This window comes from Schistocerca cancellata, chromosome 5 (assembly GCF_023864275.1).
Source record: "Schistocerca cancellata isolate TAMUIC-IGC-003103 chromosome 5, iqSchCanc2.1, whole genome shotgun sequence".
In the NCBI taxonomy this organism is placed as follows: domain Eukaryota; kingdom Metazoa; phylum Arthropoda; class Insecta; order Orthoptera; family Acrididae; genus Schistocerca; species Schistocerca cancellata.
Genome location: NC_064630.1, coordinates 437,701,583 through 437,773,671, shown reverse-complemented (window position 1 = coordinate 437,773,671; position 72,089 = coordinate 437,701,583).

Here is a 72,089-nt window from a genome sequence, read left to right as displayed (position 1 = left end):
TTTAGGCGGCGAGGAACGCAGTGGGCAAACACCTTTCAGTAACCAGATTGGTGGATGGGTGTGTCAGCGCTACTGACAGAGACGTCCAGCTGTGCAACGACGTGTCTGATTGCGAATCGCCGATTACATCGAATGAGAGTGGCTGCCCGTTCCAACACTGCAAGAATCACAGCTGTGTGCAGCCAGTTGGCACGCAGAACATCGCACGGGTTTACGCGACATTGTTGCGATGATGCCAGACGCCTCGCCCAACGACTCTCCCTCCTTTTGGTCACTGCCAGGTCTCCGTAGACGTTCTCCAAGCGCCTACGAATATCTACCAAGCTCTGGTTTTCCGCTGAAGGAAATTCAATGACAGCTATTTGCTGGAACGTTTCTCCATTGCAGACCTCATTTTGAAAGCTACGTAAAGCGCGGCCACCTATCGGAAGTTCTTGAAACTATAGAGGGTGAAGAGCAGGTATTCAACGATGTCTCACAACAATTTCCGCATTTATTCAACTGAAATTACCCGAGGAAAAATGTGTTGCATTACTAATTGAACGGGCTGGCCGCTGTGGCCGAGTGGTTCTAGGCACTTTAGTCTGAAACCGCGCACCTGTTACGGTCGCAGGTTCAAATCCTGCCTCAGGCATGGATGTGTGTGATGTCCTTAGGTTAGTTAGGTTTAAGTAGTTCTAAGTTCTAGGGGACTGATGACCTCAGATATTAAGTCTAATAGTGCTCAGAGCCATTTTTTTACTGATTGAACGTCCCTCGTATAGAGACAGTCATTTTTCCCGTGCTCAGTATAAGACTGAAAATAGGATAACTACCACGAAGTAGCCTTCCGCCAAGTAGTCTTCCGCCAAGCAACAAAAATATTGCGAGCAGCGCGATGGTCCACCATTGGAACGCAATGCAGCAGCGATTATGTGTGGTGTGAACTCGACAAGTCTTTGGTACGTGGTGCCAGAAACCCACAAACGGGTCACGCATTGCTCGTAAACAACAGGCTGGTTGTTCGAGTGAGCGGAGCTGGCGCCAGATGCGTCCTATCAGGTTCAGATCTGGTGAATTTCAAGGCTTAGACGTCAACAGTAAGTTCGCTATAATGCTTCTGAAACCACTGTAGTACGAGTATAACATTGGACAGTTATCGTGCTGGAAGACGTCATCACCGTTGGAGATGATACCAAGCGCGAAGGGATGCAGGTGGTCCGCAACAATGTTCACGTAGTCCACAGATGTCATGGTACCTACAATTGCTGTCATAGCGCCACAGAAACGTAGGTGAATGTCCTCCATAGCATAATAACCGCCCCCAACGGCCATTGTCCGTGAAGCGATGTAAACGTTGAGCAGCCGATCACGTGGATGACGGCGTGTCCGTACACGACCGTGGAACTGGTGTGGCAAGTTCAAATGGCTTTGAGCACTATGCGAAAACTTCTGAGGTCATCAGTTGCCTAGAACTTAGAACTAATTAAATCTAACTAACCTAAGGACATCACACACATCCATGCTCGAGGCAGGATTCGAACCTGCGACCGTAGCAGTCACGCGGTTCCAGACTGAAGCGGCAAGTAACGTGATTTATCAAACCAGGCGACACGTTTCCACTGCTCTGTGGTCCAACATCGATGCTCCCGTACCCATTTCAATCGTAATTGAAGATGGCAACTGGGAGTCCCATTTCCAAGAATGTGCGCTGAACTACGTGTTCCGTGCTTGTGTCTGCACTATCATTGTACTTGTGCAGTCAGATCTGCCACAGATCGCCTGCTATCCTACTTTACAGAGTATGCAAGCCTCTGACGTCCGAGTTCTATGACGAGGTGTCGACATATACTACATTGTGCTCTCACCGTTCTTCAACCACTTTCCATAAATGTTCACAACAGTAGCAAGAGAACAGCCGACAGCTTCGCCGTTTACGAGCTGCTCGTTCCCAAGCACTATCACATAACAAGCTGTCCCTTGGCAATGGCTTTCCCAGTTTACGGACCGTATCGTCTCCTCTTCGCTTATACGCTCTCCTTACTGCGCACGCCCCGTAGCACCAATATATGGCATCAAATCTCGTGAATACTGGGTATAATATTTTGGTTCATCGGCATGTAAGTAGATGATGATGTGGAGTTTGTTGATCTAACCACACCACGATTGAGGAGATGACACACAAAGGCGAACACGTTCACAATTACAAAAGACAAAGAGATACAGCATGTAACGGTACATACAGGATGCGGCTGATCCCGGCGGAGGTTCGAGTCCTCCCTCGGGCATGGCTGTGTGTGTTTGTCGTTAGGATAATTTACGTTAAGTAGTGTGTAACCTTAGGGACTGATGACCTTAGCAGTTAAGTCGCATAAGATTTCACACACATCTCCATCTCTCACATACAGTATAAGCAGAATCTAAATACATCACGCATTGTAAGCGAAATTGAACGTGCGTCGTGATACAAGTTGGTGAAAATACATTGTTCAGAGGAAACACAAACCTGTCCACAAATACACTTCGTGCAAAGGAGAACTAGTCCATTACGACCAATAGGAGACGCTGATTCCACCCACGTGATTTCCATTTCGGTGACGGCTAGACGTTCCTGTGCAGGGCAACTGTCAGCATCACTTTGTGCTTCTGCGCTCCCTTGCAATAAAAATCCATAGACAAATAAAACCACACACATCAAAAAAAGTTTTGCATCACCACAGTTCCCAGAACTCCTGAAGATAGTCGTTGACTGTGGATATTGCATCACAGACGCAGTGTGGATATTGTATCACAGACACAGTCCTTCAGACACAGTGTGGATATTGTATCACAGACACATTCCTTTTGAATGTTCAGATATGTCACTAATCCCGCCCAAGGATGCAAGCAACCATCCATGAGCAGAGTATATGAGACGGAGGGCACCCGACAGCCGATCAGTTCCAGTCATTCCACCAGGAAGGAGGTACACGGGGCCTGTTGTCTGTAGTTCAACCATGCCTAGACGGTCAATACCGCGGTTCGATAGCGTCCGCATTGTTATTTTGTGCCAGGAAGGGCTCTCAACAAGAGAAGTGTCCAGGCGTCTCGGAGTGAACCAGAACTATGTTGTTTGGACATGACGGAGATACAGAGAGACCGGAACTGTCAATGACATGTCTCGTTTTGGCCACCCAAGGGCTACTACTGCAGTGAATGACTGCTACCTACGGATTATGGCTTGGAGGAACCATGACAACAACGCCACCATGTTGAATAATGCTTTTCGTGCAGCCGCAGGACGTCGTTTTACGACTCAAACTGTGCGCAGTAGGCTACATGAAGTGCAACTTTACACCCGACGTCCGTTGCGAGGTCCATCTTTGCAACCACGACACCGTGCAGAGCGGTACAGATGGGCCCAACAACGTGCCGAATGGACCGCTCAGGACTGGTATCACGTTCTCTTCACCGATGAGTGTTTGGCGGCAGCCTTGTCAGGCTGAACGCCTTAGACACACTGTCCAGCGAGTGCAGCAAGGTGGAGGTTCCCTGCTGTTTTGGGGTGGCTTTATGTGGGGCCGACGTACGCCGCTCATAGTCATGGAAGGCACCGTAACGTCTGTACGATACATGAACGCCATCCTCCGGCCGGTAGTGCAACGATATCGGCAGCATATTGGCGAGGCATTCGTCTTCATGGTCGACAGTTCGTGCCCCATCGTGCACATCATGTGAATGACTTCCTTCAGGATAACGACATCGCTCGACTAGAGTGGTCAGCATGTTCTACAGACAAGAACCCATCGAAGATGCCTGGGATAGATTGAAAAGGGCCGTTTATAGACGAAGTGACCCACCAACCACTCTGAGGGATCTGTGCCGAATCGCCGTTGAGGAGGGGGACAATCTGGACCAACAGTGCCTTGATGAACTTGTGGATAGCATACCACAACGAATACAGGCTTCCATCAATGCAAGAGGACGTGCTACTTGGTTGGGAATTAGAGGTACCGGTGTGTACAGTAATCTGGACCACACTACTTCAGAATGTCTCGCTGTATGGTGGCACAACATGGAATGTGTGGTTTTCATGAGCAATAAAAAGGGTAGAAATGAAGTTTATGTTGATCTCTACTCCAATTTTCTGTACAGGTTCCGGAACTCTCGGAACCGAGGTGATGCAAAACTTTTTTGATTTTTGTATATGGTTCCCGACTTTTTTTTAAGTCCCAAACATCTTTGATGTATAGATGCAGACTGAAGCGACGAATGAAAATTTGTACCATATCCGGTATTCGAACTAGGGTCCTGTGCTCACTGGGCAGGCGCGCTGAACACCACACCGCCCTGACACAGTGGCTTTGCACGGACTACCCTAGCACGCCTCCCACCTCAATCCAAATTCCCATCCACGCCTCTGCTCACTTGGTGTTCCCCTAAACTCTAACAGCACTACAGAGTCTCTCCAACTGTATTGGAACTGTACCTCAGCATCGAACGAAACGGGGGATCGTGCTCGAAACCCAGGCACAGGTGCTTTAATCAGATGAAACTATATGGTGCCAAAAACCTTTTCAAGTGTCAAACATCCTTGATGTATGCAGGGTGATCATTAATAAAACCGACAAAATGGCGAGACTTATTTCTGACTCCAAAAGGAGCAAAAAAAGACCTGTGAACTTGTGTCCGGAAATGCGTCGTTGCCACGGTAGATGGCGCTGAAGCGTTTCGTCATTCTTATTCGTATGACTAATAGTCTAGTTCGTATGATACATTTTCAAGCGTTATATATATTTTACAGTAGGTATTTAATGATAGAGATGAATTAAATGTTGAATTGCCAATAATTACAGACATACTTTTCTGAAACGTGATAATACAGAAGAATTCGTTACTTTTGATCTGTATAGTTCTTAGTATTTATGGAAAACCACAAAACAGATTTTTTTGTCGATGTAAAAGTGAACGTTACATCTCTTGCAGACAGTTACTGCAGTTGCCTCACAGTTTGACAAATTACATTTGCCTCCCTTCGCAGGCACAGCTGGGCAGTGTCGAACATTGTTCTCGCGGACGGCTTTGCTCTGAAAGTTACAGAACAAGTCTACAGATGCGTGTCTTTTGAAAACCAGCGGAGACGGTTCTAATTAACTCTGCAGTATAAACACAGAGATAAAAACTAAAACCGTGTCATCTTCAGAACTGCTTGATGCAGCATCCCTGTTTATTGGAACATTGTTACTGTCATCATCAGTTTGACTAGAGGACCAACTCAAGCCAACTATCATCATACTTACCATCTATTTCGCCTGTCACCCGACTGAATGCACTCTTTTTTCCACAAAATTTTGCGAGATTAATTATGTATGAATACAATAGTTTTCTTGCGAATTCCTGAGTTAAAATAAAGTACATTCACAGTTTTTTCCCATGTACATCTCGACATTATCTATTTCGTACAGTGTTTTTAAATGTTCGAAGCTTCCCTTTTCCAAGCCTTGCGAAAATAAACATTCACAGGTGAAAAGAAATGTACCCAGGCCATACAGAACACCCTGGATACAGTTTCCCGAGTGATTCAATAAATTGTCGCAGCACGGGGTTATTTCCAGTGTTCATCGCTATACAGGGTGGTCTTGCTAAATGCTAAATGAGGACAAACTGCAATAAACGACCCCTTTGGGTATAAGGGTCGAGGAAGGTCATATGGACATATTGCCTGAAATGTGTTACAAGGGATGTACACCCACCCAAAAGTGGAGATAAGAGATCTTTGACAGTGAGTTTTTCAACAATTGAAAGCACGCATGAGAAACACAAATGGGAATGCTCCGTCTGTCCTAATGTTTTAGCTTCTCACTCAAGACGGCAGTGGCCCGGAGCCACACTACCCCTCGTACCACTGAAGGCACGTCTTCCAGCATGGGATGCGGGGTCACCCGAAGGTGGGTGTTGTAAAGATTGACGATACCGTCCCTCGTAGGTCTGTAATGGATGGGTGGCAGAACCAGCGCAAAACCGCCGCTGCGGATGTAAGTCTGTAGGTAATAAGGCCTGCACGCGATGTAAATGATATGGGTCGTGGTAGCCATCGCAGAGAATGTTCGACATGTTCGTCTGGCTTACTCCAAGCTGGCGAGTCAGCTTGCTGGTGGTAGTACGCGAGTGACTGTCAGAGATCTCCATCCTGAAGTGGGTGTACCTCCCTTCAAACCCTTTTCCAGCTCTATACTCATATTACCTTTCTCGCTTCTTATCCTGTTATGAACCTTTTCCTGCAGTTTGTCCCCGTTTAGGAAAATCGTACTGTATAGATACAACAACGCCAAACTGTACTTTGAGCAAGAAGTAAAGGAAACAAAGCAGAAACTTGGAGAGAGAATTAAGGTTCAGGGTGCAGAAATAAAAATTTTAAGGATTGTTGATGGCATTGTTACTCTGAAAAAGCAGCAAAGGACTTTGAACAGCAGTTGAATGGAATAGATAATGTCTTCAAAAGAGTTCATAGGACGAGCATCAACAAAAGTAAAATGATGTAGCCGAATTAAGTCATGTGATACAGAAGAAAATGGATTAGAAATGAGACACTAAAAGCAATAGACAAGTCTCGCTATTTGGGCTCCAGGTTAACTGATGATAGCAGAAGTAGAAAAGCATTTCTGAAAAAGAGGAATAAATTTAAGTTTTAGAAAGGCTTTCCTGAGGGCATTTATCTATAGTGCAGCGTTATATGGTAATGTTATATGGTAGTGGCATTGATCTGACAAGAAGAGAATGGAAGTTTTCGCGAAGATAACGAGGTGTTGGACTTGTAATTCGCGATGAGATTGTGAATGATCGAACTATGTCAAATGACTAGGCGCTCGAGTGTAACAGTAACTCTAAATACGACTTCTTTCGCTATTAGTTTGCTTTCTGAATAAACATTACTCTAACCAGATTGCAACTGTGTGGCCTACATCATTTATGGGTCGTTAATTTACTACCCGATATTATTTTTTCAGTTATTATATGTTATATCAAATTTGTATTTCACAAACTTACCATCAGCCAGACAATTTAACCAAAGGGTCACAAGTGTCTAATTTAGGGCGTGAAATACGACACGTGCGGTTCAACCCCTAGACGAGTTTGAGCCAAGACATGTAGACGAAGAGGAACCGCATGTGAGCCCGAACATCACTGGGATGTTAGGCCGCAATGTTCTGGGATACATGTGTGCACACTTTGGCGAGACGTTAAAAATATACTTTGGGATGCAATGTAGACAGCATAGATGAAACTTAATACACAGCATTGGTGACAGGATCGTAACCGAGTTAGTTAAAATATAAGTTGTAGGCAGTATCGAAACCAACACCCATCCATGATCCCAATTACTCATCTACGACGCTTCCGTTGCTTAATGGAAACCCTACGGGAAGCGTCAGTTATTCTTTGTTATTTACCGTAGTCATTCTTCCGCACTTATCGTCTGTTACAAGTTCTTGGTCATGTTAAAAACATTTATCTTTAATTTATTGATGAGATAGTCGAATGTCTCTCTGTTCATCCACGTATTTTCGAAGTACTTGTCTGATCTTGGTAGTTAATGGTGTAAATTATGAAATTCTCCACGAAGATAGCTCCCTTCATAAATTTCATTCACAGTGCTCCGTTATCGCCTTATTTTCCAAAGTAAAGCTAATTTTGTTCCCTTACTTTCGAGCTACAATATTGTACGGTTTAGGGGCGCCGTTCTATAGAAACAGCTGGTTGGCTCTAGTAGCCATCTTGGAGACGGTTGCTCGCACGCTGGACATCCGAGCTTGTTGCTGGAGTATCGCGCATTCAGGCGTCGCTGTCTGTCGGTCACTTCTGACGCTTACGAAGGATGCGCTCTAAGACGGGGTAATAGGTTGGTCGAAAGGGAACTATATATGTGGGCGGTGTGAGGTAATGCATTCATGACTTGGAGCGCTGAGACACTCCCTTTAGAAGCGAGAATAATACATAATTTTATTACATACTAATTCTTAATCTTATAAACAATCAAAATTGGCCAGAAGGCTATGGTGCTTTAATCCTAATTGATTATTCAATTTCAACTGTGGATTTTCTTTTTCATTTCTAAAAATTTCTACTCCCTCTAATATGTTTAAAATACGGCTTCCTCTTTTTTATGAAGTACTGTTAACAGTTGTGGAGGGTTTGTGATACTGTGTCCTGCTTCATGTATGTGCGTATTAATGCAGAGTGCGGATTATTTAAGTTAAGGTGTTCCTGAAATTTTTTCAAATGACCTGCCGGTTTGCTCTACATATTTCTTAGGACAATCATGGCATATAATGCAGTATATATCTGCTTCATAATATTTATGTACCACAGCTTTTTCGTTGGACTACCTAGAGATGAGGAGGTAAACACGCTGAAATGATGGTTTTGGGTCTCATATATCTGCCTAGTTTTTCACATACTGCACACAAATACCGTTTCTATTAGAAAAAAGCATTCTATTGTCTGATCTGCAGGTCTAGGAGTTATAAAATGTGTCTCTGATCCACTATGGGAAAGAACAGTTTTCCTTTTTAATATACTTCTATGGAAATGGAAACGAGCGTTTGGCGTCATTGGCCGGGAGGCCCCTTGCGGGTCAGGTCCGGCCACCCTGGTGCAGCTCTTATTACATTCGACGCCACATTAGGCGACCTGCGAGCCGGATGGGGATGAAATGATGATGAAGACAACACAACACCCAGTCCCTGAGCGGAGAAAATCTCCGACCCAGGTGGGAATCGAACCCGGGCCCGTAGGACAGCAATCCGTCACGCTGACCACTTAGCTATCGGGGCCGACAAAGTACTTCTATTAATTGCGTTAACAAATTCTAGATTGTAACAATTTTGATACGCTATGTATGAAATTACCACATATTCAGCCTTTTGAGCTTCGCTAGTAAGGACCACTTCAAACATAGGGTTTACCATGGCAGCAAATGCCGCGGATTATGTTTCATTGGGTGACGTGACTGCTTCCGTATAGTAAGATGCATTATGTATGCTTTTAGGTAAATATCGAAGCCAATATTTCCATTTTTATGGCCAATTTGAGGTGCATAGAAGTTAAGGTGTCAGCGCACTTCTAACATTCTGCGTGGTGTCTGCTGTTCTATACCGTGTCTCCCTACCACTTTCGCGCAACGACGCTCTGAGCGTGTTTTTTAGGGAATTGACTAGTTTGAACCTGGGACCTGCTGCTGGTAAGGAGACGCCAGACCACACAAGACATATAGAGTTCAGAAGTGTTCAGTGAGACTAGCGATGATATAACCAAATACTTAATGATTTCAGCGTCAGCTCCACTGCACTCCCTGTAAAAGAAACTTAATACTAACTAAATTTAGTGGAAGGGGTTCAAGTCTTTCCTAGTTTTAGTTAGCTGGTAAAATATCGTCGAAAAAGCAGTTAAGTTTACCATTGGAAATTTTATTCTACTCACAAAACATTGTTTATAAATTGCACTATTGATAAAAGAAAATGTTTTAATACAGGATGATAAAAACCAACTGTGTTCAACAAAAATGTGAACGAATATTCCCTGAATGAGTTTCCAAGTTCTACAATGGATCGAAGGATGACCTATGCCATATAACATCTATAATCTAGGTTTAAATTAAGTTTCACAAAAGAGAAAACTATCAAAATGGTCTGCAGTGACCCTCAATTATATTTAATTACTTATCTAACTTGTCGTAAATTACAGTGGCTGATGTGACTTCTCAATAATTATATAACAGAAAAATCATCGCGTTTTAGATTTTAACTTATGTAGCAAATGTGAATACCATGAGCTTCAATTGACGATCGATACTAGTATTACGCAAAAAGGGAATGTAACAGATGAGACTTCTGCAGTTCTGACTGAAGCCTTATGCGCTCAAAAATGCGGCATCGCGTGCATTCATTACCTTGTCAGTGTTCGTCAGGGGGCGGCGGCCGGCGCAGCTCCATCCAGCTCTTCGTCTCGGAAGCAACTCTCTCCTAACTTCTCCTTACTACAATTTACCGAAGTTGGTTTAAAAGAAGACTATCTGGCTGTGTTTTCATCTGACCAATCAGGGTCTCAATGTTAACCTTAAGCTCTGCCTACAAAACTTCTGTCAATCCAATGAGAAACGTTATACTTTTCGTGGTGGGGCAATGTTTTTAAAATTTGCAACGTAACAGAGACGCGAAAAAGTGTCACGCTAAAACCTGCAGATGGTGTGGCCCTTTTAGTGTTATCGCAAGATCTATACTGTTCTTCTGGTGGGCTCTATCTTTTAACATGGGCTAGGGGTGGTCCTGGCGGTTACTTTTCGTGGTGGGGCAATGTTTTTAACGTTTGTAACGTAACAGAGACGCGAAAAAGTCTCACGCTAAAACTTGCGGCTGGTGTGGCCCTTTTTGTCTTATGGTAAGACCTATACTGTTCTTCTGGAGGGCTCTAGCTTCTCACATGGGCTGGTGGGGGGTCGTCCTGGTGGTTAGCTGACGACGTGGGTGTCCGTCCCTTATCGTAGGGCCTTCTAGCTTAACCTGGTTCTGCTCTCGGCTTCTGTTCTCGTTTCTCCCCTCGGAACTGCGTCTGTCTCACGGTGGGAAGGTATGACATGCATTTAGGCATTCTTGTGTTAGTCTGTGGTATTCCATTTGCTCACTCGTTACTCGTATTACTTCGGTTAATTTAATGTCACGATTTATTTGGAGCTATGTGACATACTACTGGATTTGCTTATCATGTCAGGGTTTTCATGGAAGGTGTTGGATTTGCCTGACACCTTACACACTGTCTAGTAAACAGTATTTTTGGGTTAAACTGCTGAAAGCCAGATATTAACAGATCACGTCTTTGTCACCCTTCGTTCGCCAATGTAATGTAGATAACGTTCACTAAATAGGAGTGATTGGAACGCCTATTATCATTTGACATTGTGAATATATTTTAGATATTACGTTTATAAATTTTAATATACGCTATATACATTACACTATATATTACTGGTGTCGTGGGGTTTCCTACCGTGGGGTTTCCTACGCGCAGTGGCGCACTAAACCTGTCAGAGGCACGGGCCGGCAAAACAAATTGAGGCTCCTCTTGCTGCCCCCTCCCACCCTCCTCACCACACAGGTTCAAAATGGTTCAAATGGCTCTGAGCACTATGGGACTTAACTACTGAGGTCATCAGTCCCCTAGAACTTAGAACTACTTAAACCTAACTAACCTAAGGACATCACACACATCCATGCCCGAGGCAGGATTCGAACCTGCGACCGTAGCGGTCGCCACTCTGGCCGGCCACCACACAGGAGTTCACTGAGAGTTTCAAATGCAAACGGAAGGAAGTCCCACATTGCTTATCATCTTCATTTTGTGTCGTGATAATTTGGAAGGTATAACGTTATTTTACGTAACACTGAAAGTGACTGCTTTCGTAATCTCGTTGCTATTATTTAATAGCCACGTTGCCCCTTTGTCCGCAGCTCGTGGTCGTGCGGTAGCGTTCTCACTTCCCGCGCCCGGGTTCCCGGGTTCGATTCCCGGCGGGGTCAGGGATTTTCTCTGCCTCGAGATGACTGGGTGTTGTGTGATGTCCTTAGGTTAGTTAGGTTTAAGTAGTTCTAAGTTCTAGGGGACTGATGACCATAGATGTTAAGTCCCATAGTGCTCAGAGCCATTTTCGTTGCCCCTTATCCGACAGAAATCATTACATGATTTCTGTTGTTCGAATCTACACTCCTGGAAATTGAAATAAGAACACCGTGAATTCATTGTCCCAGGAAGGGGAAACTTTATTGACACATTCCTGGGGTCAGATATATCACATGATCACACTGACAGAACCACAGGCACATAGACACAGGCAACAGTGCATGCACAATGTCGGCACTAGTACAGTGTATATCCACCTTTCGCAGCAATGCAGGCTGCTATTCTCCCATGGAGACGATCGTAGAGATGCTGGATGTAGTCCTGTGGAACGGCTTGCCATGCCATTTCCACCTGGCGCCTCAGTTGGACCAGCGTTCGTGCTGGACGTGCAGACCGCGTGAGACGACGCTTCATCCAGTCCCAAACATGCTCAATGGGGGACAGATCCGGAGATCTTGCTGGCCAGGGTAGTTGACTTACACCTTCTAGAGCACGTTGGGTGGCACGGGATACATGCGGACGTGCATTGTCCTGTTGGAACAGCAAGTTCCCTTGCCGGTCTAGGAATGGTAGAACGATGGGTTCGATGACGGTTTGGATGTACCGTGCACTATTCAGTGTCCCCTCGACGATCACCAGTGGTGTACGGCCAGTGTAGGAGATCGCTCCCCACACCATGATGCCGGGTGTTGGCCCTGTGTGCCTCGGTCGTATGCAGTCCTGATTGTGGCGCTCACTTGCACGGCGCCAAACACGCATACGACCATCATTGGCACCAAGGCAGAAGCGACTCTCATCGCTGAAGACGACACGTCTCCATTCGTCCCTCCATTCACGCCTGTCGCGACACCACTGGAGGCGGGCTGCACGATGTTGGGGCGTGAGCGGAAGACGGCCTAACGGTGTACGGGACCGTAGCCCAGCTTCATGGAGACGGTTGCGAATGGTCCTCGCCGATACTCCAGGAGCAACAGTATCCCTAATTTGCTGGGAAGTGGCGGTGCGGTCCCCTACGGCACTGCGTAGGATCCTACGGTCTTGGCGCGCATCCGTGCGTCGCTGCGGTCCGGTCCCAGGTCGACGGGTACGTGCACCTTCCGCCGACCACTGGCGACAACATCGATGTACTGTGGAGACCTCACGCCCCACGTGTTGAGCAATTCGGCGGTACGTCCACCCGGCCTCCCGCGTGCCCACTATACGCCCTCGCTCAAAGTTCGTCAACTGCACATACGGTTCACGTCCACGCTGTCGCGGCATGCTACCAGTGTTAAAGACTGCGATGGAGCTCCGTATGCCACGGCAAACTGGCTGACACTGACGGCGGCGGTGCACAAATGCTGCGCAGCTAGCGCCATTCGACGGCCAACACCGCGGTTCCTGGTGTGTCCGCTGTGCCGTGCGTGTGATCATTGCTTGTACAGCCCTCTCGCAGTGTCCGGAGCAAGTATGGTGGGTCTGACACACCGGTGTCAATGTGTTCTTTTTCCATTTCCAGGAGTGTATTGTTTATGTTTCGCAACTAAGTCGGCATACAGCGAGCAGGGTGTATAAAAATGAACCCCTCTTTCCCAAACTAAAAGAAGGTCACTGTCTACATAAAACTTCGTTCAGTGCCTGGTGGAGGGTACTTTACTTACGGATTTCAACAAAAGCTACAGTGTTGCTCCGATCTTGATGATATTTTGTACATTTGATCTTCAAAACAAGGGGAACTTCACCGTTTACGTGAAATTTCATACAGTGTATAGCGGAGGGTACCTTACAACAGAATTACACACCGTTTGACTGATCAGCTTGGGAGTTGGCTCATGTATGTATGTTTTCGTGGTGAAGGCATTTTTACAAGGCAACGTATGCTGGATGGTGGAGGGTTGGCCTACCTTTAAATGAATTCAACATCGTTTCGTCAATCAGCATGAAAGTTGGCAGATATACATATGTCTTCATAGACGGGGAAAGAGGAGATGGCATGACGGAGGCGGAGGAGGAGATATACGGAGAGAGGAGAACGTGATGGGGGTGGGGAGGGGGAGGAGTTGTATCCAGAGAAGTGAGTGAAGCAGATTAAAAGAGAGAGGGAGGAGCAGGTAAACAGAGAAAGGGGGAAGGTGGTGAATGACTAATGGAACACTGTAATAAATACATAAATTAAGGGTGTTATTGTGAATTTGATGTACTACTAGAAAAAGCGGAGGAGATGGTGGACAGAGACGGGAAGATGGATGGAGAAGGAGAGGAGGATGGAGAGGAGGAGGAAGTGTTGTGAGCCGGCCGGGATGGCCGAGCGGTTCTAGGCGCTACAGTCTGGAACCGCGAGACCGCTACCGTCGTAGGTTCGACTCCTGCCTCGGGCATGGATGTGTGTGATGTCCTTAGGTTAGTTAGGTTTAATTAGTTCTAAGTTCTAGGGGACTGATGGCCTCAGAAGTTAAGTCCCATAGTGCTCAGAGCCATTTGAACCATTTTTGAAGCGTTGTGAGAGAGGGGGCCAGATGGAGGAGGTGGAAAGAGAGACGGATGGGCGGAAGGAGGAGGTGGATAGAGAGACGCGATAGGACTAAATGTACAAGAGAGATGAGGGGATGAACTGACATAAACATGGAGGAGATGGAAAGAGAGACAGATGGGCGGAAGGAGGAGGTGCATAGAGAGGCGAGATAGGACTAAATGAACAAGAGAGATGAGGGGATGAACTGACATAAAACTGGGATGAATAAATATCCAGGCAACGTCGGGTTTACTGTTAGTAATTAGATAAAGATTTACGCGACAATGGGAGTGTTCATCTGAAAGAAATTACAGAATATTTTCCTAAGGTTAGACGCGGCATATAAAGTCTCGATAACCAGAGTGTTGTTCATGATGTCTATAGATGATACAATTCGTTGCCTAATATAGATGACTCCAACAAAGTTCATCTAGTTGGAATTTCATCTTTATAAAATGAACTACATAATAATTAGCTGAAAAATGCTCCTGTTGTAGCACAATAAAGGCAAATATGATCATGCATAAAAGACTCTGACAGAAAAGTGGGCAACCAGCTGTCTGAGTCCTCATTCCGCCTTCCTCACCAAAAATTCCGGAAGCTTCACAGGACGAGTGATCATGTTATTTAAGAAATTTACCAAGTAAAATTATAGTTTTGTTGAGTAAAAAATTCAATAAATAGCAGATTTTGTATTACAACTTTAGAAATACCGTTAAAAGCGTACTTTTGTGAATGAGATCCGCCAAATACAAATAATTGGTTTCGTATGACATATATGACGAAACTCCAGAATCGGCAAGTTAACTTTGCGAAATTATTGATATTGGTAAAATGTGTGCTGTATTTACACATACCGTTTTGAAACAACAATATTTTTAAGGCCCACAGCAAATTCCAGAATTTTTCACACAGAACATCATGTTAAATCTTTTATCATCCAACTTTTCGAATCTCTAGACCCCGTCCGTGGTGGCGCTCGTGTTTCCAACTAGAAATAAATATCTTAACTGTGAACTTTCCGAATGACATGAAAATAAGAACATCCCTTCACAATTTATCCAGGTTTAGGACTGGCTAAGCACGTAGTACGTAGGCATGTTTAAATGTTTTCTTTTCATTTTTTCATTTTATTTATTTTTATTTATTTTTGGTTGTTTTTGTTGTTTATTTTTGTTATTATTGTTGTTGTTCAACATTACAGTAGCAAATTGATAACCTTTTTTCTTATCAATGGTAATTTCTTATTCAATTTTTTGTAAAAAGGCTAGAGATTTTAAATATCTTTAATAGGTATATTAGGATTTTCCATCCACTGATCAAACATACCGCCTGCAAATTCTGTGAACTTCTCTCCACTGGGCATTTGTTCCATTATTAGAATCCACGCTTCATCGACAGTGTTAAGTGGAAGATGTGTCACTGCAGCACGCTTGCGACGAAATAATCTGACTTCCTCCCTATCACTGTAGTATTTCGTTAATCCCAGTTTCTGTATCTACTTCCACAGACACTGGTTAAAGTGAAAATTACAACCGCAAAGTTGTGTTTCAGGGAACACTGAATTCATTGCTTTAATTGTAGCCATTTCAAAATCTAGCACTGCAGTTTTTGGTGACCACCCAGGCATCTTAGATTTCAATAGAGAAAAAAGTCTTTCATATGAATTTTGACTTTTGTCTGGCAGCAAAGTAAATAAAACAGTAAATATCTTAGTTGCCTCTTCTGTACTTCCGATGTCGACGTGGATTGTGTATAATTGCTTGAAATGTTTCGAACAGCTGTCAATTGTCCCATCCATAAGTACAGTTCCGTTGTCACAAAGGAGTTTCTCTGCTTCTTCACAAGCAAATACTATAAGTCTCTAGCCTGGATCAGAGCCATCATCAATCTTCAAAAAACTATTACCTTCCGTTAATTTCAAAAGGTCTTCGCTAAGGTGAATTTCCGAACTAGAGCCAGGGTTCTGGGTTGTCCCAATAGCTCCTCTTCTCGCCTTACACAGTTGAGTCTTGGAGCTGTCATAATTCGGAATATATAACACGAATTTTAATCCTGTATCTTTCAAATCTTGAAATTCCTGCTTAAAAATTTGAGCTACAGGCACTGTCTTTTCTTGACGAACTTTTTTTCTGCAATTATGTAGTCTTTTCTTTATCTCCACAACTGTTTTGTCAGGTGAACAAGAATGTTGCTTTTGTGTAGCGATTTCACCATTTTTAAACGCCCTTTGCGCTTACTCCGTTCATAATTGACGCACATCCAGTTCATATGTTCTTCATTTTTCCTGTAAATACGGTAGCGATGACCATCCTTGATAAGACACGGCCTCCCTTTCGTTGTTGTTATCACTTGCATCGTGTACACTGCATAGGACAGAAGTCGTATAAGAAAACGCACAGAACGGAAGCTATCGACGACGACACTGTCTGAGCAACAGTGACACCACCTGCGCTGAGGGTGAGCGACTGGGGTAGACAAGCAGTGGGGAAGGCTCGGTTCGCAAACACCTCGTTAGGGAACCAGTTGCTCGGGACAGCTTCGCTACCTGCTGCACCCTTGTTGGAAACTCCGCGATAGGAAACCCCACGTAGCCATATTATCATGTGGGCTGCACCTGATGATCCGGCTTTAGGTTGTGAAACCAGTTGTGTTTCAATAAAACAATAATTTTACCAGTAGTTAGGGGAATTCTTCTTGATGTAATGAGAAGGTACTGAATCGAGTCACGGAAAAAGAAATTTATGGCACAATTTGAACAGATAAGGGACAGACTGATAGACACATCCTGAGGCATCAAGAAATTGTCAGCTTAGCAACGGAGGGAAGTGTGGGGAGCTAAGTTTGTAGAGGGATACCAATGGATGATTAGAGCAAGCAGGTTCAAATGGATGTGGGTTGTTGTACAGTAGTTATTCGGAGATGAAGAAGCTTGCACGGGGTAGAGCAGCATGGAGAGCTGCACCAAACCAGTCTTCGGACTGAAGACCACAACAATAAGAACACTGGAAGCGTCACAAATTAGTTAAAGCAGAATTCCCAGATGGTAATTTTGAGGATCGGCGGACAGTCTGCGAATGTGGCCGCAGCGCAGATGAGCGGCCTGCCGGCCGTGCAGGACCGTTGCGCGCGATGGTTGGGGCCGGCAGGAGCCGCCCGCCGTGTTAACCGCTAGGCGGCGCATTCCGGCGGGTAGGCGGAGGAACAACAGAGGAGCCGCGCCAGCAGGTGTTTGGGCCGCCGGATGGGCCGTTGACCCGCGCCTCCGCCGGCCGCTGCTCTGCCGCGTGCGTGCGTGCTCGCCTGCGTACGGGATGCGTGACTGCGCGCTGCCGCCGCCACGCAGTCTCCTCCCAGCAGCACGCCACATCTGCTGCAGCTGGTGGAGCCAAACGTAGCACTATGTCAGGTACTGATTACGGCATCCTTACTAATCGACACCTACGCAACGTGCTGCGGTAGCGATGCCAGCTGTGGTTACACGCCGATACGGCTATACTTGTTTTCAGGACGGTCGTTGAAGACGTATATCGCTCACGACAATCTGATTTAGAATTAAGGACACATTTTATTCTCGTGGAGAATATACATCCTGGAGACCTAGAGTGTCCTTTGCAGGAACCAAGATGGGTTTCGCAAACAACGATGGCCGGCATCTGTGGCCGAGTGGTTCTAGGAGCCTGTCCGGAACAGCGCTGCTGCTACGATCGCAGGTTCGAACCCTGCCTCGGGCATGGATGTGTGTGATGTCCTTAGGTTAGTTAGGTTTAAGTAGTTCTAAGTCTAGGGGACTGGTGACCTCTGATGTTAAGTCCCATAGTCCTTAGAGCCATTTGAACCATTTGAAACAACTCCGGCTCGTTCTATTCGTCCACGAGGCCCAGAAACCAGAATACACTGGCGCGCAGAGTCCTGCCGTATCCTTCCGTAAGGCATTCGATACAGTTTCGCAGTTTCGTCCAATGAACGGAATACGATCGTGCGGAATATCAGACCAGCTGTTGATTGGATGGAATGGTTTCTAGCAAACAGGACGTCGGACACAAACCCTCATTCTACCAGAATTTGAATATTACTAGTCAGTCTTGAAACCGTATCGGATAGAACTGAAAGAGAAGTTCCAAAGAAGAGCAGTGTGTTTCGTCACACATTCATTTAGTAAGCGCGAAAGCGTCACGGAAATGCTCACCCAAATCCAGATGCTACAAGAGAGGCGCTCTGCAACGAGACGAGGCGTGTTGTTAAAATTCCGGGAAATTAGTTTCCGAAAATATTGAACCAACATATTTCTCCCTTCTTCATACACCTCGGAAAATGACCATGATGATAAAATTAGAGACAATCGATCCCACATGGAGCCTTACCAATAATCGCCCTTCCTCCGCACCATTCGCAAATGGAACAGGAAACGCGGAAAATGAGAGTGGTACACAAAATATCCTTCGGTACAAAGTAGATTTGCGGAGTAGGGGTGTAGATGTTGGTGTAGACAGCACAACCTGGAGGGCGCTAGTTTGAAAGGCAGTGATCAATTAATATACGAGGGCGTGTTGAAAAATAATGCCTCCGAATTTTTTATGTATGAGCTGTTAAGACGGCCTTACCGCAGTGGATACACCGGTTCCCATGAGATCACCGAAGTGCTGTCGGGCGTAGTCGGCACTTGGATGGGTGACCATCCAGGCCGCTATGCACTATTGCCATTTTTCGGGGTGCACTCACACTCGTGATGCCAATTGAGGAGCTACTCGACCGAATAGTAGCGGCTTCGGTCAAGAATTCCATCTTACGACAGGGAGAGCGGTGTGCTGCCCCACGCCCCTCCTATCCGCATCCTCCACCGAGGATGACACGGCGGTCGGATGGTCCCGGTAGGCCACTCGTGGCCTGAAGATGGAGTGAACTGTTAAGGCTTCTTAAATAAAACAAACGTTATTAACATTCTAAATCTTTAATCTTCATGTTTGCAAATTTGTTTCTTAACATAGTCTCCCTGGTGACGAACACGTTTCTCCCAACGGGAGACCACTTCGTTAATAACGTCACTGTAGAATGTTTGACTTTTTCGACGGAACAATGGTTTAACGTCCATTCGACAACAAGGCCATCAGAAACGGAACACAAGCTCGGAAACTTCCGAGACTTGGAAAGGAAATCGTCCGTGCTCTTTCAAAAGAAACATCCCGGCATTTTCCTGGAGTGTTTTAGCGAAATCACGGACAACCTGAATCTGGATGGCCGGAAACGGATTCAAACCGTCGTCCTCCCGAATGCTAGTCCAGACTGATAACCACAGCGTCACCTCGCTCGGTTTTGTTGACGGAACCACGATCTCACTTCCGCTTGCAACGCTTCACCACTATCAAAGTGAAGTCCTCGAAGGTGTTCATTAAGTTCTGGAAAGAGATGAAATTCGAGGGCGTAGGATTGTTGCAGATGTAACGGCACTCGTGTGTGGTCTGGCATTGTCGTGCTGAAGGAGAGGGTGCTTCATGTTTGGATCAACTCTCCGGATTTCGAATCCTATTACAGCATGCTGTTTCTCACGCACCGACATAGTTACGTTACAGACCGCCATGTTACACCCGACAATTTGGAGCCCTGTAGCGTCAGAGGACTGCAGATATGTAGTGGTGAAGAATAAAGATACAGAATGTTAGTAACGTTTGTAAGCAGTAAGAGTTTTCAGATTAAAAATTCCAAGGCATTATTTTGCAGCACGCCCTCGTATTCCTTTATTTAGAACGTAGTTTAATCTACTGTCGTCATCACATCTGAAATTAAAATCAAAGGAAGGTAAAAATAAGAGGTACTTGTAATAAACTGCCCGTCCGCTCCCGGTAGCTGAGTGATAAGCGCGACAGAATGTCAATCCCAAGGGCCCGGGTTCGATTGCCGGCTAGGTCGGAGATTTTCTCCGCTCAGGAACTGGGTGTTGTGGTGTCCTCATCATCATCATTTCATAGCAAGTCGCCGAAGTGACGTCAGATCAAAAGACTGGCGCCCGGTGAACGGTCTACCCGACGGGAGGCCCTAGTCAGACGACTCTTTTTTTTTAATGAACTGCCTGGAGAAAAAACTGAAGCTCTAGCAGACATGGCCCCAATTTCAATACAACTTCGTACATTAACACACAATTGACAGATGTATGAACAATTAAAGTTGCAATTGTCTGTGACGGGTACAGGTCGCGCAAGATACAGTGACCGACGCGTAGTGACTAGTTTTCGTCCAAAGAGCAGAGCGAGTTCATTCATTTGTTCAGAAGGGGAGCCCGACAGGCGTTTGCCACCTTTTGGCCGGTCGGCGATGACAGAATCGACGAGCGCGTCCTGCAATCTTTCTCAAACGATAGTACAGAAACTAGTCGGTAAAAAAATTCAATTTTGCTTTACTTCTAGCTTTATATGTCAGGTTCATTATGCGGTGCCCATCACTTCGTTAATGGTCATAAGCTCTAACTCCGTCCGAACAGGCCATGAAGACCCAATGGTACCGACCGGCCGCCGTGTCATCCTCAGGCCACAGGCATCAGTAGATGCGGATATGGAGGGGCATGTGGTCAGCACACCGCTCTGCCGGCCGTATGTCAGTTTACGAGAACGGAGCCGCTACTTCTCAATCAAGTAGCTCCTTAGTTTGCCTCACAAGTGCTGAGTGCACCCCGCTTGCCAACAGCGCTCGGCAGACCGGATGATCACCCAACCAAGTGATAGCCCAGCTCAACAGCGCTTAACTTCGGTGATCTGACGGGAACCAGTGTTACCACTGCGGCAAGGCTGTTGGCGTTAATGGTCATGGTTATTGTGATATGTACGTGGACGTCATACACTGCGCGAAATTCGGAAAATTTTGCAAAGTAAAATAGGTTCGCAATGATTTTGCGTCTGGTGCATAATATTCTGTATTTAGCTAAAATATTGAATTTTTCTTTACACTTGGTTGGAGGTCTCTATCAATCACCAATTTCGAGAAAATTGATATAACGTAACGCTCTCATTATCGCACTGCGCCAATGATAAAGTCAGAGCGAAATATCCACTATATTCCTCGTATTTCATATACGGTCTAAGACAGGGCCGGCCAGAAATTCTGCTCGCGTGCGGTGCTCGTACACATGTGCAACTTCCGGGTCACAGCGTGCACGCCGCAGCCGTCAACGTTCATGTAGTGCATGTTTCTACGCACAGATGTCGCTTTATCCACTTGCTGGGATACTCTGTACCGGCGCATTCTAGTGCTCTTTCCACAGCTTGCAAGCCAACCAAGGGAAGATATTTCGCGTATTAAACATTTAAAATACTGTCACAGTTTACTCATTGAGACATCTACTTTTATGTTAACAGTTTAACCCAGTAAGACATTTAATACAGTTAACAACCGTGGGTTTTTATTAAGGCAGCTTGACTGACGGCACGTAAATACGCGTAATGTTTTTGAGCTAGTATTTAAGAAAGAGAGCACTTAGCGACTTCCAACGAACCTTAGTCATGATTTCAAATAACATTAAACTAATGCAAGGTTTCTTATAACTAATTCTCGGTGCCCTCAGTTACATCCACATAATTTCTGTCTCACTCACCTCTGAACAGAATGATAACCGCAGATCTCTCGATGATCACCTGTTATTTCAATACCATTATTGCTATCTGTTTCATCAGTTACATCTGAAATCTGCATAATAACCGACAGTTAGATGAATGTTATGTTTTATCGACTTCAGCTGAGCGTAGCCCTTCACACATTTAAAAAAAGCCCTAAATATAAGTGTACATTGAAACAATCGGTTTAATGACCAATTTTCCTCTTGCTTGTACCACATAAACAGGGAAATGGAGCCGCCGCCGTTCATTTAGGACACATGTCTAATAACAGATGTCGCTGTCGCTCCCTGTCGCGCACGTGCGCACATGTGCAGCACTTCCGCACGTCTGCACACTGTGCAGCGTTTGGCCGGCCCTGGTCTAAGACATCGAAATGAGAATTTGGCAAATGATAACACACAAAGAGAAGAGTATTTTGCCGGATCGTTATTACGCAAAACATAATTATTTACCATGTTATTCCACTAACTACAGACTTTTCTGATGAAAGAATGTAATTTTTAACCGACATCGATGGCTGGTGAAACGAGAAATGCTATGGGTTTGGAACAACATAAGTGAAGCCATTAAGCGTTTATTTTGAACCGAGGATATGCTTTTCCGTAAGACGCTGACTTTACTTTTCCTCAGTTCCTCAGTTAATAAACTTAATTAGACCACAGTTTCAGAATTCTCTCGCAAAGGCATCTGCACATGTTAGTAAGGTGAGATCACGTAAACTCCGCTGAGTTTTGGCAACAGAAGCAAATTTTAACATGGCAACAAGAGAAATGTGTAGGGTTTACTCAAAGTTCCCCACTTGCGACTCTTAACTGAAAGTTATAAATGATTAACAAACCACACAAAAATAAATTTCTGCGTTTTTGGAGGAACTTTTTTTTAGATAGTATACAAAGAAGAGATAACAGATCTTTTTGAATAGTCACCACGCAAGTGTGGGCGTGGAGGGCCCATTTAATATTTACCAAAACTGTAAACGTAGGCTTCAGCTTAGAACGGCACTTCCTCTCCAGCGGTCGGCATTTGCCCTGCATCGCTCTGAGCGACCGCTCACCACTGCCGCTCTCCCCACGCTCACTGCGCATCTAGCGGCCACGGCAGTTTGGGCGCACTGCAGGGCGGTCACGAGAGTGCTCTTTATGTTTAGTGTAGTAATCTGGCTCAATAGAGTAGTATGCGAGGTGTGAAGAGCGTTAGATGTTGCGGGATTACTGTGAAGGACACAGAAGTGCGGCGTACTGGTGTGAGGCAACCGGCTGGTCGAATCGTGCAATATTCAGATTAGTGGGGCATTCGGATGTGCCAGTGGCCGATGACGGACTGCGTAGGAACGTGAGGACACGCGTACTTGTTGCCAAGGTTGCCTACTACAAGGGGCGATCGCCATGTCGAGCAAAAAATAGTTCAACTGGCTCTGAGCACTATGGGACTTCACTTCTGAGATCATCAGTCCCTTAGAACTTAGAACTACTTAAACCTAACTAACCTAAGGACATCACACAAACCCATGCCCGAGGCAGGATTCGAACCTGCGACCGTAGCAGTCACGCGGTTCCGGACTGAGCGCCTAGAACCGCGAGACCACCGCGGCCGGCTATGTCGAGCATATCGTAACTCCTTCACATGTGCTCCTACCATCCAAGAGCAATGGACTCCCTGTGGTGTCACCGCCAGACACCACACTTGCTAGGTGGTAGCCTTTAAATCGGCCGCGGTCCGTTAGTATACGTCGGACCCGCGTGTCGCCACTATCAGTGATTGCAGACCGAGCGCCGCCACACGGCAGGTCTAGTCTAGAGAGACTCCCTAGCACTCGCCCCAGTTGTACAGCAGACTTTGCTAGCGATGGTTCACTGTCTACATACGCTCTCACTTGCAGAGACGACAGTTTAGCATAGCCTTCAGCTACGTTATTTGCTACGACCTAGCAAGGCACCATATTCAGTTACTATAATTACTATCTTCAAGAATGTATTCTGAACAGATAATATTGTGAATCATGTACTGTCAAGAGCGACGTTCATCATTAATGGATTAATGTTAAGTATCAAACTAATTACGTCCGCTTTCCGAATTCTCATTCCTTGTCATGTTCCAGACCTCATGTCAGTATAGTTCTCTCCTCACGCCAGCCTGCGTGAGCTAAAACGGGTGCATTTCGGCCTCTACTCGTAAAACGGTGTTGGCTCTTGTGCTAACACAAAACTCCCTGTAACATTCTGCATTTCCCGCACTACTTGGTAGAGACTAGCAACAACCGAGATGGAGCATTGCTGTTCCAAGATTGCCGTTGCCACCACAACACAAACGTCTGCGTTTGGAGTGCTGCTGTAACCGGGCAGCATCAACTAATGTTGAATGGCGTCGCGATGTTTTCAGCGATGCATCGAAGTTTTGCAGAACCCAGGAGAACCATGATTGGCGATAACGGCTGCGAACTGGGTACAGATGCCATTCTTCCAATGTTTTGGAGATACACAGCGGTGCTACTTCCTGAGGTCAGAATGTCGGCAACCATCATATATGAGTTCAAGTCACGGCTGGTAAAGACTGAGGGAACTCTTAATGTCACAATGGACACATTCCATCCTCAGGTGTTATCTCTCATGTGACAGTAACGTAGTGCCATTTTTCAACAAGACAATGCTCGTCTACAGATGACGTTGAAGTTGCCACGAGGCCAGCAAGATCCCTAGATCTGTCCCTGATGGAACATGGGTGTACCAGCTCGGATGTCAATTCCGTCTTAGCGCCAGTGTCCAGGATATCAAGGTCCAGTTACAGGAGCCTCAGGAGAGGATACAGAGGCCTTATGACAACCTTCCCAAACTAATCAGTGTTTGCATCCAGGCAGAGGGGGTTCAGTGACATACTGATAAGTGGACTCACTGTCAAGTTCATGGTAAATTTGATTCGGTTTTGAAATCTCTGTAATAACATACCCTCTTAGCCCGCGGAATTTTATTTTGTTTGATCACTCACTTCACTCTTTTTGTCAGGTAGTGTGCATTGTCAGGCTTCAAGACTCCGAAAATTCAAAAGTTAAAATTTTTTAAAAAGTTCACTCACCACAAGTAAGAACGTGTAAATAATGCTGAAGTGTCAATAAAACCTGTGCCCAAGCCTGGCGTCAACTCGGCTCAAAAATTTACGGAGAAGTGTTAGCCAAGACGTGACGCTACCGTGGTGGATGCTGCTTTCATTTTTTCCTCAGGTCATTGTCATAAAGGGACAGACAGTCTTACATACATACTAAGTTAAATTATAAAACACCACACTGTCACACATTCATAGAATTAAGTTTTCAGATGGCAGTAATTAATAATTTCATATGGAGTTCACCTACAAGCGGTATTCAATAATAATAAGTACAGGGCTACCATAAATGTTTCATTTGTTTTCAGAGTCCTCTGTTTTCCAAAGAATTACATGTACATATATGACTGATGCATGAATAGAACCGTAAACTGAGTTCGCATTGTTACCGTTACGAGTGCAGTGGCTTCACAAAATGGCGGTAAAGGAAGGAAAAAGTTTTGACGTGCTGGAATATGCAAGTGCTTATCAGTTACAGTACAATGTGGATCTTAAGGAAAGAATGGTCATATAAACATAGCATTGATATGGACAATTTAGTGTCGCTGATTGTCTCTGTAAACGGAAAAGTATCGGTTGATCAAGTGTGCCAGATGTGACCATGGAGAGGGTGAGGAAAACTTTCGTGCGCAGTCCAAAAAAAAGTAACGGTCCGCGAAAGCCACGAACTTGAAATACCGCAGCGATGTGTGTGGAAGAGTTAGCGACGGCGGTTACGTTTCAATCAGATTAATTAAATAATTAGAATCAAAAGATTCAGTTTTGCATCACAGTGCAGGAAGCCCTTGAGGATTAATCGCCACGATGTGAGAGTGTGGGGCAACGAAATCCTCATGAAGTTGTGGCGCATGAATCAGATTCTTCAAACGTTAATGCCCTCTGAGCAACGTCACAGTCGAAGCTACAGCAGCCGTTTTTCTTCTGTGAGAAGAATGTGACGGGTACCTCTTACCTTAGTATGTTGCGGGTGTGGAGGTTTCCATAACTGACTGCTGATTCCGAGAATTTCATCTTCGAACAATACAGGACATCCTCTCATTCGAGCATCGATGTACATCGCTACCTAAACGACCCATCGCTAGGCTGGACATACTGGCGAAGATGATGCAGCTTCGTTCCCTTGGGCCTTTAGGTCGCCTGACCAAACGTCTTGTAACTTTTTCCTTTGGGGATACATTAAAGACCCCGTTTATGTACCCCGTGTTGTGGATTGGCAAGACAGCCAATCCACTATGAGGAAGCCGAAAGGCACGCGTATAAGCTCACGCAAGCTGGCGTGAGGTCTGGAACAGGACAAGGAATTGAGACTAGCAAAAAACGGACGTAGCTTCTGGAATACTTAACTTTAATCCATAATTGGTGAACATCGCTCTTGACGGTACATGTTTTACAGCATCAATAGTAACTGGTAATGGCGCCTTGCTAGGTCGTAGCAAATGACGTAGCTAAAGGCTATGCTAACTATCGTCTCGGCAAATGAGAGCGTAATTTGTCAGTGAACCATCGCTAGCATAGTCGGCTGTACAACTGGGGCGAGTGCTAGGAAGACTCTCTAGACCTGTAGTGTGGCGGCGCTCGGTCTGCAATCATTGATAGTGGCGACACGCGGGTCTGACCTATACTAACGGACCGCGGCCGATTTAAAGGCTATCACCTAGCAAGTGTGGTGTCTGGCGGTGACACTACACCCCGTATGCCATGAACCCTGGAGAACGCATCAATGCTGCTCTGATGACCACTGACAGGATGTTGCTACGTCAACGACAATGGAAGAATTTTAGGAAAGCTTGGTTGAGGATGTAGAAAGACCGCATATAGAACACTAGTGCAACCGATTCTTGAGTACTGCTTGTTTGTTTGGGATCCACTTTAGGTCGAATTGAAAGAAGACATCGAAGATGGTCGCAGGTGGGCTACTAGGCTTGTTACCTGTAGATGCTAGCAACACTGGGATGTTATAGAGATGATTCTGGAACTCAAACGAGAATCCATGGAGGAAAGGCGACGTTCTGTTCGAGGACCACTGCTGAGAAAATTTAGAGAACCGGCATTTGAAGCTGATTTCAGAAATATTCTGCTGCAGCCAATCGGACCACGAAGACAAGAGAAAATAGGACTCTTACGGAGGCATATAGATAGTCGTTTTTCCCTCGCTCTATTTGCGAGTGGAACAGGACAGGACATGGCTAATAGTGCTACAGGGTACCCTCTGCTTCGCGTACTGTGGTTTGTGGAATATGTACTAGATGTAGATGCAGAATTTATGGAACGACCTTGACTACCGTTTCCACGTGTGTCATCTGGCCAGAGGGGCACTCATACAACATCTGTAGAGTGCAAAATGCAAACTTGGTGAGTTTAGTATTTTAATCATGCATTAATCATATTTGTACATGTTATACTTCGGAAAAAAAGAGCTTTGAAAACGAATGAATCGTTTACAGTAGCCCTATATTGATATATTTAGTTTTGGTTACCGATCTCCGCCACAGAAAATACGACACACAAACAGCTAAGAAACGATAACGCAGCAAACCACAGACTTTACACGAATGCAGACAGATGGCGTCCGCAACACACTTCCCTCGCGTTGACTGGGGTTGTGGCGACATCCGCCACGTCGCGGAAACAGCGAACTATCGACGACGGTATAAAGGCTGTTAAAGTGAGAAAGATAGGGACCGGACAAAAGAATGGAATCGGCTTGGTATTACGGTGAAACGGGTGCCATTTTTACAGTCAAATTATAGGCTGTTCCATAATGTTTCAAATCATAAGAATACCATCCAGTCAATTAGAGTTCGTAGTATCCCTGTAGACGATAACCTATGTCGTTACCCGTGACTCCAGTTTTCAGAATTTCTGCAGATGCGGACATTCATAGGAGTTTATTATCCGATCTATACAAATATCTGCGTCTGCGTCTACGTCTATAGTCCGCGATCCACCTAGCGGTGTGTGGCTGAGGGCGTTTTGTGAACCATTGTCACTTCCCCCCTTTCCTGCTCCAACCAAGAATGGTTCGCGGGATGAACGATTGCCGGTAAGCCTCTGCGTAGTCTGGAATCTCTCTGAATTAATTTTCGTGGTCTTTTCGAGAAATATCCGTAGGAGGAAGCAATATATCTCTTTAGTCTTCTAGGAACGCATACTCTCGGAACTTTAACAGTAAACCATACCGTGACATAGAACGTTACTCTGCAGTGTCTGCCATTGGAATTGCTTAATCATCTCCATGACGCTTTCGTGCTTATTAAATGAACCTGTAAAGAAACGCGCTGCTCTTCTTTGGGTCTTCTCTACTTCATCTGTCGATGCTGTCCGGTACAGATTCCATACTGACGAGCAAAATTCAAATATTGGTCGAACGAGGGCTTTGTAAGCGAGCTCGTTTGTTGACGGACCACATTTCCTGAGAAGTCTTCAAAGAAATCTCAGTCTAGTATCTCCTTTCGTGCGATTAGCTTTATATGGCCGTTCCACTTCAAATCCCTCAGTACGCTACTCACAGATATTGTATGGAAGTAACTGCTTCTTGCGATTATCCTGCAATCGTGTATTCATACAGTACTGTAACTGCGACTGAAAGTTGTGAGTGTGGAGTGCGAACATTTCCAATGATATTTGTTATTATTCTAAAAAAGCTGATAGGTTGCAAAAAGTAGTCACTAGATCTTACTGGAACTCTTGATAACTCGTTTCGGACAGTGATTTGGACATTCTAAGAGATCTTTAAATTTATGCTCATAGTCTTAATAACCCCAATAGTGTAATCACTGAACAAGTAACAAGTATCAGACAATAGTTTTCAGAATTTTTGATGAACTATTAGTTTAATTTCACTTTTATATTTCTCACTAGCATAAATGTAATTTCTTCCGTTTTATTTGTGACGTATTTCCTTCTTTACTGTTATTTCATACCCCTGCCCCATATGGGCAGGGGAGGGCTGTCAGTGGCACAGTCCGACGCTCTTTATCCGAGAGACATAACAGTTATTAGAAAAGATGAAACGAAACACATAATAAGGCGATAAAAAGGGGAACATAATAAGGGAGGAGACAATAGGGGTTGAAAATATGCCAGCCGGCCGAAGTGGCCGCGCGGTTCTGGCGCTGCAGTCTGGAAACGCGAGACCGCTACGGTCGCAGGTTCGAATCCTGCCTCGGGCATGGATGTGTGTGATGTCCTTAGGTTAGTTAGGTTTAACTAGTTCTAAGTTCTAGGGGACTAATGACCTCAGCAGTTGAGTCCCATAGTGCTCAGAGCCATTTGAACCATTTATTTTTTGAAAATATGCCGACACGGAGACGTTCATTGTGTGACTCAGTTAAAAAAGGTCCACATAAAAATAAAAACGCTTTTGACGATGGGTGAAGCACATAAAATACATCGGTGTCACAAGCACAAGATAAAGGTAGGTGACGTATCAAAAGCCCATACCAGAACGACACAACTAAAAAAAAACAGTGCACTAAACGGAGCACACACGACAAAGATTATTTGCGACGTACAAATCGCGTCAAATAAAACTAGTTACTTCGTAACTACGACTTTATGCGTAGGTTTCACCTTTTTACTTTTTTCTGTTTGGCCATTTGTGCTAAATACGTTTTACATTGCCTGTATGTTAGCATGAAATACGCACAACTTTGTGTTTGTGTAACTATCTGTTCTTACCGAAAAAAAATCTTCTTAATAAGTAACTGTTTACTATGCTATACTATGGGCTACAGCGCCACCACTCAGACGCCATCTATGGTAAGCGAGGTTACTTATGCAATGTCGAGGGACGCTACATTCATTCGCCTTCTAGCTGTCTATATGTCATATCAGTATTTCTTTCCTAATGTGCATAATAGTAACTTCGCGTCTTAGAACTCGGTAGACTTCTTTGTCACAGCACTACTCATACCACATTGTGATACGTGTTTTACCGGCCGGAGTGGCCGAGCGGTTCTAGGCGCTACAGTCTGGAACCGCGCGACCACTACGGTCGCAGGTTCGAATCTGCTACCACCAAGTAGAGGCGCTGCTCATTCGCTGCTGGAATAATGGTTATTCTTCGTCTTTTACTGTCCCTGTTAACACGTATCGATAAAACTAATATTGCTCCAGACTGTCGAGTGGGCACGTAAATATTCGCTCTAAAAATAATTTTGTTTCTAACGCGTAACCAACCGGCGCTTTCCGTTGAGAGACATAATGAGCCGTATTTATTTGGCCTAACTCCAGCTACACACTGCAAGAACGAAATTGCAAATATCTTCTAAAACAACAGAGAAAATGCGCCTGACGACCCATGGGAGACACACCCGATATATAGTCCGCGAGCAGCACGGACACACAGACTTTCTTGGACTGCGATGTTCCCAAAGTTGCGTTTCGAGGGAACAATACTGTCTTTCATCCAGTTATTCCCGTTTACATATTCTGAGCAACTTCGTTACATTTTGGTATGGGCAATATGTGTTCAATAATCCTATCAGCGCTCTTCTGCATTCGTTCTATGTCTGTTGCCATTTCTGCTTGGTGAGAACTCCAAACACTGGTCCATCGCTACAGTAATATAGTTGTATCTTTGCATCTTCTTCTATCAGTATGTCTTGAAAGCTGTCTGTTGGATTCCTTTCATGTTAATTTCTTAAAACTGTTGTCATTTACGGCATACATTCCACTTCTAAATTTACTGTGGTGTTTCTGACTATATGGGAGGAGACTGAGCAGTGGAACGCGTTAGTTTCACACATAAACAAGAACGATCTGTCGCACTACTACACTTTAAAACACAGTTTATATGTAATTCATGTCACACAGTCTCATATGGAACCTACATCCGCTTTCTTTTATATACTGTATATGATAAGATACTGTCATCCCCCTTAACTTCTGTGTGAAAGGATGAATGAGCAAATGTGTTTCTAGTTGCATGCTCGATGGTAGCAAACAAGCCAGTCTGCTAGAGAACAGTAATGGTTCAAATGGCTCTGAGCACTATGGGACTTAACATCTGTGGTCATCAGTCCCCTAGAACTAAGAACTACTTAAACTTAACTAACCTAAGGACACCACACACATCCATGCCCGAGGCAGGATTTGAATCTGCGACCGTAGCAGTCACGCGGCTCCGGACTGAGCGCCTAGAACCGCTAGACCACCGCGGCTGGCAGAGAACAGTAGGACCAACGTAGGAACAGGTAGCTACGCTTTCTAAAAGCAAAGAGGTTTCTATTCTTGGTATGGTCCTGTCCGTCCCTTGTCATGTTGGTATAGGAAGTTGCCTCCCTGGTCACTCCCGTTTGTATCTGTGAGGTAACCTCGGTAGGGGCCCACGGCAGTCTGTCTGCGGCCAGCGTTTGAGGTGGTAAGATCTCTGGCTAAGCGCGTCTCTGCTAAGTCCGTAGGACAATGGATTTCTTAAGTTCAGCCTAACTGAAAATTTAATCACCTTTATTTCAGGTTTAGATCTAAAATATCTTATGTTATCTTAAATTGCAACCAGTGTAATTCGAGTGTGAAGTTCAGAATATCTTCCAGTAGTTGCTTTGTCACTACTTTGTGAGTAAAGTGGAACTACGTGTTGATGATCCATAACTCTAACTAAGATCATCAATCTTAAATGCCAATGTGCGTGAGATTATAACGTGTCGTCTTGACAATATTTTTCAATATAGCAACTTTTTTTTATGTTCAGCCCACGTGGGGTGTACTTTGTGAGACCAGTACCACGTGCTTATACAATTGTTTGACCCATCAGGTTAACATTAAGACGATAGTAACCAGTTCGAGGTTTTTTCTTTTGTAAATTGCGTTTCGATGTAATTTATTTTAATTATCAAAATTATTGTGGAGTACACTCTTTGTGTAAACCAAGTTGACCACGTGAAGCATGTGGTGTAATCATCAAAGTAGCCCTCAGCTATTCTTTTCAGGAAGATTTCACAGAGAGTTAGTATGAATTTAGTACACCAGTAATTTCATGATGGACAAGATTGCGTAACTTCTTTGGGTGAAAATTGAAGCGGTTGGTTGTGGTTAATTTCCTCTTGCATATGTTTCAATGTTCTTCGTGTGTTATTTTATGAATACAATGTTGTATGCAGTCTCCCAATCTTGGCTCCATATTTGGTGTGTTTGTAAGATTACAAACTCACATTTTCACAGTCCTAACTAAGTTTGATATGCTGAAATTTTAACGGAACAATGATCAGTGTTAAAATAAATGTCCAAATATAAACTGATTTATTTCTTTTTATTCAAATCCTCTTTATATATATATATATATATATATATATATATATATATATATATATATCACCGGTTGTCGTAAGATGGTAAGATGACTATTAAAAGATTATAATTAATGTTAGTCTGGTTGGGAATTTGGTAAGCTAGAATGGATACCTGGTGAAATAGTTGCTCAGTAATGCAAGGTTAACTTCCCCAGATAGCTCACGGCTTTTAAACCGCTTTTATTGTCTTCAATATCAGCACCGCTTTCAGATCAATTTAATGTATCAACATTACAGTCTTCTGCAAAGGCTAGGCACCTCTATTGTCCTTTTGTCCCCCACGTACATCTTTGGTATTCCCATTTTTTTGGCTATGCTATCCACCGTCTGATCACTTCGTCCGGTGCACTGTTGAACAAAATTGGTGACATTCCATCTCCCTTTTGGAGCAGTGATCTCGATATCAGTCTCTTCCGAGAGTGCTTCTCTGAATCTCAACCTCGACTTACTATCTTCCGATTTTCGTCATTAGTTCTCGTGTTGTGCCGTCTAGTTCTGTATTCAGGGTTCTTCCAAGAGTATGTCTGTCGATGGAGTCATGTGGTTTGGTGAAGTTCACGAACGTTACTACTGTCTTTTTGTTCCTTAATGGTCCACGTCCTACCAGTTGTGTCAGGGTAAAGATCTGTTCCGTGCATCCTCTTACCTTCCTAAATCCCGCTTGATAGTCTCCAAATCCAAGGAGTTTCGACCGATATCTGGTAGCGATATTCCTCTGTAGTTGTTTTCATCGTTCTTGTCCTCCTTATGTTTTGGTGGTATGATCGGATTCTCCCATCCTTCTGGTAACTTCTTTGTCCTCTATATTTAGCAGATAATCATGACCATATTGTCTACCGCCTTGTGATCTCTCCATTGGCTGCTAGCCCATCTTGTCTAGTTGCCCTGTTATTCTTTTCATGGCTTATGGCCTGTGCGACCTCATCTCAAGTCGGAAGGCGTGACACTCTCTTCTGTGCCCGTCTCCAATTGCAGCTCCTGTTCAGGTAGTTTGTGGTTCAGCAGAGAAGTTTGCGGTTCAGCAGATCGTGGAAGTATTCTGTAGGTATCCTACAGTTCTCTTTCGTGCTAACCGCCAGTTCCGGTTTCTTATCTCTTACAAAAAGTTTTCTGCCCCCATATCCAGTCAGACTCTTTTCGAATGTTTTTCTTAAAGTTATTCTCAATTTTCTTCAGTTCATGCTTCAACTTCTATTTCCTGGTTCACCTCATTTTTCTGGCCGCTTCCGTTCTTACTCGTTGGAAAACCGCCCATTTTATGGGGGCTCTCTTGCTGCCTCAATCTCCATATGTTTTCCTGCGGCTCTCTACTACTTTCTTACAGTTCTTTTTCCACCGCCCGTGCTTTTTTTTTCTTTTCTTCCTATCCCTATAATTCAGCCTGCTTCCCCATGTTCAGCTTCATATCTTCCCATTCATTGTATGTTTCAATTCCTTCTTCGTATTTGGCTTAATTACATCTTAATTTGTCTCCGTTTATCTTTATGTTTCGGGTGCTCTATTCGTTTGTGTCTGTTTACCTGTTTCGAATCCAGTGTCACTTGAATTCTGTAAGACAGTGATTCTGTTCTATTTTTGTGTTCTTTCTGACGTTTGTGTATGGTCTCTCAACGTTTCTCCGACTGATTGCTGCATGGCCAGTCTGGAATTCTACAGGGCGGGTGCATGGGTTTACCCATGCATTTTTCTTACTCGGTTTGTACCTGAAGTGCGCTGTCATCAGTTTCATTTTATGTTCTCGACAGAGTTCAGTTATACTTTCCTCGGTTTTGTTTCTCGACTGGTGTGCTGCCTTGCCTACTATACCATTCTATTAGTTATTACTTCCGGTCTGTGTGTTATAATTGCCTACTAGTATCTTTACTTGGCTGTGTGATATACCCATCAATGTTTCATATAGCTCCTCCCAGAAACTGTCTATTACTTTATTGTTTTACTTGTCCTTGTCAGTAGTTGATGCGTGTCCCTTTACTACTGTAACCTGCTCGGGTGGTCACAGCTGATATTCCTACCGACCTACTCTTCACTTCAGCTACGCCACCCTCGTATCTCTTGCCTACTTACCAAAGCACGAACATGTGTGTCTCACCCTTCACACTCTGATTCCTGGTTTGCCTTTCTGCATAATGATGGCCTCTGACTTCACTGTGTCTTGTTTCTTACATGGATAGTATCACGATGCTTTACTCTTTCACCCCAGCTATTACCTTTTTAAGAGTACCAGTTTTGGCCATTGTTTGTATATTTATTCTGAAAATCCTTTTAACTTTAATCTTTATCGAAATTCTTGGGAGCTCCCACTCTCCTCTTACGCACTTTTCGGCAGGTCATCCAGAATCAGAATGCCTGCTTACGTCACTCTGAAGGACGGAAGATTGTCCCGTGGAGTAATTTCGATTCCGTTGTGCCAACCATTCCGTGAGTTAAAAGGAATGCTTGTTGGTACGGCTCGTATCCGTCCAGTTACGCGACTAATATTGTTAGAGAGGTAGCTGAGAGTTTAAGAGCGAAAGCGATACATTACAAGACGAATGGTTACCTATGAGGGACAAGATTTGGATGGCAACAGGGAATAAAATAGGTAAAAGTCAAGGTCCTGCAGAAATCCACGGATGACAAATGAGATACTGAATTTAACTGACGAAAGGAGAAAATATGAAAGTCCTGTAAATGAAACACGCAAGGCAATACAGACATATAAAAAATTATATTGATAGTGCAGAATGGCTAAGCAGAATGTCTAGAGGACAAATGCCATGCAGTAGAAGCATGAAGGTCTTCGGGGAAAGATAGGTACCGCCTACAGAAAAAACTAAAGAGAACTATGGAGAAAAGAGATGCAGCTGTATTATTACACTGTCCGCCCCCGGTAGCTGAGTGGTCAGTGCGACAGAATGTCAATCCTAAGGGCCCGCGCTCGATTCCCGGGTGGGTCGGAGATTTTCTCCTCTCAGGGACTGGGAGTTGTGTTGTTCTAATCATCAACATTTCATCGCCAACGACGCGCAAGTCGCCGAAGTGGCGTGAAATCTAAAGACTTGCACCTGTCGAACGGTCTACCAGATGGGAGGCCCTAGTCACACGACATTTACATTACACTGACGGAAAAAATCGTAACACCAAAAAATAATTAATGCAGAGTAATGAAAATTCGGGAAAACGTTTATCTAGGTGATATATTTAAGCGATTAACATTGCAGGATCACATGTTAATGTTCAGTGCGAGATAAGCCGTTACATATATGAAATGATGATACATTAATAATCGGTGTAACCGCCAGAATGTTGAATGGAAATAGAGAGGACATAAAATGAGGACTGGTAATAACAAGGAACACATTTCAGAAAAAGAGAAATCTGTAATAAATGTTAGGAAGTATTCTCTGAAGGTATTTGCTGCGTAGCCTTCTGAAAAAGTGAAACATGGACAATAAACAGTTCTGACAAGAAGAAAATAGAAGATTATGAAATGCAGTGCTACGGAAGAATGCTTAGATTACACGAGTAGATCGAATAACTAATAGGGAGGTAATTAATAGAATTGGACACATAACAAATTTGTCGTACGTATAGACAAGGAATCAGTTTATAGAATAGATCCCAAAGCATCAAGTATTGGGTGGCCTCGTAATGGAAAGTACTGGTCGGAGGGACACCTAAGCTTAAATAAATTAACCAGGTTCAAAACCATATGCTGTGTGTTAACCGTAAGTTGGCCGATTGCTGGAGGGAGTGGCACGAAACGGAGAAAGTGAAACCAGAATGTATAGACTGCCACAGGTTGAGGTGCCACATGGGGTAACAAATCCCGACTGTCTCTCACAGTGTATACACGTTAATCTGTGATTCACGTTTACACAAATTCAGAAGTCAGGCATGGCGGTAAAGATTCCTGAAATGCTGTTCGTAATCGAAATCGAAATAGTCTTAAGTTCCGATAATTTAATAAAGATACAACTTCAACAATAGGTACACTAATCACAAAGGAAACTCAGAACAGTGATGCACAGAATAGTAGTAAACCACGCAACAATGTCTACCTCACACAGTAGTGTCAGTTACGCAACTTTAGCTACAACGCGGGAAGTGATTATCTGCCGAAGCCTTCCTAAAATGGTTCAAATGGCTCTGAGCACTATGGGACTTAACTTCTGAGGTCATCAGTCCCCTAGAACTTAGAACTTCTTAAACCTAACTAACCTAAGGACATTACACACATCGATGCCCGAGGCAGGATTCGAACCTGCGACCGTAGCGGCGGCGCGCTTCCAGACTGTAGCGCCGAGAACGGCTCGCCACTCCGCCTTCCTATTTTTACCAAATTCTAGCGATTCATGTCTAGAAAGCCGATCAGCCAACTTCCAATTAACATACAGTAGGTTGTAGTAGTTACGTAGAGTCGAATAAGCGCGGAGAGCTGCATCAAAACACCCTTCGAACTGAAGACCACAACAACAAACTTACCATAGTAGCAGACATACTGTAACGTCACAAGCGCAAGGAGGGACTCGAATCCGCAACCTCTGCTTTATGAGACAGCGACGTTGCTCCGAGACGTTATCCATGTTTCTGTCAGACATCAAACAACCTGTTTATGTAGTTAGTTAGATCACTCCGAGATGCATGTGCCGGTGGGTACGTCTGCCAGCGCCTGGTGGATAGGCAACATGAAGAGCAACGGAGCAGAGTTGTCGACGCGGTCGGAGGTCGTTGGACATGCTTGCGGCTCTTCCCACCTGCATTCTACTGTACGTGCAGTCCAGTTCGTGGTTTTTAAGGCCGGCAATCACTGCATTATTTCGATTTCTCGTTGGCGATCTGTCACATGAGAGTATCGTTATTAATATATGCTACGAGTACATATCCCTTGGGACAGACAACACTACTTTCTACTCTTTCTCGTCTGATAGAATGTTATTTGCATTCTTTAAATCATTCTTTTTTGTCATTCACAGTACAGAACTGTAGAATGCAGATGGTATTGTCTCAGGAGCTATTATACTGAAATCGTTGGAAACGGAATATTTGCTTCGAAAGACAAGAAGCGGGCGTGGAAATCGTCGATGTCTTATTGCAGCTGTGAATCACGCCGTTATGGCAACACCACTGCATTTTTTCTAAGAAGGAGATTAGGTATTATGGGATATCTTAATAGAGAGGCTGGTGTGTTAGTCAGATGTTCAAGCTCGAAATAAAAATATTCTTTAAGAGCTTTCAGCATGCTGGCTTAGCTGTGGGTCAGCAACTGCTGTTAACCAGTACAACGAAAAACCAGTCCAAAGTTGCATCTGTATGCGCTGTAACTGTTCGTTGCACATTTTTGACATGGTTTTCACGTCTTCGGAAATACAATTTTTGACTACGTTACGATGATTTGAAAATGGGTCTCGGCCCGAGAGAATAAAAAACGTAAAATCTGCAACATTGTCGTAATGAAAAATATTCTTAGCGCGTGTTTAAAAAGATGAGAGATTTTTGTGTGAGTTTAGCGGAAAGTCGCTACGGCAGTTATTCTATTTTTTTTAAAGACATTATGTTTACACCAGTGACTGTTAAACTTTTTATTTCCACTATTGCAATTTCAGCCTTAGGCCATTATCAAGTGCAGATGTTTTGGCTTTATGCCATGTTTATTTTATACGAGCTGACACAGTTATATGTCGTTGTCATTTGGTGTTATATACATTCGTAACGCTGCTAGGTAGTGCGAGCACACATGTCCATGTATCGTAAAACAGCACAGTCTTTTTCGATATATGGACATGTGTGCTCGCACTACTTAGCAGCGTTACGAATGTATATAACAGCAAATGACAACGACATATAGCTGTGTCAGCTTGTATAAAGTAGACATGGCTTAAAGCCAAAATATCTGCACTTGATAATGGCCTAAGGCAGAAATTGCATTAGTGGAAATAAAACGTTTAACAGTCACTGGGGTAAACATGATGTCTTTCAAGAAATTTCACATGACTGAGAATCCCAGTTATGAAAAGTTAATTAATTTTCTCGCTGAATGGTTGATCCATTTTAACTTAAGCCTACGGTGTAGGATCTTTCAACACTGTGAAATAATTAAGTCTATCACAAAGCAGTCACTAATTACCACTTTCTCGTTATCTTTCTCTTCTTCCTCCCCCCTCTCTTTTCTTCAGATATTAGATTATGTAGCCTTCGCACTTTTTCGTTGCTCATTCCAACGATCACTATCCCAATGACTTATATGTCTAGATCTGTTTGGGAATACGAATGTGGTCCATACTGTCTAAGAGGGGGGAGCCCGCCTTTCGTTACATCTGCTCGTCAATATCGCATTACATAGGAATGTCCACATACTTTCCCTCAGACAGTGAAGTTAAGAGTGGTACAGCTCGTGTCTTTCCGTGGAGGATTTGACAGAGCACAGCCGGAGGTGTAACTCCGTAGATCGACTGATGGCTGAATCGTCGGACTTTTAGACTTACAGCCTGTTACTTACTGATCAGTCAAGCCGGAAACAAGCTTACCGACAGCGGAAATGAGTTACAAAGGAAAATACCAAAAATGAAATGTAGCAATAGGGATAGAAATACAAATACCGAGCATAGACAGTCGATTACAGTGCTACAGCATAAAAGTATCTGGGTACATATTAGTGGACATCAGTACAGGATGCATCCACACTTCAGCGTTAGGATGGCTTCAACGGTGCTTAGGACACTACTAGTGAAGCGTCTGAATGTAGGTGGAGGAATGGCAGCCTGTTATTTCCAAATAACCGATACCAGAAAATGTAGTGATGTTGGGAACTGGGGTTTGGAGCGAAGTCAACATTCTAACTCATCCCAACGGTGTTCTGTGGTGTTCAAGTCGTAAGTCTGGGAAGGGAAGTCCACTTCAAAAATGTTTTCTCGGCGTAATAGGGGGACCAGACGCTAACCACGAAAAATACCCCCATCCCGTAACACCGCCTCCTCTGCACTTCATTGTTCACAGGTAAGGTTCTCCAGGCTTTCGCCAAATCCAAACCTTTCCATCGGATTGCCACAAGGTATAGCGTGATTTATCACTCAAAATCACTTATTTCCAGTCATCAACCGTCCAGAGGCAACGTTCTTTACATCACCTCAAGTGCTACTTAGCGTTGACTACAGAAATACGGGGCTTATAAAGAGCTGCTGGACCATCATAGCTCCTTATTTTTAACTCCTCGCGCACAGTCACTGTGCTAACCGGACTGCTGGTAGTACTTTGTAACTCACGAGTGACTCCTTTCGCTGATTTCATGAGATTTTTTACGAGCACCCTCTGCACTGCTCGTCAGTACGTGAGATCCACCTAGTCTTTGTTTAGGTGTACTTGTTCCTTCGCGTTTCCACTTCACAGTCACATCACCAAAAGTCGACATGGCCAGCTTCAGACGGGTTGAAATGTCCCTAATGGACTTGTTGCTGAAGTGGCATCCAATGGCTAGTCCACTTTCGAAGTCAGTGAGATCTGCTGACTGATCCATTCCGATGTTACTGGCTTTCTACTGACAACACTGTACTTCCCATTTCCATCTCTGCTGGCGGGTCCGTATTACATAGGAGTGACCGAATACTTTTGATCAGATAGTGTATGGCAAGAATTTCCTTGTGTCTCTAGAAAGTCTTCTGCTAAGTCCTTGAAGGACTCTCGCATGTATTTTCGACAGCTGAGGTTCTCTATAAGGTTTTCGGTTACATGTTATGAGTCAGAGGGGGGGGGGGGGGAAGAAGGCAGTCAGGCGGTCGATAGAAGCGATAGAAGGACCGTATTATACAATGAAAATTATTCCCACCGTTGATGCTGAGTGTTTCCCAGACAATCTCGCAAGCAGCTTCAGTTTCTAGTTTGGTGGATTTGATTTTGTTGTCTGCCGTGACAAGAACTCAATTTAACATTAGCCTCTCCTTTCAATGCACGCTTATATTTATACAAAATTCTCGCTGTTGCCAATTTTGGCCTTCTTTCCGTACCTACTGTTACGTAAGAGCCGCTGATTTTTAGGAGTGCTTGCATCTCAGGCACTTCGTTGTGACCGAGCGAGGTGGCGCAGTGGTTAGCACACTGGACTCGCATTCGGGAGGACGACGGTTCAATCCCGTCTCCAGCCATCCTGATTTAGGTTTTCCGTGATTTCCCTAAATCGTTTCAGGCAAATGCTGGGATGGTTCCTTTCAAAGGGCACGGCCGATTTCCTTCCCCATCCTTCCCTAACCCGAGCTAGCGCTCCGTCTCTAATGACCTCGTTGTCGACGGGACGTTAAACAACACTAACCTAACCTAACCACTTCGTTGTGAATGCTTCGGCAATTATTGCTGGGTTTTCAGTATTCTCATCTAGGCTGGAGGGAGAGAAAGCCAGTCTTTCAAAAAAAAATGCACCAAATACAGAGCTGCCTGGGCAACAAGCTGGGACGCGTCGCGTCCCTGAGGCATGTGAGGGACTCAATCGTTCTGAACCGTATGCTACGGGTCTAAGTTGCAGACTAGCTTGTCACAAAACCTTTTAAGTCTATGGTTCACGCCTTTCAATCAGAACCAGGCGCCCAAGATCAGTCTTTGGGGAAGATGCTGCAGATTGTGAGCTTCATTGAAAGTTCGCGAGCAAAGCTGGGTTTCTGAACTTCCCGTGTCAGTCGCTGGAATGATACTACTGTGACCACAGACCCGAGACGACAGGAGTCGTTTGTTGCAACATGAGACACAATCTGAAGTTGGTTGCACGCAGTTCCCTCAACGGGGAATATAGAAAAAGACTTCCACACACTATTGCACAAGATCCTCCTCATCCCTTTCGAACATTTCCCTAGTGGGACATGTTATTCGCCGTAAATTTGAACTGCTGTCATTTAATGGAATCTTATCAATTTGCCTTTGTCTCCACTTGATACAGGACGCAGAAAGTTTGCCAAAAGGTGAAGTAAGTCTCACTGACTCAGTTACAATCTCAGTGGAAGACAGCGCGTCGAACTATTCATTAGGGGAATGGGAATAACACTGAGTTCTGTCTAGTTCTTGTGTGCCCTGTACGGGAGCGCTACCCTTACTGCTGACAAGTCACTCACAGTCAAGCGGACGTGTGTTGATAGATCCTGTACTTCGTGTAAAGGAGACAGTATCCACGGGAGAGGATAGTTCTTTGGATACTTTAGGTGTCTCTGGTACATATCTCTTGGTGTTCCTCCCAACACACCCATTTGCAGTAGATTCCATTCAGATTCAGCTCACTGCAATGGAGGCTATTTCCTGCTGCTTACGTACTGCAACCGATTCAACCAGGTCATTCTGTGCCCGAAAATACACTCCTGGAAATTGAAATAAGAACACCGTGAATTCATTGTCCCAGGAAGGGGAAACTTTATTGACACATTCCTGGGGTCAGATACATCACATGATCACACTGACAGAACCACAGGCACATAGACACAGGCAACAGAGCATGCACAATGTCGGCACTAGTACAGTGTATATCCACCTTTCGCAGCAATGCAGGCTGCTATTCTCCCATGGAGACGATCGTAGAGATGCTGGATGTAGTCCTGTGGAACGGCTTGCCATGCCATTTCCACCTGGCGCCTCAGTTGGACCAGCGTTCGTGCTGGACGTGCAGACCGCGTGAGATGACGCTTCATCCAGTCCCAAACATGCTCAATGGGGGACAGATCCGGAGATCTTGCTGGCCAGGGTAGTTGACTTACACCTTCTAGAGCACGTTGGGTGGCACGGGATACATGCGGACGTGCATTGTCCTGTTGGAACAGCAAGTTCCCTTGCCGGTCTAGGAATGTTAGAACGATGGGTTCGATGACGGTTTGGATGTACCGTGTACTATTCAGTGTCCCCTCGACGATCACCAGTGGTGTACGGCCAGTGTAGGAGATCGCTCCCCACACCATGATGCCGGGTGTTGGCCCTGTGTGCCTCGGTCGTATGCAGTCCTGATTGTGGCGCTCACCTGCACGGCGCCAAACACGCATACGACCATCATTGGCACCAAGGCAGAAGCGACTCTCATCGCTGAAGACGACACGTCTCCATTCGTCCCTCCATTCACGCCTGTCGCGACACCACTGGAGGCGGGCTGCACGATGTTGGGGCGTGAGCGGAAGACGGCCTAACGGTGTGCGGGACCGTAGCCCAGCTTCATGGAGACGGTTGCGAATGGTCCTCGCCGATACCCCAGGAGCAACAGTGTCCCTAATTTGCTGGGAAGTGGCGGTGCGGTCCCCTACGGCACTGCGTAGGATCCTACGGTCTTGGCGTGCATCCGTGCGTCGCTGCGGTCCGGTTCCAGGTCGACGGGCACGTGCACCTTCCGCCGACCACTGGCGACAACATCGATGTACTGTGGAGACCTCACGCCCCACGTGTTGAGCAATTCGGCGGTACGTCCACCCGGCCTCCCGCATGCCCACTATACGCCCTCGCTTAAAGTCCGTCAACTGCACATACGGTTCACGTCCACGCTGTCGCGGCATGCTACCAGTGTTAAAGACTGCGATGGAGCTCCGTATGCCACGGCAAACTGGCTGACACTGACGGCGGCGGTGCACAAATGCTGCGCAGCTACCGCCATTCGACGGCCAACACCGCGGTTCCTGGTGTGTCCGCTGTGCCGTGCGTGTGATCATTGCTTGTACAGCCCTCTCGCAGTGTCCGGAGCAAGTATGGTGGGTCTGACACACCGGTGTCAATGTGTTCTTTTTTCCATTTCCAGGAGTGTATAATATTCACGGGGGGGGGGGGGGGGGGGCAGAAGATGCACTGTTGCTAGTGCAACGTTTTACAGAAAACTAAACGAATAATTTTAAATAAGTTTGTTGATGCTCTTTGAGTGTTTCCAGATCTGTTACGCAACAATGGCTGCAAGTCATAAAAAGTGAAAAATAGAAAATAATCTGGATAACATTTACAAGTTCCTGAAGCTACTTGGAACTTGGAGTCTCGAACTTTTGTCGAGGTTATGGCCACCAACGAAGTCGAAGACAGTGGTAATGCACGACATATGCAGACAGTATACACTGCTATTGAAGAGGGAAACTAAATGGAATACGCTATGATAGCTACAATAGCGCAGAACACACATTTAGAACAAATGAAACGATATCTTAAGGTCTATTGTCTACAGCGCAATCGTAAATTTTCAAACACTTCTTTAGAATAAACTGGTCAACGACCGGAAAATGGCTCAAATGGCTCTGAGCACTATGGGACTTAACTTCTGAGGTCATCAGTCCCCTAGAACTTAGAACTACTTAAACCTAACTAAGGACATCACAAACATCCGTGCCCGAGGCAGGATTCGAACCTGCGAACGTAGCGGTCGTGCGGTTCCAGACTGTAGCGCCTAGAGCCGCTAGGCCACCCCGGCCGGCCGGAAAATGGTGATCTTGCGTTAATTACATAAGTAAGTACACTGCAGATAAGAGGAAACGATTTTTAAGACCGATATTCCTGCCAAAACTTTTAGAATACGCAGTTGTAGCTCGCAATCGCCTATACAGGGTGTAAATTTTAAGTTGAAAAACCAGTGTAACTTGAAAAATGAGCTTCACACGAAAAAAATGTGTAGAATCCAAAGTTGATTATTTTCGAGTGGGACATCTGCTGGTGCTAAAATTAGCCCGCCATCCCGGCCCCCTTGGGGTGGGGTGGGAGGCAACTTTAAATTTCAAATGGAAACCCCCATTTTTTATTCCAGAATCAGATTACACCTAAGAAACTACGTACATTTTGTCTTAAACATTGTTTTGATTCTTTGTAGTTGGCGGTGTAATTTAAGAAAATCCATGTTCCCATGTTTGCATGGAAAATGGTTACAGATAACTTCTGAGGCACCTGTTCCAGCTTTTCGTCTCCCTATGGGGAGAGAGGGAGAGTTTTAGTTTCAGCGAATCAAATTTACGAAGTAAATAAGTATTTTTTATTTATCCGTAACCATTTTCCACACAAAAATAAGAACATGGATTTTCTTGAATTACAGTAACAACTACCAAGAATCAAAACAAATGTTTAAGACAAAATGTATGTATTTTTGATATAGAATCTGAGTCTGCAATAAAAAATGGGAGTTCCCATTTGAAAATTTAAAGTTGCCTCCCGCCCCACCCCCAGGAGGAGGGTTGGCGATCTAATTTTATCCCCAGCAGGATGTCCCCCTCGAAAATAATCAACTTTGGATTCTACACATTTTTTCGTGTGAAGCTTGTTTTTCGAGTTATTCTGGATTGTCAACTTAAAATTTACACCCTGTATAGCTCGAAATGCGTTAAGCACGATACGTGAAAGCGTCCGAAAATTCTCAGAAACGTAGTTTTATTTGAGTCAGAGGTCAGTTCGTGCACAGAATCCGGCACTGGCGGCACTTCTGCAGTTATGGACGACTATAGAGGCAGCGTGGCTCAGAATTAATGCAGGGGACTTCCAACGACTTGTTGATCACATGCCACGTCGAGATGCTGCATTTCGCCAGGCAGATGGAGGTCCGACACGATATTAGGAGGTGTCCCATCACATTTATCACCTTAGTGTATATTTTCTGACAAAAGAAGGGATGACGAAACGAACTGTAACTTCACGGGTTTGGATGGTATGTGATGTTATTGCAGTGCTTACAAAATAGAGTCAAATGTAGAAAGAATTTGGCAGTATGAGACCACTTATCAGTATGATGTTGCACTTCCTCCGGCGTGGATCCATACACTATGATGCCAGGAAGTAACATTGCTGCGCCTCTCCAACACATGAAGGAACGGTACTTCTACCAGTCTCGCCAATGTACTTGACGACGATAGTTATCCAGGGCAGTACAGAAACGCGGTTCATCAGCGACGCCTTTCATCTGCAGTCCATCCTTCACGGCACCACTCAAAATGCAGCCGTTTGTATTCTGGTTTTAACGGCATCCTTTACATGTGACGGTAATTCCGAAGTGCACCTGCTGCTGGTCTCTGACGGATAGTGTAGGATGACACAAAATATTGCAGGGAGTGTATCACTTGTGTTGTGTATGACTTTGTACACAATGTTACGCACAGGTGGACTACAGAGTGGTGCGGAGCAAAAATGATTAGCGAACAAAATTAATTAATTTATTTATTTATTCATATGGCTAGGGCTCCCAGTTGGGCAGACCGTTCGCCGGGTGCCGGTCTTTCAATTTGACGCCACTTTGGCGACCTGCAGTCTATGAGGATGACAGGATGATGATGAGGACAACTCCCTGGGCAAAGAAAATTCCATGAGCCAGCCAGGAATCGAACCAGGGCCCAGAGGATTGACAAACAGTCACGCTGACCATTCAGCCACTGGGGCCGGACTACAAAATGAATAGAAGATTGGCATAACTTGTGCTTTCCCAACCTATGAAGACTCATTACAAATAATGCAGCAAGAATCAGAGTCCAGCTACTTCACTGTCGACTAAGATGAGGCTCGTTGTTCTAAGCACGAATGATGGTGTCGTAGGGAAGAGGCTCCCAGAGCCAGTGGCTCTAGTGGCTGCAGCTGGCTGCCTATACTGTGGAGGCAGAGGGCGCTCCTGGCACTGAGCTGCTGGAGGGGTGGCTCAGCGAACGCGCGCACCATTGGGTCCGTCAGATCCCGCGCGGTAGCTGACAGCGTCCAGGAGAATCTTGCAATTCCGTCGTCAACTTTGTGATGCCCGTGATCGATATGTGATACCACAACTTGCTCCAGGATGGCAGGGGCAGATGTGAACGGGTTACATTGTGCTTGGTATACAGACAGTCCTCTCTTGTGGGAGCCAGACGTTGTCTTCTCGACTCCTGGAGACGAGTATGCCTATTCTCAAGCTACCATACCGTCCACTGTCGGGACACAGTCACATCAGAATACTCCACAAATCTGAAAAGTGTATGATTCGACTAGCTGGCCAAATGGAGAGACACGATGACGCCATTATCGGGTACTGATAACGCTATCTGACACGAGTATGCGACACCTCTGTGACCTTTACAACGTTCACTAAATACCTGAAGCTGTTCAAGTCCTGTATACCCTGCTACACCTGGTCTAACTTAAGCGCTTGTCTGCTTCTCTGTCAAACTCTTCACGCAGTATCATATCTCCCATTTCATCTTCCTCTACCTCCTCTTCCATTTCCATAATATTGTCCTCAAGAACATCGCCCCTGTAAAGACCCTCTATATACTCCTTCCATCTTTCTGCTTTCCCTTCTTTGCTTAGAACTGGGTTTCCATCTGAGCTCTTGATATTCATGCAAGTGGTTCTCTTTTCTCCAAAGGTCTCTTAAATTTTCCTGTAGACAGTATCTATCTTACCCCTCGTGAGATAAGCCTCTACATCCTTACATTTGTCCTCTAGCCATCCCTGCTTAGCCATTTTTCACTTCCTGTCGACCTCATTTTTGAGACGTTTGTATTCATTTTTGCCTGCTTCACTTACTGCATTTTTGTATTTTCTCCTTTCATCAATTAAATTCAATATCTCTTCTGTTACCCAAGGATTTCTACTAGCCCTCGTCTTTTTACCTACTTGATCCTCTGCTGCCTTCACTATTTCATTCCTCAAAGCTACCCATTCGTCTTCTACTGTATTTCTTTCCCCTATTCCTGTCAATTGCTCCCTTATGCTCTCCCTGAAACTCTGTACAACCTCTGGTTCTTTCAGTTTATCCAGGTCCCATCTCCTTAAATTCCCACCTTTTTGCAGTTTCTTCAGTTTTGATCTACAGTTGATAACCAATAGATTGTGGTCAGAGTCCACATCTGCCCCTGGAAATGTCTTACAATTTAAAATTTGGTTTCTAAATCTCTGTCTTACCATTATAAAATTATCTGAAACCTTTTAGTATCTCCAGGGTTCTTCCATGTATACAACCTTCTTTCATGATTCTTGAACCAAGTGTTAGCAATGATTAAGTTATGCTCTGTGCAAAATTCTACCAGGCGGCTTCCTCTTTCGTTTCTTAGTCCCAATCCATATTCACCTAATACGTTTCCTTCTCTTCCTTTTCCTACTGTCGAATTCCAGTCACCCATGACTATTAAATTTTCGTCTCCCTTCACTACCTGAATAATTTCTTTTATCTCATCATACATTTCATCAATTTCTTCATCATCTGCAGAGCTAGTTGGCATATAAACTTGTACTACTGTAGTAGGCGTGGGCTTCGTGTCTATCTTGGCCACAATAATGCGTTCACTATGCTGTTTGTAGTAGATTACCCGCACTCCTATTTTTTTTATTCATTATTAAACCTACTCCTGCATTACCCCTATTTGATTTTGTATTTATAACCCTGTATTCACCTGACCAAAAATCTTGTTCCTCCTGCCACCGAACTTCACTAATTCCCACTATATCTAACTTTAACCTATCCATTTCCCTTTTTAAATTTTCTAACCTACCTGCCCGGTTAAGGGATCTGACATTCCACGCTCCGATCCGTAGAACGCCAGTATTCTTTCTCTTGATAACGACGTCCTCTTGAGTAGTCCCCGCCCGGAGATCCGAATGGGGGGCTATTTTACCTCCGGAATATTTTACCCAAGAGGACGCCATCATAATTTAATCAAACAGTAAAGCTGCATGCCCTCGGGAAAAATTACGGCTCTAGTTTCCCCTTGCTTTCAGCCGTTCGCAGTACCACAACAGCAGGGCCGGTTTGGTTAGTGTTACAGGCCCAGATCAGTCAATCATCCAGACTGTTGCCCCTGCAACTACTGAAAAGGCTACTGCCCATCTTCAGGAACCACACGTTTGTCTGGCCTCTCAACAGATACCCCTCCGTTGTGGTTGCACCTACGGTACGGCTCTCTGTATCGTTGAGGCACGCAAGCCTCCCCACCAACGGCAAGGTCCATGGTTCAGGGGGGGGGGTGGGGGGGTTGAGTAGATTACGATTTTTATTAAATTATTGTGAAAGTGCACTTCTTATTTTACCAACTAGCAGGGTGCACCATCAGTTTCTTTTGTTACTGTTGTGCACAAAATTAATTAGGTGATAGGTAAGGAGAGATTCGAGTGCATGTCTAGTTCTCATGCAAAATTCGGCAGTGAATTCTGCAGCTACAAACTTTTCTCCACCCTGGCACCTCGCAAAATGATAACTGCTATTCTAAATGCAGTGCCCACAGTTAGAAACTAGCAACACACACATGACACAAGAATAGGTACAGCACTGCTGAGAAAACACTGTACCTGTTACTGTGTGGCATGGCCCATTAGACGGTACGTCTGTACGTGTGGAGTGCAAAACTTGCCACCACCTGATCTATATGATAGTTTCGCACTGTCATCTTTTAACATAAGTTGTATTGCAGAATGGAATGTCCATAGTTCAGAAATATTTTACGAAGTGATCTATATGGTAGTTTTTCACTGTCATCTTTTAACATAGGTTGTATTGCAAAATGGCACTTTCGTAGTTCTGAAATATTTTATGAAGTGCAGTAACAATGAAGTACTGTGCTCCAGTAGCTTTAAAACATCAAAAACAGGAGGATGCAAAACAAACTTGTGACATCATATAAGGAGAAAATTCCCGCAATGTTGCTTGAGAGAGAAGCAAAACTTTACTTATCCGCCTATTATTTTTATTGGCCTGCTATATAAACTTGAGATAATAACTGAACCCTTAATTTTGTGGTCGCTTCAGAGTGAACAAACTTATAACATCCAAAAGTAAAGAAGCAGGCAGTCATCAACTTGTGAAATTTTGCTCACACCGTCGTTGCGCCCAGTTCCTCCATCTTCGCCATTTGTGCCGGAGACAGTGAAACCAATTTCTATCACAGCTGCAACCCAATATCTATCGAGATCTCCTACTAATTCCCCTTCATTAGAATTGCTCCGTCTCTGATCGAAGTCTACATTTATTGCTGGAAATAACAGCAAAAAAAAAAAAAAAAAACTGAAATTCAGTTTTTTCAGAAACCGGTTGTTTTGAAAGGTATTAACAGTTAAACTAAAGACGAAGGAGACAGGTGTAAGCGAAAACCCGATTGTTTCAGCGATAACCACCATCCGTGGCGGATTGGTGGGGAGGATCGCTGCCACTGCCCCAAGGTGACACTCAGCGCCGCGGAGTTGTGTTTGCCCTCCACGCCGCCTGCCTGTGTCGCGGCCGTTGCCGCCCCCAGCGGCGGCTCGCTGTCGCCGGCGTCAGCGGCTTTGGCGGCGCGGCGTCGCCCCCGCGCTTTCTGCAGACAATGGCGACGCCGGGCTGTGCCCGCGCCGTAATTCGTGGGGCCCATTTCCATACAATGCGCGCCTCCGCGTCCTCCGCCCGCCGCCGCCGCCGCCGCCGCGGCCTAGATGCGGCCGCGTCTGACGCCACGTGAAAATTACTCCTCGCACGAGTCGCCGGCAGCGTTGCGTGCTTCTGCCTGCGCGCGCGCTTCATCTCCGCCCAGCTTTGCCCGTAAATTCCCACTCGCGGTTCCTGCACTCGCTACTGCGGTATCGGATTATCTCGCTGATGGTCGTCAGCATTAATGCTACCACTCCTAAATCGGTGCACTCGCAATGGTGCCCTCTTCTCGTATGACATCCTGCGAACTCTGGATGAATGCGAACATGCAGACTGCATATTCCTAGATTTCTGCAAAGCGTTCAGTGCAGTGGCATGCTGAGGACTGTTAACGAAGATCCGAGCGTACGGAATAGGTTTTCAGATACGTGAGTGGCTCGAATCCTAGACGGCGAGTTTTCACCAGAGACAAGAGTACCGTCCGGAGTGCCCCAGCAAATTTTGATAGAACAGGGTGTCTTATCTACATACGAGAGCGTGCTTAAAAGTAATGCCTCTGAGTTTTTTGCGTGAAAACTCTGAAAGCTTTTAAAATATCACCGACATTATTAACATACTACATCTTTATTCTTCATCCCTTCATATTTTCTCAACATAGTCACTTGCCGACGAACACATTTCTTCCAACGGGACATCAGTTTCTTGAAAATACTTGACTTTGTTGACGAAGCTACAACTTCATCTCTGCTTGCACCTCTTCATCAGTATGAAAGTTAAGTCTTCTGAGGAGTTCTTTAAGTTTTGAAAACAGAAGAAAATCGAATGGAGCCAAGTCGGTACTGTACGGATGATACTCGATGACACTAAAACCAAGGAGTCGGATCGTTCCACATGGTGTTCTTTAAGTTCTGGAAACAGATGAAAATTGATTGTGATCAAGTCGGGGCTGTATCGAGGCAAAACGATGAGAGTGAACTAAAGGTGCCGGATTGTTCACCGGCCGTTGTGGCCGATCGGTTCTAGGTGCTTCAGTCTGGAACCGCGCGACCGCTACGGTCGCAGGTACGAATTCTGCCTCGGGCATGGATGTGTGTGGTGTCCTTAGGTTAGTTAGGTTTAAGTAGTTCTAAGTTCTAGAGGACTCATGACCTCAGATGTTAAGTCCCACAGTGCTCAGAGCCATTTTGTACCAACCGGATTGTTCAAGATGTCGCAGAAGGAGAAGGTGCTCCATGCGTAGACAAACTCTTCGAATTCGAAACTCGATTACAGCACGCCGTTTCTCACCCATCAGTATAGTTACGTTAGACACACCATGTTACGGGCTACAATTCGGGGCCCTCTAGCGGCAGACGTGAATTATAAAGATATAGAATGTTATTTAATGTTTGTTTTATTTAAGAATCTTTTAAAAGTTTTCACAAACAAAATTCGGAGGCATTACTTGTTAGCAAAACGACGTACGTACACGATCTGACGGATAATATGAGTAGCGACCTGCGATTGTTTGTTGATGACACAGTAGTGTGCGGGAAAGTGTCTTGATTGAGTGGCTGTAGGAGAACGCCAGATGAGTTGCACAGAATTTCTGTGTAGTGTGATCAATGGCAGTTAGCTTTCATCGTGAAAAAATGTAAATCAGTGCCGACTATCTTCTAATGTTGAGATGCCGTATGAGCGGTGTGCTACTTGAGACAGTCACGTATGTTGAATGAATGGACATAAAACTGCAAATCAACATGAAGTGGAAGGAGTACTTACGGTCTGTTGTCTGGAAGGCGAATGGTCGAATTCTCTTTATTGGGGAAATTGTATGAAAGTGTAGCTGATCTATAAAGGATATCACTTACAGAACGCTAGTGACACCCCTTCTTGAGTACTGCTGGAGCGTTTGGGATCCCAGCCAGGTGGAATCCCAGCTAAGTGGTAAAGACATCGAAGCTGCTTAGGTGCGTGTTGCTGAGTGTTACAGAGATGCTTTGTGAACTCGAATGGGTTCCCTGGAACGAAAACGACGTTCTTTTTATGAAATACTATTGAGAAAATTTAGAGAATCGGTATTTGCGAAAGAATGCAGAACGATTCTTCTGCTAAGTACATACGTCTTGGATAAGAATCATGAAGACAAGGTAAGAGAAATCGAAGCTCGTAAGAAAACATATACACAGTCGTTTTTCCCTCACTCAGTTTGAGAGTGGAACAGAAAAGGGAATGACTAGCAATGGTGCAATGTACCCTCCGCCGTGCACCGTATGAATGCTTGCAGACTACGAGTAAGTGTGTAAATGTGCTCTCCATCGACTAAGATGGAGCGATGGCTAGGACACGGGAATCAGTCATGTTAACTGGCTCAATATTCGCGGTCGATATTCCATTATTTTTTCCAAACAACCTTTGGGGAATGGAATAGTTTTGCGAGCGGTGTCTATGTTAAGATCTCCTGTGACGACAGTTGCGCTTTTGCCTCTAGCGATTTCATGCGCAAGCGACGCCCACGGGTCGAGGCACTGCAACACTCAAGTTGGATAGTCGCCTAACACTGCAGGTGGCCGACCATTGAAGTGTACGCCTGCATGTAACTTATTTGTGTGGTATATCAGTCCCTATGGAAACGAGCAAATATTTTTACCTGAGCTGGCGTCTATTGGAGCGGTGAGGCCCGAAGTTCGCAAACATAGGCAAATAACACATTATTGGTGTGCGGTGTAAGTATTACACAAGGTAATCAACTTCAGAACGTGTCCATACGACGACGCCATGATCTTAGCAAATCTGAGTGGTAACTATTCTACCGGCATAGTTACGATTTCAATTTCTTCCATCATCTTCGTCTAACCTGTATTTATTTGGAGTGCCGAGGGCTCGAGGCCAACATGGCGGTTGGTGAAACTGGTTTATTCGTGTCAGGAGTCAACAGTTCACCACTCTGGGCGAGGTAACAGCGGATCAATGGGTGGATGCCTGGTGTCGTTATTTTATTAATTAGCGTCAAAAAGTAGTAGCGGCGCTACATACCTCCCCTCTCCAGTAAAACCTGCCTCTGGAATACAGCTCATGGTAATTTTGCAGAGGGTGAATATACGGCCGACTAATTAATAACTGCGTACAGGACATCATGTATCCATCAAATCTCATCTGACAGAAAGAAAACACAATAACACGACACGACAGAACAAAAAAAAAAAACACACACACACACATAGACAACAATAACAACATAGGCAACTGAAATGGTTATCCTTAAACTCTATGTCTAATCATGAGGCACCTTGACTCCATACACAGCTTCGCTAAACGACTATAGCTGCGGCATGCAAAGCACTTAACTGGTGCTGATTCGTACTTGGTGCACTATGGCCTAACAGGCTGCACTGTGTGCAACTCACTAGCAACAAATAGTGTTTTCTGTGATCCCCAGAATTGCGACAAGTCAGCCAGTTCCTCCAGTGTTACAAATTCCATCTTTAACTTCACATGACAGTATCACTTCGTATTTGTCTCCATGCACTATGGGACTTAACATCTGAGGTCATCAGTCCCCTAGACTTAGAATTACTTAAACCTAACTAACCTAAGGACATCACACTCATCCATGCCCGAGGCAGGATTCGAACCTGAGACCGTATCAGCAGCGCGGTTCCAGACTGAAGCGCCTAGAACCGATCGGCCACAGCGGCCCGCTTGTCTCCTTGTACTCGACCCAGGACAAGAAAGCAGTTAGTTCACTCACCCCATTGTACTTCTCACTGCCCACAACGGCGATTGGAGACGTGGTCCCTGATCCAGCTGCAGATGTGCATATTAGTGGTGGGTGATGCTGCAGCAGCCATTTCTGTCACCATTTGTAGTGGCTGGAGATGGATGGCCACTACAGTGGGTGGTGGGTTTGTTCGTGTGAGGAGCCAATAGTTCACCACCCTGGGCGGGCTATCAGTGGAACAGAGGGTGGAAGCTTGGTACCCATCTGATGAATCAACATGAAAACGTCATTGGTTAAACATACATTTTATTAGTGGTTATATTACAACAATCGCAGAGATACTCTATGGTGGCAGTGTCCTCCAGAGCATCTGCTGAAGACAGCGAGTGTGGAGGCAGTGAGGTAAGCAGGCGGTTTGTTGCCTCCAGCAGCTGGTGAGTTGCTCGCCCAGAGAAACAGTAACGCAAGCTACCCAGAGGGAGCGTTCACATGAGATACGCGTGGCTTCAAGTGCGGCAAACTGGATAGAACTTCGCATCTCAGGGGAGGTTGTCACGGAAGGAGCAGAATGCCACCACATTGTACTGTATTGTTTGTGAACCGGGGACCTAGAAACGACGGAGAGGCTCCGTCCCCGCCGCAGTCGCAGTGGTCCACAACCACACGACGAATACCGCAGTCCACTTCGCCCCTCCGCCGCCCCACATCAAACCCGGGGTTACTGTGCGGGTCGGCCCCCGGTGGATCCCTCCAGGGAACGTTTCACATCAGACGAGTGTAACCCCTACGTTTGCGTGGTAGAGTAATGGTGGTGTACGCGTACGTGGAGATCTTGTTTGCGCAGCAATCGCCGACATAGTTTAGCTGAAGCAGAATAGGGGGAACCAGCCTGCATTCGCATGCCACCATATACTCCATAGTGGAAGACAGCTCTCAGCAGTAGTGCTCGCCCTTGCAAGCACACGAGAAAACGACAAAATGCCCACATAGGAGAGAGTAGCTGGATGGCTTCATTGGCCTGAACAGCCGCCCTCCAAGCTAGGAGGCTGAGAGTAACTGCAAGTAGACCCAGAGTTGGTCCACCGCATGGGAGGCACTGTCCACAGTGTCGGACTCGCAGTCAGCAGTAGGCCACAATTAGTCGAGGTCAATGCTCTTGGTAGTAGCTTGTAGGTTCACGTCGACTCGTAGAACAGCTTTTACCTCTCGTCGATGTTTGCGGCTACCAGATTGCATTTCTTTAAAAATGAGACGTATTTATATGGGCTTGGTGCGTACTCGTTTCGCTACGACATCGATTCCCGACATGTAGCCATAACAGAGCCTACGGCACAGCCGTGAAGTAATCAGGCCGTAATGGCTCTGTCCTTCTACGTGTGTCGCTGTTACTGTGACGCTGCCTGGCCTGGCAATGTGGTAGTTACCTGGTGTCGTAGCGGAAGTTCTTATTTTATCAGCATGCCGTGTCTGTTGTAACAGAGTCTATTTGATTCTGGTCTGACCCGCTTCCAATGTCTCTTGATTTAGCAGTGGCAGAATCGTTATTTATTCATTTGCGCCAATAAGTAGTGGTGGCGCTAGACATTCATCAGCCTTTTTTTTTTTTAAATTCGATTTAATACAACAGTATAGTTGTTTCTCGTAACCTAGCTTCAGAAGTGTGTCTTTTCGATCGTCAGCCAGCAGATTCCTCTCTCACATAGCTATTCTCCCTAGTTCCATGTTCTTTCGGGCATCTTGTTCTTCTGTTAGTTGGTATCCATTCTATTATATTCTTAGGCCGCAAGTCCTCACCCAAACCCCATGCACGCTCATACCATCTCAGTGGTTTTGCTTCCTCAGTGGTTTAAAATATTCGTTCTGTCTCATCCACGACACTTTGCTCGCGTCATGTGAAGTCTCCACTTGAGGCCGCGGCCAAAATCTTCACACTCAGCAATGTGTGGCGTGCATGACAATGTTAGAAAATGCCCACTGGCGAACCCGGATAAATTCCCTGCTCTGCTGCACCGTTAAATATCACTAAATCATGGTCGCCAGTTTCGATTTGACCCACAAGACGCAGTTAAAATACTTGTTATTACCCATATACCTCTAACAAGTGCTCTGTACTAGTTCAGCTACTTTCAGAAAGTCAACCAGACTCTACCAGTAGATTATAGAATGAGCAACACGAACAGTCAATACACCGTTCTCAATCGCTTTCTAGCTGCTCTACCCGATAATCTCTTCCAAAAACAAAAGAGAACAGCAGATTAAAGAAGGAGAATTACAAGCACAAAAAAGCATTTCAATTTTTCACGTCAAGACACCGAATTTATTGTTTTCAATTAGATCTCTCTCGAGTCACCTCTTTCCTTAAACAAAACGTCCAGCTAGCCAATGGTTCCATGCTCTGCTATGCGGCGTCTTCCTACACAGCACTTGTACGACCACTAAAATGTAACACTCACGTATAAAACCGGGGGATGACCGTATCGAATTCCATGCCTGAGAACTCAATTACATTTACAAATTAAATTTTCAAAAAGTAATCGGAATAATTAGTGTCTGATCACCTGCATCCATTCATGTCCATTGTGCATTCCGATGGACTTGGGCAATTCCAGCAGGACAATGCGACACCCCACACGTCCAGAATTACTACAGAATGACTCCAGGAAGACTCTTCTGAGTTTAAACACTTCCGATGGTCACCAGACTTCCCAGACAAGAACATAATGGGCATATCTGGGACACCTTGCAATGTGTTGTTCAGAAGAGATCTCCACCCCCTCGTACTCTTACGGATTTATGGACAGTCCTGCAGGATTCATGATGTCAGTACCCTCTAGCACTATTTCAGACATTAGTCGAGTCCATGCCATGTCGTGTTGCGACACTTTTGCATGCCCGCGGGGGTCCTACACGATATGAGGCAAGTGTACTAGTTTCTTTGGCTCTTCAGAATATATGCAGCATCGCCACATCAGCTACCTTGTCCAAACAATAAAAATATACGTATAGTGAGTGACATATGGACCCCACGTACTCATATTTACCGCAATACTGACCGTTGTGTTTACAAGCAAGTGGCAAGTTAAGATTTACAGATACTGTCGGTAGCTGGAACACAAGCGATAAGTGTGAGAAAAAGATTTTCCTTTTCTTTCTTTTCGGTTTGGAAGTAATTAAATTCGAAGTATGTTAATGCATACTGAAAAGGACAAAGAGTATGAAACTACATGAGAACGTTTGCGATTTAAGAAGATAATAAACGTCGTGTGACTAAAACAGACGAAGCAAACAAATACTGTGATTTACTATACGATATAATCATTGTTATTCATTAGCAAAACCACATAAATTAGTAAATTTATTCGCCAGTACATAACACAGATCACTAAATAACGTATACTTAAAATTAAATGCATCTAGTAAGGACGACGCGCCGTCTCGTGGGGCGTGACGGCAGGAAAAGCCGTTGTCGAGTTTTGAGTGAGCGCTAGATGGAGATCGGTGGCACTATAGCCCACGGTCTTCGGCCTGCCGCTGTCGCCTTGCGTGGCTTGCGCTGAGAGTACTTCATCACAGGTACTATGTTGTTGTTGTTGTTGTGGTCTTCACTCCTGAGACTGGTTTGATGCAGCTCTCCATGCTACTCTATCCTGTGCAAGCTTCTTCATCTCCCAGCACCTAATTCAACCTACATCCTTCTGAATCTGCTTAGTATACTCATCTCTTGGTCTCCTTCTACGATTTTTACCCTCCACGCTGCCCTCCAATGCTAAATTTGTGATCCCTTGATGCCTCAGAACATGTCCCACCAACCGGTCCCTTCTTCTTGTCAAGTTGTGCCACACACTCCTCTTCTCCCCAATTCTATTCGATACCTCCTCATTAATTATGTGATCTACCCATCTAATCTTCAGCATTCTTCTGTAGCACCACATTTCGAAAGCTTCTATTCTCTTCTTGTCCAAACTACACTCCTGGAAATTGAAACAAGAACATCGTGAATTCATTGTCCCAGGAAGGGGAAACTTTATTGACACATTCCTGGGGTCAGATACATCACATGATCACACTGACAGAACCACAGGCACATAGACACAGGCAACAGAGCATGCACAATGTCGGCACTAGTACAGTGTATATCCACCTTTCGCAGCAATGCAGGCTGCTATTCTCCCATGGAGACGATCGTAGAGATGCTGGATGCAGTCCTGTGGAACGGCTTGCCATGCCATTTCCACCTGGCGCCTCAGTTGGACCAGCGTTCGTGCTGGACGTGCAGACCGCGTGAGACGACGCTTCATCCAATCCCGAACATGCTCAATGGGGGACAGATCCGGAGATCTTGCTGGCCAGGGTAGTTGACTTACACCTTCTAGAGCACGTTGGGTGGCACGGGATACATGCGGACGTGCATTGTCCTGTTGTAACAGCAAGTTCCCTTGCCGGTCTAGGAATGGTAGAACGATGGGTTCGATGACGGTTTGGATGTACCGTGCACTATTCAGTGTCCCCTCGACGATCACCAGTGGTGTACGGCCAGTGTACGAGATCGCTCCCCACACCATGATGCCGGGTGTTGGCCCTGTGTGCCTCGGTCGTATGCAGTTCTGATTGTGGCGCTCACCTGCAAGGCGCCAAACACGCATACGACCATGATTGGCACCAAGGCAGAAGCGACTCTCATCGCTGAAGACGACACGTCTCCATTCGTCCCTCCATTCACGCCTGTCGCGACACCACTGGAGGCGGGCTGCACGATGTTGGGGCGTGAGCGGAAGACGGCCTAACGGTGTGCGGGACCGTAGCCCAGCTTCATGGAGACGGTTGCGAATGGTCGTCGCCGATACCCCAGGAGCAACAGTGTCCCTAATTTGCTGGGAAGTGGCGGTGCGGTCCCCTACGGCACTGCGTAGGATCCTACGGTCTTGGCGTGCATCCGTGCGTCGCTGCGGTCCGGACCCAGGTCGACGGGCACGTGCACCTTCCGCCGACCACTGGCGACAACATCGATGTACTGTGGAGACCTCACGCCCCACGTGTTGAGCAATTCGGCGGTACGTCCACCCGGCCTCCCGCATGCCCACCAAACGCCCTCGCTCAAAGTCCGTCAACTGCACATACGGTTCACGTCCACGCTGTCGCGGCATGCTACCAGTGTTAGAGACTGCGATGGAGCTCCGTATGCCACGGCAAACTGGCTGACACTGACGGCGGCGGTGCACAAATGCTGCGCAGCTAGCGCCATTCGACGGCCAACACCGCGGTTCCTGGTGTGTCCGCTGTGCCGTGCGTGTGATCATTGCTTGTACAGCCCTCTCGCAGTGTCCGGAGCAAGTATGGTGGGTCTGACACACCGGTGTCAATGTGTTCTTTTTCCATTTCCAGGAGTGTATTATGCTAAGTAATAAAACATGACACACCCACTTGGGCAAGGAAACCTGAAGACAGGATGCCAGAGGAGGGCCTGATCGTGCTTTCAGCATCAGCTAGAGCCAGGCCTCCGCAAGCCGCGAAGGTGAGTCAGCCACCGACGTACGTCTGCATTTGAGTGTTGTAATACAGCTGTCTCAGCGCCCTAAACTGCTGAGTTCTACCCTGAAAATGGCTCTGAGCACTATGGGACTTAACATCTGAGGTCATCAGTCCCCTAGAACTTAGAACTACTTAAACCTAACTAACCTAAGGACATCACACACATCCGTGCCCGAGGCAGGATTCGAGCCTGCGACCGTAGCGGTCGCGCGGTTCCAGACTGAAGCGCCCATAACCACTCGGCCACAGCGACCGGCTGAGTTCTACCCTCAGTGGCGAACTAGTCAGCTACATGATGTAGCACACCGTGGCGTTTCCACAGCCATGACGGGAGCCCAGCTTCTGTCAAAACACACCTGGCCAGAGCGAGTGTAAGTGCTCCCAGCTCAGCCGATAGCAGCATGATTTGGCGTTGTTCATTCTACTGCTGTCTCTGCGCCAATAACTGTTCGAATGTGCGGCTATGTCACTATAGCCTCAGTGATCAGCATTAGGTAAAGACACAGATATATGATCTGTCAGCTAGCCCTGATTATTCCAAGCTTCGAACTGGATCCACCATGGAGAGGCTACTCCAGGCTGCTACCACCTGACAATCCAGCCAGTCTCGGGGTGTCCTGGGTTCAACTCATGGTGCCTGCACGCTCCTACCACATGCCTCATGCCACATGTGAACTACACTAGCCCAGCCGTCAAGCCTCGTTGCGCCGCAGAGCTGACACCCGCCTTCCATCAGTAAGAACACTAACCCTGGTACTCTTTACTGCAGCGTTCCATTACCTCAGTATACGTCACTCTCTGCCTACTAACCTCATCTTGCTCCTGTTCCGCTATAACGGAATACTCTACGAAAGGCAACTAACAATAGAGAATGTTCCTACTGACAAAGCATTCTTGACTCCACTCTAGTCTCGGTACATGCCATCCCACAGCTTCCTGCACACCTGGTAACACTTCTGGCAGGCAGCTGTAACACTTGGTGCTGAAACCTACAGTCATCAGACAAAATGAAAGTGCGACTGTAAATTAAAGAAAATAATTTTTTGTGATTTTTACGGGCTGTTAGTCTTTATTAAACAACACAATCTACTGCGAATAAAACAGTAATGATAGCCTGTGAATGAGTATAGAATAAGCGAGTTTTACTGTGTATTGCATTGTGCGTTCGTATTTTTTCCCGACGAGCATGCTGCTTGAAAATCACTCGGGCATGCAGCAAGATTGATCGATCGCTGTAAAACGAATTTTCGAGAGCGTAATGCGCTATCATCAGGTTCATCCTGTTGACGAACATCGTAGACCAGTCGATGTGATATACATACCGATCGCTTCCCTCCTCCACTGGCATCGTGGGTGGAGCCCGCGCTTACTGAAGTTGAAATATAATGTCCTTGTAGCTGAATTTCGACAGCCTCCTCGTATACACAGTCCCAATAGTGGCATGTGTTTTGCCAAAGTCTTCCATCTTCGTATTTCATTTTGTGGTTGGTTTCCAGGCAATGTCCAGCAGTTGCTGATTTTGTAGGCTGCTGGAGGTCGGTGTGCCGTTTGTCTTCCGTGCACCGTTCCTTAGTTGTACAATCTGATTGTCCGATATATGCATTCCCGCACTCGCGTGGGATGTAATACAATCCAGATTTATGGAGTCCCAGATCGCCTTTTACTGTTTCTAAAAGTGATTTGGTTTTTGCCGGCGGGCGGTACATACATTTGATACATATATACACTGAAGCACCAGAGAAATTGGTATAGGCATGCGCATTCAAATAAAGAGATATGTAAAAAGGCAGAATACGGCGCTGCGATCGGCAACGCCTTTATAAAATAACAAGTTTCTGGCGCAGTTGTTTGATCGCTTAGGCCCTACTGCTGCTACAACGGCGCGTTATCAAGATTTAAGTGAGTTTGATCGTGGTGTTATAGCGACGCACGAGCGATGGGACACAGCATCTCCGATGTTGCGATGAAGTGGGGATTTTCCCGTAAGACCATATCACGAATGTACCGAGAATATTAGGAATCCGGTAAAACATCAAATCTCCGACATCGGTGAGGCCGGAAAAAGATACTGCAAGAACAGGACCATCGATGACTGAAGAGAATCGTTCAACGTGACATAAGTGCAACCCTACCGCAAATTGCTGCTGATTGCAATGTTGGGCCATCAGCAAGTGTCAGCGTGTGAACCTTTCAACGAAACATCATAGATATGGGCTTTCGGAGCCGAAGGCCCACTCGTGTACTGCACGACAGAAAGCTTTACGCCTCTCTTGGGCCCGTCAACGCAGACATTGGACTGTTGATGAGTGTAAATCATGTTACCTGGTCGTACGAGTCGCGTTTCAATTTGTATCGAGCGGATGGACGTGTACGGGTATGAAGACAACCTCACGAATCCATGGGGTGTGCATGTCAGCAGGGGAACGTTCAAGCTGGTGGAGGCTCTGTAATGGTGTAGGGCGTGTGCAGTTGAAGTGATATGGAACCCGTGATACGTCTAGATACGACTCTGACAGATGACACGTACGCATCTGATCACCTGCATCCATTCATGTCCATTGTGAATTCCAACGGACTTGGGCAATTCCAGCCGGACAATGCGACACCCTGCACGTGCAGAATTGCTACAGAATGGCTACAGAAACACTCTTCTGATTTCAAACACTTCCGCTGGCCACCAAACTCCCCAGACACTAACACTATTGAGCATATCTGGGATGTCTTGCAGCGTGCCGTTCAGAAAAGATTTCCAGCCGCTCGTACTCCTACGGATTTATGGACAGTCTTGCGAGATTCCTGGTGTCACTTGCTTCCAGCAATACTTCACATATTAGTCGAGTCCATGCCACGTCGGGTTGCGGCTCTTCTGCGTGCTCGCGGTGGCCATACACGATATTAGGCAGGTGTTCTAATTTCTTTGGCTCTTCTAGGGTGAACGTTAATAACACCGTCAAACTGCAGGGACTGATTACTGACTGGAAACGGAGGGAAAAGGGTACTACGAACATGTGTCCGGAAATGCGCCGTTGACACAGTAGATGGCAGTTCCTCTGAGCACGTGCTGAGTCTTCCTTGTGTGTTGCAAGCTGTGTGATTGACGCAGCGTACTGCAAGGAGCAGAATGGTCCAGTATTCATGTCCATGACAAGCCGATTGGTATCTGCGTAGGGTCAAGCTGGTGGAAATGGTCGAGAGGCAGCATGGCTATATCAAAGCCGGTACCTTCACAGACACCAACCACATCACACAACATTTCAAGCCCTTTTTGGGCGTTTGTGTGATCTCAGGTCCCTACAGGCATATTAACGTGCAGGGAGGCGACAGACTGCGTGTACACCAGATCTGGAGAACCGGGTTCTACAGGATATTGCGACGCGCTCTAGTACTAGTTCCAGGCAAGTGGCCCACCAACATGGTGCAAGCGAAACTACGGTTACGTGTATCCTGCATGACAATCTCTATAACCTGCAATCCCATGGAGGCCACTTTGAACATATGTTGTGACTTGGTTGCGTTGCAGCACTCTACTGTGTTCACTGATCCAGGACGCGACTCAGCAGGAGTAACCTGATGGCACGTTATGCCATCGAAAATTCGTTCTACAGAAATGAATCAACTTGTATGCATGCTCGAGAGACTTTCAATAATCAAGTTTCATTATTAGCAATGGATACAAATTACCAGAAGGGAAGAAGGCTGTCCGAAACAGAGACAAACAGAACCTGGAATACCTACTCAATATATACTCATTAGTGTACGTGACCGTGATGTCGTCGGACGCTGTACTTCCATCGATATGATAGTCGAGTGAGACTGAAGAAAATTAATTGCCAATCATTCTCGCTGCCTTTGGCATTGCTTAAGAAACAATGGATTTATTCGAACAGGTTCCACAAACTTTGTGAAGTGATGTCATGCATGCATGGAAGCAAGTAGTGTGATAAGTAAAATGATTATAAAAAAATGACTGCACTTGGAATTTAATACTTGCCACCAGACGTATGGGAAATGTAATAATGTTGTTTTTTTGTTTCAGACTTTTGACTCGGTCGCTTAACGATCACGGTTCCATATCTCAAATTGATACATTTGTCCTTCCTCATCATCCTTGAAAATTTGTATCATCGTTCTGGAAACACCCCGCATATTCAAACTTGACCTCAGCATACAAAACTACAATAGAAACGAAAGTAACAGGCCTTCAATGCAAACAAAATTTGAGAACTGAAATAGTATAAACGATAAAATTATACAACAAGCACAGTTTCAGTTTCTTAGGGTTTATTGCGTGTCACTCTGAGAGAGTGGAGATGCCGATAATATAAGAAATTTCAAGGAATATGTGATACACTTAACAGGACGTTAAGGTAGAAAACAAAGAAATCACCACGAATAAAAATGTGTGTAGTCTCGTTTTTAAAGCTCCACCTTCTACGTAAAGTAATGTATTTATTTTTTCAATTATTTTATCGAAAAATGTTTCAGCACCTACCGTAGGTGTCATCTTCAGTGCGTCTAGATGTTTTTATGTAAAAAAACTGCACTAAGGTTTTTTTTATTTTAGATCTAAAACCTAACAAACATGAACTTTATTTAACAGTTTTATAGAAATAAATAGAGGCCCACAGAAAGACAACACACAGCTGTCGAAACAATTTGGGCAAAGGATAGCAAATAGAATCAAATTGTGTTTTGCGGAAGGGAGACTTCATAAAAAGAAAACCTAAATTGAATTCGGAAAACACATCAACAATAGTTTCCAAACTAGATATGGTGATTAACACAGGACAGCAAGAACTGAATGATAAATGCATCATAAAAGAGAAATGTTTTGAATGATGCTGCCTCCACTTGACTGTAACAAAAAGAAAGAGGGAATTAGAAGCAGCCGAGATAGAAGTTCAGTATTTGTGGCAGAATATAAATTTCTCAACTAAACAAAAAAGCAACCCTTTAAAGTGTCGTTGTAAATGATAGAATATAGGGCAACAAATTAAATTCGAAAGAATGTTGTGAATTAAAGGAATTACAAAGATATTAGCAGTGTGCAATACCAACAGGACGATGAAATGTGTAAAAATCCCTCACCACAACTTGCCTTGAAGAAGGAACTGGGTCATAGAGCTTAACCTTAAAATGATGACAGTGATGATGACAGAACAGCGTTGCAACGAGTTCGAGAATGAACATTGTTCCTAGCTCAGCAATGAGTCACATCGATCATGTGAAAAACAACTCGCGCTTTTCTCACATGACATCCTGAAAGCTGTCGATCAAGTTAGTCTGGTAGATGCAGTATTCTCGATTTCGGAAAAGCATTTGGCCCAGTACCACAGCTGCGCTTTTTATCGAAAGTGAGATCGTTTGGGTTTCAAGAGGAATATGACCGAACTGAGGATATTGCGATAGGAGGCAGACACAATATTACACTCCTGGAAATGGAAAAAAGAACACATTGTCACCGGTGTGTCAGACCCACCATACTTGCTCCGGACACTGCGAGAGGGCTGTACAAGCAATGATCACACGCACGGCACAGCGGACACACCAGGAACCGCGGTGTTGGCCGTCGAATGGCGCTAGCTGCGCAGCATTTGTGCACCGCCGCCGTCAGTGTCAGCCAGTTTGCCGTGGCATACGGAGCTCCATCGCAGTCTTTAACACTGGTAGCATGCCGCGACAGCGTGGACGTGAACCGTATGTGCAGTTGACGGACTTTGAGCGAGGGCGTTTGGTGGGCATGCGGGAGGCCGGGTGGACGTACCGCCGAATTGCTCAACACGTGGGGCGTGAGGTCTCCACAGTACATCGATGTTGTCGCCAGTGGTCGGCGGAAGGTGCACGTGCCCGTCGACCTGGGACCGGACCGCAGCGACGCACGGATGCACGCCAAGACCGTAGGATCCTACGCAGTGCCGTAGGGGACCGCACCGCCACTTCCCAGCAAATTAGGGACACTGTTGCTCCTGGGGTATCGGCGACGACCATTCGCAACCGTCTCCATGAAGCTGGGCTACGGTCCCGCACACCGTTAGGCCGTCTTCCGCTCACGCCCCAACATCGTGCAGCCCGCCTCCAGTGGTGTCGCGATAGGCGTGAATGGAGGGACGAATGGAGACGTGTCGTCTTCAGCGATGTGAGTCGCTTCTGCCTTGGTGCCAATGATGGTCGTATGCGTGTTTGGCGCCGTGCAGGTGAGCGCCACAATCAGGACTGCATACGACCGAGGCACACAGGGCCAACACCCGGCATCATGGTGTGGGGAGCGATCTCCTACACTGGCCGTACACCACTGGTGATCGTCGAGGGGACACTGAATAGTGCACGGTACATCCAAACCGTCATCGAACCCATCGTTCTACCATTCCTAGACCGGCAAGGGAACTTGCTGTTCCAACAGGACAATGCACGTCCGCATGTATCCCGTGCCACCCAACGTGCTCTAGAAGGTGTAACTCAACTACCCTGGCCAGCAAGATCTCCGGATCTGTCCCCCATTGAGCACGTTTGGGACTGGATGAAGCGTCGTCTCACGCGTTCTGCACGTCCAGCACGAACGCTGGTCCAACTGAGGCGCCAGGTGGAAATGGCATGGCAAGCCGTTCCACAGGACTACATCCAGCATCTCTACGATCGTCTCCATGGGAGAATAGCAGCCTGCATTGCTGCGAAAGGTGGATATACACTGTACTAGTGCCGACATTGTGCATGCTCTGTTGCCTGTATCTATGTGCCTGTGGTTCTGTCAGTGTGATCATGTGATGTATCTGACCCCAGGAATGTGTCAATAAAGTTTCCCCTTCCTGGAACAATGAATTCACGGTGTTCTTATTTCAATTTCCAGGAGTGTATATTGAATGGAGAGTCACCGTCAGATGTAGAAATAACTTCTGGTGTTACCCATGAAAGTGTGTTGGGTTCCTTGCTTTTCATGTCGAATATTAATAATCATGTCGGCCGCTGTCGCTGAACGGTTCTAGGCGCTTCAGTCTGGAACCGCGCTGCTGCTACGGTCGCAGGTTCCATCCTGCCTCGGGCATGGATGTGTGTGCTGTTCTTAGGTTAGTTGGGTTTAAGTATTTCTGAGTCTAGGGGACTGATGACCTCAGATGTTAAGTCCCATAGTGCTTAGAGCCAATTTAATAAACATGCAGTCTAAGTTAGTAGTAACCTCTGAATTTTTGCAGCTGATGCAGTTACCTATAAGGAACTCCTGTCTGAAAAAACCTGCACATATATTGTCAGATGTTGATAAGATATCCAAATGATGCAAAGATCGGCAATTTGCTTTCAATGTTCAGAAATATAAAATGTGGTGCACTTAGCAAAACAAATAAAGATAGCATCCCACACTTATAGTATAAAAGAGTCACCGCTGGAATGGGTCAATTCCTACAAATAATTATATGTAACCTTTTGTAGGGGTATGTAATGGAGCGAGCACCTAGGGTCTGTTGTAGGTAAAGCAGGTGGCTAGACTTTGATTCTTTGGTAGAATTCTAAAGAAATGCAATCAGTCTACAAAAGGACATTACTTTAAAATGGGACCGTCGTAGAATGTTGCTCAAGTGTGTGCGACCGTACTAAATAGGTTCAACAGGGGATACTGCACGTACACAGAAAAGGGCAACATGAATTGTCACAGATTAATTTCACCTGTGGGAGACTGCCTTAAAGATTTTGAAGGAAAGACACTTGAAGATAGTCGGAAACTATTCAGAGAAAGCTTACCTCCAAAGTTTTAAGAACCGGATTTAAATGATGACTCTAGGAACATAGTACAATCCCCTATGTGTCGATTACGGAGGGATCATGACGACAAGGTTAGATTAACTAAAGTACGCACGGAGGCAATCAAACAATCATTCTTCCCGCGCTCCATACGTGGATGGAATGGGAAGGAGCCAGAATAAATGGTACAGTAGGACGTTTTCTCTGCCATGCATTTCAGAGTAGCTTGCAGAAAATGGACATAGATGAAAATGTAGCATGGCAAACGGCTGCAACATCCGTAGGAAAGTACGTACAGGTATTTTCCCAGGAATGCCACGTGTGTGTCTAGGCAAAGTTTTCTTGCGAACCTGCGAACACGCAGCGGGACTACTGCGGCCGGTGTGGTCTGCAGCCACGTTGCAAAGGCGGCAGGTTTTTCCAATGCTAGATACCGGTCTTACGCTTTCTTCTACACCAACGGTTCTGCAGTGTGTGGTCAAAGCGATTATCTTGATCTATCGCTTTAGCCGCAAAAGCATTGCTATTGTGCCGCTCGGTTTCCAGATGGGAATGCCTGGAATCAGAAGCAGCACTTGGTTTTGCTCTTTCCCCTTACCGCGGAAGATGCAACATATCATGTATTACGGAAATTCCGTAAGCTTCTTTATATTGTAGATACCGCAACCAATCCGTAAGAGTACTGGGTGGGTCATAGCTGTGGAACCACCCTTCTAGAACAAAAACAGGTGGACTGACAGAAATTTAAAGTCAAGTAGTATGGGATGGGAGAGGGGAGAAACCTGTGAGGCTATGCTACTAACATGGCAGTCCTTTTGGAAATAGCTACCTTGGACATAACTCGCATTTTCAAATGGAAAGGAGGATCATGTGACGTATCAGACAGACAATTACACCAGAAAAACGGTGGTGCCTTCCATTTCAGTGTAGCTTTATTCATCCTCGAGTTTTGACTGCTGTTTCTTCTCTACAGGTGACGCGAAAGCTGATGGCATGAACACTAGTCGAAAGCACTGAGAACGTCCTGACATCACGAGAGAGAAGCACCGATCCTATCGCACAGGATTTCAATCAACGTTTCTAAGACAGACTACTCATTCCCCACAGTGCGATGGTGAGACTTCTCGCAACATTCTGTGAAACTAACTCTGAGGCAGACAAATCGAAAGTTTGGTGACCAATAATGGCTGTGAATGAAGCAACATCAACCACTGTTGTGACTTCATTCAGTAAGATCCGAGATCGAAGTACTTGCCTCTTCCTGCGGTAACCACGCATCAGTCGTACATCAATAACGGGAATTTCGGCCATTCGTAACTGTTGCCCTTTGAAAATACATTTGTTACATCTCACGAAAGACGATCCAGATCGTCCGGTTCAGTTTGCAAAATGAGTGGCACACAAGCCGAACAGAAACCGTCGTTTCCCCTGCGACAAGCAGTTCAAAAATGAACCGAATTGCTACTGGAACGGCGAGGTAAGCAGAATCACAGGTAATGATCAGATATCAGCTCTCAAGGGATAGATTCATCGACGGTAGCTGGCTCATTTACAGTGATTATTAGGCATGGATTACGGGGTTCTCATCCACTGAAGGGCCAAGGAAACTGGTATAGGCATGCCTATTGAAATACAGAGATATGTTGAACAGGCAGAATACGGCGCTGCTGTCCGCAACGCCTATGTAAGACAGCAAGTGTGTGGCGCAGTTGTTAGATCGGTTACTGCTGCTACAATGGCGAGTTGTCAAGTCTGAACGTGGTGTTAGAGTCGGCGCACGAGTGATGGAACACGGCGTCTCCGAGATAGCGATGAAGTGGAGATTTTCCCTTACGACCACTTCACGAATGTATCGTGAATGTCAGGAATCCGGTAAAACATCAAATCTTCGACATCACTGCGGCCGGAAAAAGATCCTTGAAGAACGGGACCAACGACAACTGAAGAGAATCGTTCAACATGACAGAAGTGCAACCTTTCCGCAAATTGCTGCAGATTTCAATGGTGGACCATCAACAAGTGTCAGCGTGCGAACCTTTCAACGAAACATCATCGATATGGGCTCTCGGAGCTAAAGGCCCACTAGTGTACACTTGATGACTGTACGACACAAAGCTTTACGCCTCTCCTGGGCCCGTCAACACCAACGTTGGACTGTTGATGACTAGAAACATGTTGCCTGGTCGTACGAGTCTCATTTCAAATTTTATCGAGCGGATGGACGTGTACGGGTATGGAGACAACCTCATGAATCCATGGACCCTGTATGTCAGCAGGGGAATGTTCAAGCTGATGTAGGATCTGCAGTGGTGTGGGACGTGTGAAATTGCAGTGATATGGGACCCCTGAAACGTATAGATACGACTCTGTCAGATCACACGTACGTAAACATCCTGTGTGATCACCTGCGTCCATCCATGTCCATTGTGCATTCCGACGGACTTGGGCAATTCCAGCAGGACAATGCGACACCCTGCGCGTCCAGAATTGCTACAGAGGAGCTCCACGTTCACTCTTCTGAGTTCAAACGCTTCGGCTGGCGAACATACTCTCCTGACATGAATATTATTGAGCATATCTGGGATGCCTTGAAACGTACTGTTCAAAAGTGATCTCCAGCCTTTTGTACTCTTACCGATATATGGACAGCCCTGCAGGATTCATGGTGTCAGTTCCCTCCAGCACTACATCAGACAATAGTCGAGTCCATGCCACATCGTGTTGCTGCACAACTGCCTGCTCACGGGGCCCTACAGGATATTAGGCAGGTGTACCAGTTTCTTTGGCTCTTCAGTGTATTATTGGCCCCTTCTTCGTACAGGCTACACGAACACAACCCTTTTATTTTCGTTTATTAGACGAAGATGTGCTGTGTCCTTGATGTCTGAATAAGGGACATTTTCGGCTTTCCTTAAGGACAATGATGCCTCATTTCATTATGGGATAGCTGTCCCTGCATATCTAGATATCCAGTCTCCCTGGACAGGGAGAGGTCGGAGAGGCTCGTCACGTTCCCTGGATTTAAGTACAACAGTTTTTTCTATTTATGGGGATGTGTGAAGGTGTGATGGGTCGAAGGAGACTGTTTTATTTTATTTCGTCACTGCAGTTTATTTCGTCCTAACCTTTTGTTGCAGTAGATGGATTTACGATGATCTCGGCAATATTAATCGTTTATTATTATAAATGTTACTTATATGATTTGTTAAAATTGTTGTAGAGTATCAGTGTGGAAGCGATGACCGGTGATCATATTTCGAGCTGCTGAGATCTTACCTTCGTATGTCGGTTGCGGACAACATTAGCAGTTTGAGCAGCAAGGATCCTACAATAGCAGCAGCCGGTCACGGCAGAAGGATAGAGGACATCTGAAATAATGATTTAACTGTTAAAAGTAATGGTATCGTTTGTTCCTGTAAATGATTCCAAAATGGTTTATCGTGGATCTTATGGTCAGGTTGGATGAAAAAGGTGTGGAGGAGTTGTGCTGGACCGTCAATTCACAGTGCTACATTCTCAGTGTTGATTACGGCTGACAGTTACAGTACGCTGTAGTACGAACAGTCACAGCGGAATACTAGAACTCGCAGTAATAGCAGAGTTTGGTTACTTAAAGTCATAGTAGTTACTGGTTCGAGATAGGTGATTTGTCCAGTTTTGCGAGCTCCGCCACTGAAATACTGTCTTTTGATTCCCATTGTGAATCGTTGAATTGATAGTGGGGGAGATCTGACTATTTGATGGTAAAGAGTGGGCTTATTAATTCGTTGAATATTAGAAATATTTCATTATGAGGACTGGGACGAGACCAAGAACTTACTGTTGATTCGTGATTGCATTTAAGATCAAATACTGACCTGAACTGTTCCGCATTTTCTAAATGATGTTCCTGTGCAGCAAACTCATGAGAACAGAACAACGTTCTTGTGTACGTGGTAAGCGCACTCTGAGAGAACTGAGCGTTCACGGTGGTAATCTGTTGGTTTTTACATACGGTAGGAGGATAGTGTGGTGCGTTACTGGTATGGAGGAGTTGATTGTTATTTACCATTTAGAAACAGTGATTCAGTTTGCGAGATTTTGGTTTGAACACGCACAAGAGAATTTCGAAACGAAGCTATTTATTGGTAGTACAGCGTTTATTTCACGTAAGCGGACAAGATCTTTCCTGTTACTATAAATAAAATCCACTGGAATAATTTATACAGCTACGTCATCGCATTATAATGCATTTCATTTTAAGTGGCAAGTGTTCGTTCAGATAAGTAAAGAAAGTGGGTCACGATTTTTCAAAACCTCAGGAGGCTTAAATTTTGCTTTGCTTTTGTAACTTTAGGGCATATAACGTGGTGGCAGTGGCACATAAATTGTTTGTTATATTTTTTGTGAATTTTATATCACTATATTGGGAGATAGAGATTTGCTGTCACTCGAACTCTGCCATCGATTTCTTATGTACGAGAAAGAGTCCAATAAAGCTAAGAAACTTAAAAAAATGAAAAAGGGAAGTCTCGAATATTATTTGAAGTTTAATGCATTTTCCCCAAATGAAAATTGAGACCAAAAAGAAAAATAGTATTGAGGTTCAAGAACAAGCCAAAAATTTCACAATTTCATGGAAATAATTCACATACACAGACATTAACCATGAAAAAATTTTCGAATACCGCTTACCAGTAACAAAATTTGTTGCCTACTACATTATTTATTTAGCGCCATGTTTCGAGGTGTAGTTATAGTGACATTACAAAAACATTTAACATAAGTGTCTACAGATATTAAAGTTTCTTTACATGACTACTGTGATCATCCTATGGAGAAAAAGGATGATAACCTAGTAAGAGGCGATGTCACTTTGTCCATTGGTCTGCTGTTCACATCAATTTTTTTTTTATAAAACAATCACTCATTTTGTTGTTATCGCGTGGCAGTCTTCTTGGCTGAGGTATCGTTATTTCCGTGGCTCTTTTTGACTTCTTCACCATCGTTCATAAGCTTCACAAGGGCGACTTTAAAACACGACAACAAAACACAAATCAGTAGAGCAGAAAACAAAATGGCGGTCAAAACAAGGCTAGTTTCGATTTGACTACCCATATTTCGATCCTGCAGTTGTCAGTAGCAATGTCTTCTGCATTTCTTGCTCTCGTATCACGGATGTTAGTTAGCGTAAATTGTTACAAAATGAGAGACTGTGACGATTCTATAATACAAATGACAGTACAAGAACACTATTTTAAGTATCACAAACATATTTATGGGATCTATACTCATATATAACCTTAATGTCATGTACTTACTATTTTAAGACTACTGAATCGAAATTTGTAAAGATGTGTGTATTTTTGATCTCTATCATTTAATTTAGGATCTCGTTTTTCGGCTTACGGCCATGGATGAATATTTCAATTTCTTCCAAGATGTCCATTTCCACATTCTTTGCAAAGTATGTAGTACTTTGAGGTTGTTATATATTGCAACAATGTATTCTGTATCAGTTACATGTTTTGCTATAACTGACTTATTACTTTTATGCAGTCTGAAACAGGCAATGTGTTTCTTAAAACAGGTTTTAAAATTTCTTGCCGTTTGTCCAATGTAGTATTTGTTGTAATGACTTCATGTAAGTTTATAAATTCCCGATTTCCTCAGTTTATCTGTAGGTTGTATGATGTCGTGGACCAGCTTCTTTCTTAAGCTGTTGTTGGTGACAAAAGTGACCCTGATATCTGTGTTTTTAAACACTTGGCTGTTTTGTCTGCAGTGACTCTTA